Source organism: Hyaena hyaena, unplaced genomic scaffold (assembly GCF_003009895.1).
Source record: "Hyaena hyaena isolate Hyena2069 unplaced genomic scaffold, ASM300989v1 scaffold_296, whole genome shotgun sequence".
NCBI classification, from domain to species: domain Eukaryota; kingdom Metazoa; phylum Chordata; class Mammalia; order Carnivora; family Hyaenidae; genus Hyaena; species Hyaena hyaena.
Genome location: NW_024080931.1, coordinates 752676 through 821140, shown reverse-complemented (window position 1 = coordinate 821140; position 68465 = coordinate 752676). Strand labels below are relative to the sequence as shown.

Sequence of the window (68465 nt, the reverse complement as noted above, 5' to 3'; positions counted from 1 at the left end):
AAAAAAAAAAAAGAAAAAAGAAAAATAAGAACTAAAATAAAAGGCGACAGTATATTCACGCTTGTTGAAGGAGCATAACATCCTCAGAACAGAGGCAAGACCCTGACACTCGTGGCTACACAGGGGCTGTGGGTGGGGCCTGGGCAACGGAAGTCACCAGAAAGCTGTTTTACGTGTTTTTCTTTTTGAACGATGTGCATTTGTTAGCTTTTTAGAAACCCAATTAAAAAAACAAAAATTTTGGGGCGCCTGGGTGGCTCAGTTAGTTAACTGTCCGACTTCAGCTCAGGTCATGATCTCACAGTTCATGGGTTCGAGCCCCGTGTCGGGCTCTGTACTGACAGCTCGGAGCCTGGAGCCTGTTTCAGATTCTGTATCTCCCTCTCTCTCTGACCCTCCCCTGCTCACGCTGTGTGTGTCTCTCTCTCTCAGAAATAAATAAAACATTAAAAATAAAATAAAAGATAAATATTTAAAAATTTTTTAATCAAAAATTTTAAGTGATTCCAAAATATGCTGCTACCAGTGTCTTCTGGTTTTCGGGCCTCTGAAAACCTGGAGGATGGAGATGGTCGACCAGGGCCGGTTCCGGGTTGCCCTGCGGCATCTGTATCTTTTGCTAGTAAATCGTGAGTTTACAGCCCCCTCTCTGGAGTAATAACACAGCACGAGCACTGATTCCTGATTTAACGTCAGGCTTCTTCATTAAGGAGAACAAGGCTGTGTTTAGGCTAATTATGATGGGGGTAAATGGTCACCTAGGCGTGGCCTGTCTGCAGCGCAGGGGTGGGGACCATCATTCTGGCGAGACGGCTGCCGCCATGCCTGTGGACACAGCAGTTTCTCTTCCCTGTTTAAAAGACCTGCCTGGGGGGGTGGGGGGGGGGCCTGGGTGGCTCAGCTGGTTGAGTGTCTGACTCTTGATTTAGGCTCAGGTCAAGATCCCAGGGTTGGGGGATCGGGCCCCACAATGGGCTTCACACTGAGCATGGAGTCTGCTTAAGATGCTCCCTCTCTCTCCCCCACTTTGACCTTCCCCTGATCACACCCTCACTGTCTAAAATAAATTAAAAAATAAAAACAATGTGAAAAGCACCCGTCCACAGCTCCAAGGCCTCTGAGCAGCTGGAAATGGCTTTATGCTATGACAGGTTTGCCACAGCTCTGACAAGGTTCTTGAAAATGAGGCAACTATTTAAACGTTGTTTAAAAACGAAGGCAAACCAATTTAACGCCAAGATCTTCTAAGCAGTAGGGTCCATATTGCTGTGAATGACGCTGTGGTTATATGAACTTGACCGTAAGCCCGTGGCCGCAGGGCCCGTGGGCGGTTGGTGATGCTCGGGATTTGACATCAGACACTCATGCGCGGGTGTCCTGGGGCAGTCAGAGCCCCCGGGGCCTCGTCTGGGCAGCTCGGGGACCGGGCGAGGGAGTGGCTGGGTGTGGCAGAGGTCGCGCGAATGGTAGCTGCTGGTGGTTTTTATTACGGCGTAAGTTAACAGGTGGGGACACGTGCCTCTTTGGTGATAGTTCTGAGCTCTGACGTGTGGCTCCCGCTGCGTGTCCCCCACCCACCCAATCAGGATACAGACAGTTCTGTCTCCCCGACTCCCCAGGGCCCTTCCCTCCGCAGTTAACCCCTCCCCGCGAATTCCTGGTAACCCCGGCCTCATCTCTGTCCTCCGAGTTGGCCTTTGCAAAACTGTCATCAGGTGGACTGGGCCGCTTGCCGTCCTGTGTGAGTTTCCGCTGGGCACGCGCCCCGGACGCCCGCCCAGGCCGCTGCCGGGGGCCACAGGTCACTCGTTCAAGGGCCTTTTGAGAAACGTTTACATACTGTACCTTCACTCTTTTCAAGCCAACAAGTCTGTGTTTTGCAGCATGTTCATAGGTGTGCATCCCATCACCACGATCTGGCTCCGGAACATTCTATCTCCCCAGAAAAGAACTCCATCTCCCTCAGCAGTCACCCCCACCCCCCATCGCCTCCTCCGTCTCTGGCACTCGGAACTCATTTCTGTGTCGGCGGATGTGCCTGTTCTGGACGGTTCACTTAAATGGAATCATACACTCTGGGGCCTCTCGTGTCTGGTCCCCTCCCCGAGCGTCGTGTGCTCGGGTCCGTCCACGGGGCGGCGGGTGTGGGCGCCTCCTTGCTCCTGTTCACGGCTGAGCGACGTTCCCGTGCGGACGCAGTGTGGGTGTCCGGTCACCGCGGATGCACACGTGGGCTGGCCGCCGTGAGTCCTGCTGCGGTCCATGGTCACGGCATCACCAGCAGGCAGACACCGGGCGAAGGGCCGGGCTACAGGGCAGGTGTGTACACTGAACTTCCCAAGAAACGGCCAGTCTGCGACCCCGCCGGCCACGGCCGAGCTCTCCAGTTGCCGGGCACTGAGCAGCTATGAGCGACCCTGGATGGCAGGTCACCCGACCGCACTGGCCTCCCAGGTGGCCCCTGCAGGAACCAACTCCTAGCAAAGGAGCAAGAGCTGGCTGCCCTCCCTCAGGGGCCCTGCTGCCACGGGTCCTGCTGGGAGGCGACCGGGCTCTGCGGTGTCTGCCTGCTGCTGGGGACGCCTCTGCACAAAGGCCACCACGGCCTCCCGTTCCGGCTGCTCCGAGCACCATGTCTGCTGTGCTTGCCGCGTGGCGCTAGCCAGAAGCCGCAGAGCATCTCGAACCTTCCCCGCACATCCGCCAAGGACCCGGCCGGCTGAGCTGGACGTCCAGCAGCCGCCGCCGAGCGCCCCGTCAGGCTCGCACGGCGCCCCGCGCCCCGGCTGCCTGTGGTCTCGGTCACGGTCCCCCATGGCCACCGCTGGACGAGCCCGCGCCACCACACACCTGCATTTCTAGGCGGTTTCCTTCCGGACGTGCCTCTCCTTCCAAAACAGACGACCCTGCCCGCTGCTGCGATTCTAGCTTGTGACCCAACGGCTATTCCAAGACGAGGCTCCAGCCCACAGTCGCCCTGACCGGTGCCTGTGAACTCGGCTCCCCCTCGCCCAGGGCTGACGCAGAGGGTCCACCTCTGTTCTGTCTGAGGCGGGGGGACGGGGCACACGTGCTCTTTTCCAAGTTGCTGGTATTTCCCGCGCAGAGCAGTGGTTAGGGGTCTGTGGCCTGGGGACGTCGGTCACTTCCCGGCTGGGGGAGTGGGGGCCTCCGCAGCCTCGCGTGTGAAACTGGGTCGCGACAGAACAGTACAGGCTCCTGGGACCATGGAGAGGAAGGAGTGGGGTGTGCGCGCGGCACCCGGGAAGCGGTGTAGACGCTGCTGCAGGTTGCTGTGGCGTCCAGAAGGCTGCCCCGTGGAAAGGGCACACGGACTCGTTGTGAGTGCCGGGGGGGGGGTCAGCTGGACTGATGGGCTTTGGGTCCCTGTTAGGAGGAAGGTTCCGCCACTTGGCCACATGCCGTGATGGAGGGGACCGCCCGGAGCAGCAGTGAGCCCGGCGGTGTGGGAGGAAGGGGCGGACATGACTCACAGGACGCCTGTTGTCCTGGCGGTGGTGGGGAAGGGACGTGCAGAGGCCCCAGTGCCAGGGGTCATCAGCTGCTTGTGACACTTTGTTAAAACACAGTCACCGGGCATCATCTGTTTACAAGCAAGACGCGTCTAAGTGAACAGAAGTCACTCGGGCCGAGTGGTTTCCGACTGGAGGCAATTCTGTCCTCCAGGGAACACTAGGCAATGTCCAGAGACGGTTCTGGGCGCCACGACCCGGGTGCCCCTGGCAGCGAGGGGGTGCGGCCTGGAGGCTGCTCAACACTGCGGTGCCTGGGACGACTCCCTCAGCGAATGACCAGGCCCCGGATGTTAGTGGGGCCAAGGTCAGGGCGGGGAGACCCTTGCCCAGTTCTGTGTCTGTCCCGAGTGCGAGGGGAGCGTGGCTCCGAGCCAGCCTCTGCCGAGAGGGTCAGGCTCGTGAGAGGCTCCCAAGCGGCCCCATCTCCAAGACTCCGCGTTGTCATGAGACACAGTACCGCAGACTGTTCTGGAAGGCCGGCGGGATTTCCTACCGTGTGGCTGGTGGGGAGAAAAAGCACGATTAGGGAGACAAGGAGACGTAGTTTACTGACTTTAATACGGATGATGAATCCTTCCCTTTCATTTTTCTTCTGTTCTGATGATCGATCCTGAGGACAAAGTCTGTCTGTGGCTCTTCCCGAACGCGAGCCGTGTGGCCTCCTGAGGAAACCAGTCCTTGTTCTCGGGGGGTCTTCTCCGCACCGACGCGTCCGGCCGCCACCGGCTGTCCTGTGGGCTGGGGCTGCGGGCGCTATTTACCGCCACCGCCGGAACAAAGCTCCGCACACCCGCTCCCTTTCAGCCACCATCCGTTCCCTCCCAGTCCGAGGCCAGAGGTCCAGATCAAGGTGTCGCCAGGCCGTCTCCCTTCGAAGGCTCTAGGGAAGGTTTCGTCCTGCCTCTTCTGGATTCTGCGGGCCCCAGGTGTCCCCAGGCTTGTGGCCATGTCCCCACCTCTGCCTCTCTTCACTTGGCCTTCTCCTCCGAACGTTGTCTCTTCTATCAAGTCTCCCTGGAGCACCTCTTGTTGCTGGACTCGGGACCCGCAGGGACAACCCAGCATGACCTCTCTGTCGCACGATCCTTAACTTGCATCTGCAAATGTTTTTGGTTTTCTTCTAAACAAGGTCAGGGGCGCCTGGGGGGCTCGGTTGGTTGGGCGTCCAACTGCGGCTCAGGTCATGATCGCGGTTCGTGGGTTCGAGCCTCACGTCGAGCTCTGTGCTCACAGCTCGGGGCCTGGAGCCTGCTTCCGATTCTGTGTCTCCTGCTCTCTCTGCCCCTCCCCTGCTCACTCCCTGTCTCTCTGTCTCTCAAAATACACACACGTTAAAAAGAAATTAAAATAAATAAATAAATAAGGTTAAATTCACATGTTCCAGGAATTAGAAAGGGAACATGTCTTTTTTTGGGGGGGGGGGGGCATTCAACTCACTACCCCGCGTCATAAAGGACCGCAAATTTAACAGTTTATCTGCACAGCATGCTCAGCGGCTCTCCATGCCCAACACAGAAGTGGGGTACGGTGGGCCCCCGCTCAGCGTCTCACAGGACGGGACGGACACAAGATGTCAGTGGACTGCACTTCCATCTGAGCCTTGGGCTCTTCCACCTCGTGTGCTGGTGGCAGGATTGAGTTCCTGGGGCTGGCTCCCAGAGGCCACCTGCACCACCACCTCCCCCCACGGCCAGCAAGGGCGAGCCACATCCTTCTTGTGTTTCCAATCTTGTTTCCTTTCCATCCAGACTTTTGTTCGCCCTGTGGACTGACAGGGAAAATCTGCCATCGCTATTTAACTTGAGCATCATCTTTCATCAGTGAGGCGAGAATAGTCCCGCGGTGTGAGTGTGAGTCAACACGGGCGTGACTCAATCCTACCGCTCCCTGGAGAGCATCTACGACGTCGGACACCGCCACACAAAACCATGTGGAATTTTGAACAACTCACCTCGTTGGTCCCTCCTTGAGAAGCGTAGGTGAACGTACATGTATATCTGTCCTGGAGACAAACGGGAAAAAGCCTGTTAGGAAGTGCTCATGGTGAGCGTCCTTTGGAGCTCCAAAATCAAGAAGATCTGGCTTTTGGGCCCATGGGGGGCTCAGTCGGCTGAGCGTCCTACTTTAGCTTGGGTCATGATCTCACAGTTCATGGGTTCGAGCCCCGCGTTGGGCTTGCTGCTGTCAGGGCAGAGCTCGTGTGGGATCCTCTGTCTTCCTCTCTCTGCCCCCGCCCCCAACTCACGCTCTCTCAAAGTAAATCAACATTAAAATATGTATATGTGTATATGTATATACATATATATATGACTAAAAAGAAGACATCTTGGGGCGCCTGGGTGGCTTAGTTGGTTAAGCGTCTGACTTTCGCTTAGGTCATGATCTCGCGGGTAGGGTTCGAGCCCCGCGTCGGGCTCTGTGCTGACTGCCAGCTCAGAGCCTGGAGCCTGTTTCAGTCTGTGACTCGCTCTCTCTCTGACCCTCCCCTGCTCACGCTCTCTCTCTCTCTCCTAGAAATAAATAAAAACATTTTAAAAAATTAAAAAAAAAAAAGACATCTGGCTTTTGAACATCTGCGCTAACAGGAAGGAGACAGAGGCAGTTTCCTGGCAGACGAGCCGGAGGCCAAGCCCGCAGGGCCTCCCAGCGTCCACAGATCTAGACCTTCCCCTCTCTCCCCCCCATCCCTGAGCCCCTGCCTCAGGACAAACAACCCACGCCGGGTGAAGAACAGGAAGGGGGAAGCCCCACACCCTCCAAGCACCCACCCACCCAGGCACATGGACTTTGGAAGCAGGGACGCCCGGAAGCCCATCTCTGCTCTGGGGCCTCAGACAAGTGAAAACTTTGCGGAGGCGGTTTTCCTCATCTGATAAATGGTCGGAGCAAATAAAGCACTTGGCGCCATTCGTGCCCCTAAGAAAGTACTCAGTACATCGCAGCTATTGATAACCTGCAACAGGGAACATGACGACCAGGGGGGAAGGGCTTCCGCAACAAGCTCGGGGCAGGGTCGGGGGGCCCCAGGCTGCCTGACAACTAAGGAGGGCCTAGCCTCACGCCTCGATGGAAGAGGGGGAAGAGCTTGTGCGATGGAGAAGAAAGAGCAACCTCCATCCACTTCCTCCCTGGTCGGAGCTGCAGCAGGGCTGACTTTCTGCAGGGCCTGGAGGTGAAATACCCCTCGGCCTCCTCCCTCCCCACCTCTGCCCTCCACTGGCCGGGTACTCGCCTGGCCTGGGAGTTAGGGCTGCTCGGGCACGCTGGGCATGTGAGACGACACAGGGACTGCGGCTAGTGACCCACCCTCTCAAAGTCGCCAGACCTCAGAAGGCCCCGCTCGCGTTAAGTTCACCCCCGTCTCCGAGCCCCGACCCCAATCAGGCCCCGCCCCTGGCGGTCCTTGCCCCCTTCTCAGGACCCGCCCCCACCGGCGCCACCGTCCAAGCCCCGGGGGCGGCAGTGACACGTACCCCCGGGCCCACGTTCTGGGAGAAAGAGTGCACGACGCCGCCGGGTCTCACGTCAAACGCCACCGTCGTGGGCTCGGACACGGCCTCCCCCGGCCTCAACGCCACAGCCGCCAGGAGCAACGCAGCCCACAAGCTCGCACCTTCGCCGCTCCTCCTTTTGCTGGGCGCCGCCATCTTGGGATCGGATCCGCCGGGCAGGGTGGCGACGGGACGCGGCAAGGGACACGTGGGGCGACCGCCGGAGGCCACGTCGGCGTCGGCGCGGCCCCGTGACCAGGCGCGCTCCGCCCCCTTTCCGGATTTGGCCGCCATGTTGGGGCGGGGCTTGGACTTCCAGGGTCGGTCCCTGGGGGGAAGCGGTCCTAAACTCCCTTCCTGCCTCAGTTCCTAGCCTCGTGACCTACCCTAGGGCTCTTCCAGTTCCTAAGTGTAGACGGAACGAGGGAAATGGACGATGACCACTGGGTAAACACCTCATAATTGTTGCAGCCAAGATCTCTAGGTGGATCTGAAATTTAATAAAGGGAAACCTCATTTAGAATGGAACGGGGAGGCCGGCAGGGAAAGCCCTGCACCCTAGGATTTCTGGTCAATTGCAGGCCAAGCAGGAAGTCCGGCGCCTTGCAAGTCCACAGTGTGTTAGCGCTACTGCACAGGCCCAGCAAGAGGAAGTTTTCCCCCTGCCCCGCAACAGCCCAGCCAATGAGAGACAGTCACGGCTCAGCCAATGAGAGACAGCCACAGCCCAGCCAATGAGACACAGTCACGGCTCAGCCAATGAGAGACAGCCACAGCCCAGCCAATGAGACACAGTCACGGCTCAGCCAATGAGAAGCCATCACAGCTGGCACCGCCAAGGTAGGGCCGTGGACTTTTTATTTAGAACAGCTTCTTCCAGAAAGTTCCTCGGTGTTCTGTAAAATAATATTCCTCACCCTCGTTCTGCACATTTCCCTGTGGTTTTGCTATAGGTTGCCTGTCCCACGTTGCAATTATCTGCCATTCCTGTTTTTACTGGTAAAGTAACTTTTATTTCTTGAGGTTAACAGATCTAAAAATTAGTGGGCGAAAGTATGAGAAACAGGTTATTTCTATGGTCTCAAAGTATTCCTCCTCCCAGATAGGTATTAGTTATAAAGGGGAAAATGGTGATTTTTACAATGAAGACACGATCTTTATTTAGCCCAGTGATCAAAGTTAACGTCGCCAATGAGGCAGCAACGTTGAGCCGCTCACAGGATGCAGTGAGAAGGGAATTTTCAGTGGTTCTTCTCGACTTCCTGCCGCAAATGCATGACTTCAGTCTAATTATAAGCAAATATCAGACAAAATCCTAAGCTGAGGGACACTCCGCAAGATAACTGGGCAGTATTCCTAAAAACTACCATGAGAGACAAAGGCCTAGGAGCCATCGCAGGATGGGGAGACCAAGACGGCAAAACACAACATGGGCTACTGGATCGCCTCCTTATCTTCGTTCGGTCTGTTTTAACAAACACACCACAGACTGGCTGCTCGTAAATAAACACACGCTTATCTCTAATGGTTCTGGAGGCTGGAAGTTCAAGATCAAGGCAACGGTAGCTTTGGCGTCTGGTGAGGCCCACCTCCCAGTTCACAGGCAGCCCGGTGCTCGAGATCTCATGGTCCTCACCAGGTGGAAGGGGCAGGGCACTCTCTGGGGACTCTCTTAGGAGGGCACTCATCTCATTCGTGGGGGCTCCACCCTCATGACTTAACGCCTCCTGGAGACCCTGCCTCCTAACAGCATCACCTTGGCCATTAGTGTTCACCATGTGAAGTTTGGAGGGACCCGTTGGGTCCATGACAATCCTGGACCAGAGAAATGCCCTCTATACGTTAGATACTAGGATTGTGTTGAAGCTAATTTCCTGGCTTCGATGACCTGATGGAACCACGGTTACCTAAGATGTTCACATGAGAGGAAGCTGGGTTAGGGGCATCTAGGAACTCTGTGCTATTTCTGCAGCTTTTCCGTCAGCCTAAGGTTGTTTCAAAATAAACTAAAAAAGGGGCATCTGGGTGGCTCAGTCGGTTAAGTGTCCGACTTTGGCTCAGGTCATGATCTCACGGTTCGTGGGTTCGAGCCCCGCATCAGGCTCTGTGCTGACAGCTCAGCTCAGAGCCTGGAGCCTGTTTCCAATTCTGTGCCTCCCTCTCTCTCTGCCACCCTCCCCTGCTCACGCTGTCTCTCTCTCTCTCAGAAATAAATAAAACATTAAACTTTAAAATAAATACATAAATAAACTAAAACAAAAACAGTCCCTACCTCATGGGGTTGTCAGGATACTCAACTGAGGACATGCAGGTGACATTTTTTTTTTTTTTTTTGCAGGTGACATTTTTATAAGGACTCCAAATCCTAGCTTCCCCCCCACCCCCCCAATTGTTTTGGTCACAGATCGCTTAAGTTTTCGAGAAAACACCACAGCGGCGAGGCCCGGAGTGTCCAGAATTAGATTTGTTTCCCTAGTCCTTCCTGACTTGAAAGAACAGAATCCAGAAAGAAAATCTTACAGGTTACCCCTAAGCTGAGCTCTATTGCAAACTTTCAGGACCTCAGACACAGGAGGTGAAGGCCAACCTCAGGGAGGTCTGGAGGATCTTTGAGCAGGCTGACAGCTCCGCAGATAACCCAGCCTCCAGCCCTCCAGCTACAGGCAGCCTCTCCTAACTCAGGATACCTATTTGCATGAAGAAATTTCTTTCTCCTTGCAGCTGTCTGCTCTGGACCTTTTAGAAATGGCTCCACAAACCAGATGATCACAGTCTACTCTTTCTGTGTTCTACACAGCACAATTCTGTTGATGCCTTTCCCGTTACCTCCCCTGCCGTGTTTGACATTCAGCCCATCGCTAGGAAGAATTCAATTAGCGGCCAAGTGCGGTTGCTAACAAGATACTTCAGTGGTGACCTGTTTGAGAGTCCTACTGAAGAGAGGCAGGTTTGCATGTGCATGTTTTTCCTTTTTGCCTAAAAAAAAAAATCGAACTGGAGAGATGAAAAGAAAAAAAAATTATTCCAGAGATCCTTCTTAATCATGACGTGAAATGTAGCAATCCTTAAGGAAGCCATTGGATGACACAAATATCAACGGCAGACATCTGTCTCTCTGTTCAGGACACCATAAACAGGGTGGACATCACAGGGATGCACAGAGGAGCTCCTTTCTGGACAGTCAACAGTTTTCTATTATGATCGGGGTGTTGGTGAAAGGAATCTGTACAGGCGACAAAAAAGACAAGACATGTACACCGGCTCACCAGTGAGCACATGTAAAAGCTGATAAAATCCACTCCGGGTATACGGTCTGGTTAATTGCATTGTGGTCTTGTCAGTTTCCTGATTTTGACAATGGACTGCGGTTAGGGAAGATGTAAGCTGCGTGAAGGGCACCTGGGACTCAACTATTTTTCTAACTTCCTGTGTGTCCAGAGTTAAAAGTTTTTGTGCATTTTTGTTTCTTGTTTGTGTTGAAATACCATAAACCTGTCTGATAGACCAATGACGAACCGGAAAGTATCTACAACCAACAGGACACAGGCTTTTCTGTCCATCGCCTATGGGTTCTTGCCAATTAGGGAAGAGAGGAGCTCTTCCAGCAGGAGAGCAAGCGGGCATGTGCGCGGGCAACCTCAGACAGGACCAGGGACCTTCTCACCGACGGGTGCCCCACCGGCGGTGAAGAAGAGTGGCCCATGTAGCAGCCTGGAAGAACCACATGCCTCTCCCTGCCACCTCTGCAACTGAGACTTTCTGCCAGCAGACACCTGTCCTCTTGTGGCTGGCCGTCACCCACCCTTCCTTCCTGTTGGCACCCACCGACACTTCTGGGGCTCATTGTCAGGGCAGGAATGTGACTGAAGTTTGGCCAGTAGCTGCGGTCTCACGACAATCTTGAGTACTGACCGCGGGAGGCAGGGGCAGAAAGTTCTGACGAAGAGTTCTTGCTCTGAAACCAATGCCAGTTTCCAGCTGCCAAGGCTCCTGGAGCACGCCCAGTGTCCTCTCCCACCAGTTTCTGTCATTTTGTGACTTGTGACCAGTCCCCTCCTTCACTTTAAGTGAAAGACTTATTCCCCAGACTGATTTTAAGACATTCACTGGCTGAGCTTCCTACCTGTAAAACACACGGGGAGATCGACAACATAGTTCAATTTGCAAATGGCTGACAAGGGACTGATTGCCTTCATATGTAAAGAGTGTCCACAAATCAATGAGGCCAATAGGTCAAAAGAAAGGTGGGCAAATGATCACTAGTAAACAAGTATCTTAAAACATGAAAATATTGCCACACAGAAAATTACAGTGAGATGCCACATTTCTACCCTAAGATTAGCAAAGATAAAAAAAAAAAAAGAAATTGGTAACAGTTAATACTGGTGAAGAAATGGAGAAACAGGCAATACTTCACGCTTACTGGAGAAGCTTACATTGAGGTGTTCTCTTTGGAAGGCAATTTGGCAATACTCCGTGAAACCAAAATCAAATATGCCTTTTGATTATTCTAGGAATTTACCCCTATAAACTCAAATATATGACCAAAGTATGTATAAGGCTGTTACGTATCACTTATACTGGCTGTTGGCCAATTACAGCCTGTGGGTTAAATCTGGCCAGCTGCCCGGGTTTGTAAATAAGGTTTTAGTGGCACGTAGCCAGACCCCCTCATTTACATATCACCTGTGGGCGCTTTTGAACTAGGAGAGCAGAGTGGTTGTATCCCCGGCAGTCTTGCCTGCGAAGCCTAACATATTTACTCTCTGGCATTTTAGGGGGGAAGTCTGTTGACCCCTGACTTATACCGATTCAGACCAAAAGCCCGGAATAACCTGTTCTCCCTCAGTAGGTGCCTGGCAAAATAAATTAGGGCACATTCATAGGCAGGAATAGAAAACAGGTATTAAAAATAAGAGACTGGGATGTGATTACCTTTCTGGAGGGAAGGCATCTTTTCTCTGTATATCCTTTTGCACTGAAGTTTTATTATTTTTTAAGCCATTAAAAATAAAAGCGGAGCTTCCCAAACTACGGAGGTGGGTGGAGGCGCCAGATCGTCCTGCTGCGGGGAATTCAAGGACCGGCGTGCCGCGCGGTCTCTGGGTTCCCCAGGTGTGGGCTGCGGGGACAGTCGTGAAGGGAATGGCCCGCTCTCCTTTCCTGACCCCCCAACCACGGAGACAGCACAGGCACTAAAGGAAGTGAAGGCCGCCGGGCCACAGGGACGGCCAGAAGGATCCGCACCTTGGCTACCGCTGTGGCCCTGAGGAAGCCCGGGGGCTGGACGGGCCGGCCGCGACACCCCAGGCAGGGGTCCCTAGGCGACTTGCCGTGGCTGCACCGGGACCCTGGGGCTGTCCCCTGTGGGGGGGCCGGTCTGACGGGGGGGTGGGGAGGAGGGGGGCGTGTGGCCCGGCCCAGGCGGAGGCACAGCCCTCAGTGGCCCCGGGGCTGGGAAGGAACCTGAGGCAGGTGGGCGCGCTTCTGTCTGGAACTGTTTAATGAGTCTACTTCTTACACGCATAATTATAAAAGAATAAGAATTGACAAAAATATTTTCTTTCCATAATATGTAGAGGTGGTTCGTTTCTGGTGGGGTTTCTCGTTTGTGTGTGTGTGTGGTTTTTGTTATAGTTTTTTGCTTGTTTTTCTTTTTGCCCGCCCCCCCAGCAGAAGTCCTGGCGGGAGGGGAAGGGTGAGGAGAACCCTGAGGCGGGGCGGCTCCATCCCGGGCTCTGAGCCCGGGGGTGTGCGCAGGTGGCTCCAGAGCCGGGCGGGGAGGAAGGGTGCCCACCAGGTGCTGGCGGTGGACCCCATCCCCGGATTAGGCACCCTCTGCTCGGTCTTTTAAATAATCGTCAAAAAACGCCCCCGAACAAAACGCAACATGAAGTGGGCGGGGCTGGAGGGAAAGGCAGTCGCATGCTTCCGTGTGGCCATGTGGCCGCTGGGCGTCCTGGGGCCAGGGTGGGGGGGAGGCTCGCGATGGAGGCCCGGCCCCTCCCAGTGTCTTCGGCCCCTGTCTCCCCACCCCCCCGCCGTGTCCCATGGAGTCGGGGCTCCCGGACAACTTGGAGAGGAGGGGGTGGCCTGAGGACGTGCCTCTTGGACTTGGGCCTCATCTCGCCACTCTGGCGACCGACCGAGAAGCAGCAGGCAGAACAGCCAGGAGCATTAAAACAATGATAAAAGGCGCGGGGTCAGCGAAGGCGGAGGCCCCCGGGGTGGGGCTGTCCAGCGGGGCCGAGGGAGAAGGAGCTGCGGGGAGGGGCCTTGGGGGGGGCACTCGCCCCTCCCGCCCGCTCCCTCAGCGGCGGCGGCGAAGCCACTTGTGCTCTGAAGGTGCAGGCCCCAGGCCTCAGGGGCTCAGAGGTATTCCTGTAGAAAGTGCAGCAGCGTGACTTCATAGTGCTCGCCGGACTCCGGGCAGCGGATGCTGTGTCTCTCGTTGGGGTAGATCTGGGGGGACAGAGAAGGCACGGATGGGGGCGGGGCATGGAGGGACTCCGCCCCAGGTGCTCGCCATCCCCGGCATCCTGTGATGTCCCCACTCTGGCCCTGGGCTCCTGGGGGATCGTGGAGAGGAAAGAGCAGGGCCCCTGGGTTGACGGACCTGGGTTCCAGTCCCCCTCCTCCACCCACGTGCTGCTGCGCCACTCTGGGCAGGTGACAAGCTCCCTGACTGCACACGTACCACGCCCCCCCCCCCCCAAAAAAACCCAGATGAAGCACTGGGGCCTCTGCAGGTCCTTTCAATGGCTTGCCAAGGGCAAGTCTCTCCCCCAAGCTAGGAACTGCTCCCCAAACCTGGGGAGCCGGGCGGGGGCTGCACCACATCCAGGGTCACCTGCTGCTGTCTACTGGGGTCACTTCCACTTCACCAAAAGGCCCCGTTAGGACTGCACAAGCTGTGGCCCCCAAGGCAGGCGTCCACCCCAGGCTTTGTCTTACCACCCGAGGGGGATTATCCCCAGAAGGGGCAGTGACATGTTGGTGCCAAGGGCCACACCTGAGGAATCACCCGGGCCCTGAGAGCTGGTGGGGCAGACGTCCAGGCCTGTGGGGGCACGGCGAAGGGCCTGATCATGAAACCAGGGCCCTGGCACCCTAACAGGTCCCAAACCGTGAGGGCTCATGGGACAGCCTTGAAAAGTGCTCCAGACTCTCCCAAAGTCCCCAACCCTGGTCTCAAGCTGGACAGGGCTGGCTGGTGTCAGGGCCAGGGAGCCCATTCCTCGCCCCTTCCTGCCAGCAAGACGGGTTTGTGAGCTATTCTGTCCTCTCTAGGCCCATGGCTACTGCCCCCGTCCACTACTCCAGAACACATCTAAGTGCCCAGAGCTCTCCCCTCCTCCTCCCTTGCTATCTTTAATCCAACCCTGGATGAAGCCCAACTCTGATCATACCGTCCACAGCTCAGAGCTCTGCAAGGACGTGCCAGCCTGGCATCGCGACCCGCCTCCCGGTCCTGCCGCCCCTACAGCCTCCCGGGCCTCGCTCCTTCCCCGCTGTGGGCACCAGCACTGCCTGTGACAGGCCCTTCACACCACCCCGGGTCCTGGCTGCCTGGTCACCCCCTCCTCCCTTCGGCTGTGAGGGCAGGGAGAAGGGGCCGTGCAGTTCCCCGCTGTGCCCTGGCCTGGCCTGCGACAAGTGTGATGTGCGAGGGCGCCAGCCTCCCAGCACAACTGTGATACAAAAGGGGGGTGCGTTCCACCTCCCTCGTGTGCTGACCCGCTCCCGCCCTCAGTTCCTCCCCGGGAGCCCGGGGCGCAGGACTACGAGCCCACCCTGTGTTTTTAACGCTCTCCCGTGAAAACCCATTTGGCCCCGGAGGCTCACCCGCAAACAGGGGTGTCCTTCCCATTTCACAGACGAGCAGGAAAGGCCCGAGGTCAGTGGACCTACCACAAACGGCCAGCCACCCGGCTGGGGATTTCACACTCAAATAGGCTGTCTGAGGGGGCGCCTGCGTGGCTCAGTCGGTTAAGCGTCCGACTCTTGATTTCTTAGGTCATGATCTTAGTAGTGAGATCGAGCCCGGCATCAGGCTCCTTGCTGACGGTGAAGCCTGCTTGAGTTTCTCTCTCTCTCCCCGCCCCTTCCCTGCTTGTGTGGACATGCGCATGCTCTCTCTCTCTCTTTCTCTCAAAAAAGACATTTGAGGTTGCTTCCTGGCTGGCCTCACCCTGATCTCAGGCAGCTGCCTCTGGCCTGTCTTCAAGGAGCACGTGCAGCTGGGGGGCCTCCCAAGATCAAGCTCTGCCTTGCGCCGGCCCTGTCTGGAAAGGCGTGCCCAGCCACAGGTCCCCGTGGCCTGCCCCCCTGCCCTGCAACCCTCAGTTTCCCCGTCTGTTGAACTGGCAACACGGCACTCCCTGAGGACAGGGCGTGTGGTGGCATCTGGGAGGCAGAAGCACTGGGGTGGCAGCCATGCTATCTGTCCTCTCACCTCCCAAACTCCTCCTGAGCCTACCAGGCCTCCAGCTCACTCTGCTGGCCCCTTTCCTGCTGGGACAACGGGCTACGGGCACGTCCCTCTGCCCATGGGACCCTGTCCACAGGGCAGCCAGAGGCACACGGGAGGCTGGCTGACACCTGTCCTCACCCTTGAATCAAAATCCAGCCGAGGCCCCGCCCCCACCGCGGAAGCCCCGCCCAAAGCCCCACCTTGGCCCCCAACTCTCTCCTGCCTGCTCCAGCCGCCTGGTCTCCTGTGCCCGCGCTGCTGTCGCTGCCGGTGTCCTGTGCCTGGGGTCTGCCCGCGGCCCCCCACACCCAGGCCGAATCTCACCAGTACTCTAGCACCCTCAAATGTCCCCCCCTCGGGGAGCCCTTCTCCAGTCCCCGTCTCACACAGATGCTTTCAGCACCTTGTACCGGTTCTGGGTTCCAGATAAAGTGGCGTGTGAGCCATCATTTTCAGAACACTGACCTCCCTCCACCAGGCTGAGCTGGGGTGGGTCTCGCCTGTCCCCTGGGTGTACCCAGGCACCGCCTGTGATCGGTAGGGATCGCGGAAGGATGTGGGGGACATGGGGCCTGGAGAAGGCTGGAGGAGGCCAGCTGTGGGGGAGCAGGGCCACCCACCTGGAGCTGGTAAGGTTTTCCGGCTCGGATCAGCTGGGAGACGAGGAAGTTTGTGTGGAAAAAGTGCACGTTCTCATCCAGGAAGCCGTGCAGGATCAGCAGGCGGTTGGGCCTGGAAGGCAAGGCTGCGTGAGCGTCTGAGGCGGGACCTTCTTCACTCGGGGTGCGGCCAGAGCAGCCAGAACGCAGGGGCGGTCTGCAGACTCCCCCTCCCTTCCAGGCGAGGTGGGGGCACTGTGTGTGTGGAACGCCTGAGCTATGGGGAAGCGTCTAGAGCCGCCATGGCACTGCTGGTTGATAGAATGTTCTAGACCTGCCCCACCGAATGCTGTCATCACCAGCATCACCACATGAGCACTTAAAATGTGGCAAGAGTAGCCGAGGAACAGGAATTTTCTTTTATAAAAAATGGATTTAAAAAAATAATTTATTGGGGCGCCTGGGTGGCTCAGCCGGTTTAGCATCCAACTTCAGCTCAGGTCATGATCTCACGGTTCATGAGTTTGAGCCCCTCATCGGGTTCTGTGCTGACAGCTCAGAGCCTGGAGCCTGCTTTGGGTTCTGTGCCTCCCTCTCTCTGCTCCTCCCCTGCTCATGCTGTCTCTCTCTTTCTCTGTCCAAAATAAATAAACGTAAAATTTTTTAAAAAATTTACCGAAGTGAAGTTCACATAACCTAAAAATACTTTGTTTTAAACTGAACAGTTCAGGGACATTTGGTGCATTCCCAGCGTTCTGTGACCACCTCCAGTTCCAGCAAAGCCCCCTGACTTTAGCAGCCATTCCCCCCCCACCCCAATCCCCCACAGCCACCAATCTGCCTTGACGCACTTATTCGTTCAGTGGCTATAAACTAATGTGAACTTAAATCCAGTGGCCTCACATGGCCTGTGGCTTCCGTACTGGACGGACCAGCCCAGAGCACTGGGGTTTCCGCGTGGCTGTCCCCAGGTATCCCCAGGGAGCCTGGGCCACAATCCAGACCACGGAAAGCAGCCTCACCAGCACCGGGGGCCCAGGCGGGGTCGGCACGCACCGGCCCTGAAGGCTTGGGCCCAGGGCGGCCGTTGGCCAGCCAGAGCCACACCAGAGGTGATGACACGGTCCCCTCCTTCAGAGACGGAGGCTGGTACCAGAGCGTGACACAGTGTGTCTAAGACGCTCCCCCCGACCAAGATGTTACAACCACGTGGACTCGTGTCCTGAACTCCCTCATGTCAAGTCCCACAGAACAGAGACTGGTCAGGTTCAAGACCGGCCGACAGCCTCACAGCGGGATACGTGCTTGGGGAGCGAGGGAGGCCGGTGTGTGCAAGGCACTGGGGCTGTAGGGCCTTCTTCCCATCGTTCCAAGGGCAGGGCTGAGGCCTCCTCCCTCCAAGAGCCCCAGGAGGCCGGCCTGCCCCCATGAGGGGCAGTGAGAAGGGAGGCCCTCGGGGGGCGAGGGGTGCCAAGGTGGGAGGAACCGTGGACGCCCAGCGTCATGGAGGACCAGCCCAGAGCGGCTTCTCGGGCACAGAAAGGGCAAGGCCAGGGAGGGGTGCTGGGAGAGAAGGGGGCTGGGCGGGCAGGGCCTTACTCATTGGGCAGCTTCTCCACGTGCAGAGCGACCGAACCCGCCTCGTAGCCAAGCTGGTTGTTCTCTGGGACATCCATGTAGCGCTCAGTGTACCCAGTGTCGTAGGCCATCCACACCGTGACCGGGGCGCCTGCGATGGCCACCTGGGGGCCACAGCGGACAGGGCGTGGTTGGAGAGGCAGAGGCGGCGGTGGGGGGAGAGAGAGAGACACACACACAGGTCAGGTCTCTGGAGTCCTCGCCTGCCTGCCGGCCGTCCCTGGGGCCTCCCCCGAAGGACGTGAGGAGCGGGCATGCATGGGGGGGGTGGGGGGGCTGGCAGGGGAGGGGCCCTCGGACCGTGGGCCCGCCGTGGATCGTGGACAGAGCGCCGTCGAGGGAGGGCGGGTGAGCTGAACGAGTACGTTCAGGCCGCGATCGGCCCCTCCCTGGTCCCACCGCCTTCCTGCCTCCTCCTCCTCATCGCCGCCCCGCGGTGCCCTGACAGCGCCACCGGCCTGGGGGCCCCTCCCCCGACGCTCTTCACACCATGCCCCACCTCTGCCCATCCGAGGCTGGGGTCCCGGGCTCAGCCTCCCACAGAGAGCTGCTGGCAGGGTTTTGTGCAGCCGGATGCCATCCTGGGGTCAGCAGTGGCGGGCAATGAGGAGGGGGGCTCGGCCCCACGGGGCTGCTGCGGGGAGAAACAGCCACGTGGCAAGGCCCCTGCTGGGATGCCTCTCGGGGGGGGGGGTTCCGAGGGGCACAGGTGGGTGCCGGCACACAGGAACACAGGAGGGGGGACGGGCCGGGACCCACCTTGAACACCTGGGGTTTGTGGATCAGCCCCATAAGCGACAGGAAGCCTCCATACGACCAGCCGTGGATGGCGACCCGGCTCAGGTCCACGAAGCCGTACTTCTCGGCCACGAACTGCAATCCCTCGACCTGGTCCTCGATCTCCACCTGGCCCTGGGGGACAAGGCCGGGCACCTCTCAGAGGACTCCTTGCGCATGCGCGCCTGGACATCCCACCTCTGCCTCTTGCGGACCAGAGACAGGCCCAGCGCCAGCCCCGCCCCACCTCCCCCAGGCTGGCTCTGCGACCGTCACGTCCGTGCTCTGGGCCTCTGTCCCCTCATCCCTGTCAGCACAGTAGGGCCCGTTTTACAGCGGCCACAGAGGAAACGGGAGGCTGAGTGTCCTGCACTCAGAGGCTGCCACCTGCTAAGGGCTCAATGACTGTCACCTTCATCACCTCCATCCCCATCACCGCCATCCTCACCACCATCACCACCATCACCATCAGCACCACTTCTACAGCCACCAGTCCCTGTCCAGCCCTTGGGACGTCCTGCTGATGGCGGGAGTCGGGGGGGTCCCTGTACCGATGTGTCTATGTGTCTGGTTCATCTGGGCCTCAGGCACCAGCTGGGGTGCCGCTCAAATGGGAGCATCAAAGTGGACATCTGCCTTGGTTCCCACGGGTGCCCTCTTTATGGCGGGCACCCCAGCCAGGGCTCCCCCCAAGCCCCAGGGCGCCCCTCACCACACAGAAAGGCCCAGAGAGACGGTGATGACATGTTACCATTTGGTTCTTCAGGGCCCCTTCGAACCGAAGCCCTCGCTGACACGAGCCCCTGCCGTCAATCACGACCACGGCATAGCCCAGGGACGCCAGCGTGTTGAGCCGCAAGTACTTGATTCCTTTGAAGGAGTTATTCACCAGCTGCACCTGTGAGGGGAAGGCGAGGTGGGACATGGCGTTCTGGACAAGTGGAGAGGGATCCAGGGCGCGACACCACGCAGGAGGGGCTGGATGGGCCGGAGGCCAGCGGGACGGGGCTGGGGGCCTCACAGCCTCATCGAGGCTGCTGTACCTCACTGTGGGTGGCCCTGGAAGGGTTCCAGCCATGGGAGAGCAGGTCAGACGGGCCCACTCTGCACCACGCCTGTGCTTAGGATGTGCGGCAGAAGGGAGAGCTGCGATCAGGCTCCCTTCTCGGCTGCCGGCCTTCCCTGCAATTACTCCCTGATCCCTTCAGCCACAGTCCGGCCCCTTTCTACCCTGCGGTTACCTCTAAGAACACAGGCAAAACCTGCTGGTGCCAGGCAGCTGCGTGCCCTGTGTGACTTGACTGAATCCAGTCCTCGTTCTGGCCCTACTGATGTTTGCAGCCTTATCAGCCTCTGTCATGGGGGGCTATGTCCAGTACTGCAGGTTGTTGACTGTCCTAGCCCCTCCCCCCGAGCCATGATAACTACAAACGTCCCTAGACATCACCAAGTGTCCCCCGGGGGACAGAACACCCCCAGGTGAGAACTGCTGTCTTAGATGGACCCCAATTCCGATGCCACTGTCAGGGCCTGTCTTGTCCCCTTCTTTGAGAACTGGGCCTGGGGCCACCTCTGTCCCCAAGCTGGTGACCAGGGGGGAGAGTGGGTCACTGCTGGGCAGGTGGGCTGGAAGGACACATGGGGACTGGGCGGGGGGGGTTCCCAGAGGCACAAGGGAGCATCGGCAGGGGAAAGGGGAAGGGGGCTGTATGGGGAACGGGTGTAGAGACCCAGGGACCCCGTGTAGTCGGTGGGGACACGGCCTCCGTGCACCAGCCCTTCTTCCAGCCCGGCTGGTGCCCAAGTCCTGGCACGAAGGGGGGGTGGGAGTGGGGCTGGCACCCACCTGGGGGCCTCCGTACACAAAGAGAACAGTGGGGTGCTTCTGTCCGGGCTGCACGGAGTGCGGCTTGTAGACCATGCCGTACAGCTGCACGTCCGACCGCGTGTGGAAGTGGAAGATTTCCGGGGGCACGTAGTCCGGGGGGCAGCCTGCAGAGACACAGTGGCTATGGCTTCTGGGCCGGGGGTGCCCGCGAGGCTCGCTGGCTGAGACCCACGCCCCCTGTCGGGCCCTGGGTGCTGAGGGTGGACACGAGACACCTCGCCTCCTGTGGTTGAATCACAGCCTGAGGGCCGGAGGGGACTCTGGGCCTGAGTGTGTGCGGGGGAGGGAGGCGGGGGGCGGGCTGCGGCCCCAGCAGCTCCCCGACACCCTGTGGGGGCGTCAGCACCACTCCTGAGATCTGAGTAGCAACCAGTTTTATCGTCTGCTTTTCTGATTTTCTCCCTTGTTTTTGCCAAGTGACATTGGATTTTTCCGATCACGACAGTGATGCAAAACCTTTAAGCTTATCCTGAAGTTTACTGAGGTAAACAGAGAAAGTCAACTTGATAAGAAAATGGGGAAACCGTAACGTAGGTTGGGGGGTTGGCAAACACTCTTGTGTAAAAGGTCAGGTGATAAATATTTTTGGTTCTGTGTCTTAACCACACAGCTTTGCTGCTGTGGCCCGAATGTGGCCAGAGATGGCGCCTTAGTGACCGGGAGTGGCCAGACCTGGCCCACAGGCCCCAGCTTGCCACCTTCTCCTGAGATGCTCTATGGCAAGACTGGGAGTTTGGGGACATGGAGCACCAGTCCACCCGCCTGCAAGCCCGGGGACACCGGACTTCCCACTGCTGGCCCCCGGCCCCGGCTGTGCTCGGTGCCTGGTGGGACCCATCCTTCCCTGGGTCTCCCCGTCGGCAAGCCTGGGGGCAGAGTTCCTCCTCTGTCTCGTCCTGTGGGGACGTGGGGAGAGTCACAGACTAAGCTGGTCCCGGAGCGTGACAGTATACCAAGATGCTTTCCAGGCCACAAATGCCAGGGACTCTTATTACCTAGAATGTTCTGGAAAGCTCACAAACGGCAGCTCTGGGGTCAGGCAAGGGTGTCCATTTTAGCGAGTGGTTCCCGTGTGCCAGAGAGGCACGACACACTCCGCTTTCATCCCAGGGACACAGCTGAGGGCGCCTGACTGCTTGTGGATTCCCGCAGCCGGCAGCAGGCCTTGGGGCTACCTGAGCAGAGCCCTGGCCGCCCCGCAGGCTCCCAGGCAAACCGGAAGGTGCCTCCTGTCCCCCGAGGCCGTGCTCGTGCCCGCACCCCTGGCTCCTCCCACGCACAAAGACATCGGGACGTGCGCCCCTCACAGGTGCCCTCGGAGACGGCTGCCCGGGGCCTCCCCGCGTGTGGCAGCAGGTCGTGAAAGGAATCCAAGCCCTGTGCTGTGTCGTCCTTAAGTGCAGCACAGGAATTAGACGCCGTCAAGGTGGCAGGGCCACAGGACACTTGGGGCCGCCGGTAATGCCCAGTGAGGAGCTCTCAGGGCTCCAGGGTGGGGCCTGGCCCCCCTCGGCCTCGAAGTTGCTGGATCGGCCCCCTCTCTTCAGTGTTATCTAAGGGGGTACATTCCATTTCACAGGTGAGCAAGCGGAGGCTCCTGGTGAGGGGGTCGGGGCTACTCACTGGCTGCCTCCATCATGCTGGCCCAGAACCGGGGCTGCTTGTGCAGAGGGTCGTCGTCGGGGCCGCTCAGCTTATAGACGTGCACGCAGGGCGGCGTGCCCACACTGCTGTAGTGGCTGATGAACATGTCGAAGTTCTGCAGGGGGGACAGGGTGCTGAGCACTGCGCGACACCGGGGTCCCTCCCAGCGCCCGCAAACCCACTTATTGCCTTTGCCCCACGTGCCCACGTTAAGCTTCAAACTCCTCTGCTCGCGTGATGTGGGCACTACCACCATCACCCCCATTTCACAGAGAAGCAAACTGAGGCCCCAAGGGATCGGTCCTCCGCCAGGGACACACCCCCTCCCCCCACTCACATTGCTCGCTCTACAGCCAGCAAATTACTACCATGCGCTTTTGTCCTGGACCAGAAGTAGCCCCATGCACCATCACTGCCTGACCTTCTAGAATGTTCCCAGGGGCTAAGGGGGGGTGGGAGAATGGCGGTGGCAGGCGCGGTGAGGGAGTGCCCACCTGGCTCATGGAGCAGCTGTGGGAGAAGCCAGGCGTGGTCAGGCGCACGATCTCGCCAGCGGACTCGTAGCTGACCGCATACAGGTGGTGCTCCAGGGGCGTGTCCTTTGTACCTTGGAAGTACACCAGCTTGGTCTCCTCGTTGACCCAGATCTGCGGGGGGCACAGGGGCTCCTCGTGAAGCAGCCCTGGGCCGGGCCCTCAACTTCCCAAGCCTCTGCTCCCACGGCGGCGGTGGGGGGGAGGAGGCGGGCGCCCCGTGGAGGGACCCAGGCCCTTCTCCCTGGCCCTGGGGGGAGGCCCCGGGGTCCCGTGGGCGGGAGATTGGTCCTCGGCCCAGCATCTGTAGCCCGGCAGCCGGAGAATAGCTGTCTGGCAGAGAGGTGCCTCTTGGAGCTGGCGGGGCAGGAGTGGACGGCGATCTAACTGAGCTCACCGCATGGCCCCCTGGGGACTCGAACTCGGAACGCCAGCCCCAGACAGAGGGCACAGTGCCTGGGATGGAGGCTGGGAGAGGGGCTGGCCTTGTCCGAGGGCCTGCTAGCGCCGGCCCTGGTCCCCCAAGGGGTCAAACGCCCCCTTGGGAAGAAGTGGCAACCGGGCCCTGACCCCTATCCGACTCCAGGGTGATGTTTATAGGCCTCGGTCTGGGAAAAGCAGGAAAGAGCCCTGTTCTGGGGAACAGAAGCCCCACGGCCATTCTGGGGCCAACCTGGCAACACGGAGGCAAAACACGTAAAAAAGACGTGTCCTCTGACGCAGCAATTATGTTCCTGGGAACCATTCCTGAGAGCTCTGCCGTGTTCTTAATACTCAAAGACAACGACCTGAAGGTCCAAGAGGACAGATGGGTTTCGAGGTTACGGCACAGGTCCCTGCGGCCACGCAAAACCGTTATTTTCTGGGGCGCCTGGGTGGCTTAGTTGGTTAAGCGTCCGGCTTTCACTTAGGTCATGATCTCGCGGATCGTGGGTTCGAGCCCCGCGTCGGGCTCTGTGCTGACTGCCAGCTCGGAGCCTGGAGCCTGTTTCAGAGTCTGTGTCTCCCTCCCTCTCTGACCCTCCCCTGCTCATGCTCTCTCTCTCTCTCTCCTAGAAATAAATTTAAAACAAACAAACAAACCGTATTTTCTGAAACAAAACCCAGCAAAAAGCACCCTACAGAGCCTAAAACAACGTCCCGTGGAGCCGTGTGCAAACAGAAAAGATCCATCGGGGCTCCCCCTGTAGTCGGCCACCTCCAAGGGGAAGAGGGCACGGGAGTGAGGGGTGAGGGGAAGAGGGCACGGGAGTGTGGGGTGAGGGGAAGAGGGCACGGGAGTGTGGGGTGAGGGGAAGAGGGCACAGGAGTGTGGGGTGAGGGGAAGAGGGCACGGGAGTGAGGGGTGAGGGGTGAGGGTGAGAGGAAGAGGGCACAGGAGTGTGGGGTGAGGGGTGAAGGCCTTCCCAGCTTAGGGCTCCTCAGAACGGTTCAGTCTGGACGACAAACTAAGGTATCTGTTGTGTCCTTTCCAAACAAATGAAGGTTTTCTAGAAACAGAGGACGTCATTGGAAAACCCCCAGCCCTGGGCAGTCATTTGCTGGTTTTGTCACAAGGGTCCAGTGAGAAGATGCACATGATGAAGGCGCGTGGGACCCTCTGAGGTCCCGAAAAAGCGCAGGCGGCACAGTGTGCGCAGAGCCTCCGGAGGGGACCCAAGAGGCCGTTCTTGCTCCGTGAAAGTTTAAAATGCAGCTGCTGTCAACTATACTTCAGTGAAAAATAAAATGAAACGGGGGGCGCCTGGGGGACTCAGTCGGTTGAGCGTCCGATTTCAGCTCAGGTCAGGATCTCACGGTTCGTGGGTTCGAGCCCCGCGTCGGGCTCTGTGCTGACAGCTCAGAGCCTGGAGCTGCTTCCGATTCTGTGTCTCCCTTGCTCTCTGCCCCGCCCCCACTCATGCTCTGTTTCTCTCTGTCCCAATAATAAACATTAAAAAAACCTTTTTATAAATACATAAAATTAAAATGCTGTCATGGCTTTTTTTTTTTAATTTCTAGGTAAAAACCCAGATGAGCAAACACCGTAACCCCCCCCGCGGTAGAGGAAAGGGAGAGTCTTGGCTGGTGGGTACACGAGTACACGAGACGCTGCGCTGGGGGCTTCGAGTTACTTTAAAGTGCCCCCGGGGGACATTCGGCGATGTCCAGGGACGTCTGTGGTTGCCATACCTGGGGCAGGTGGGCAGTGCTATAGGGGCACAGACCCTGCCAGCAAGATGAGCAGACTCCAGAGCACTCTGATGGCCCCATTTTACAGATGAGGAACGTGAGCATTACCCCCCCAACCCCCCCCAGCTGCAGAGGCCCAGGCGGCGCCTCTTCGAAAGAATCAACCAGAGCAGAGCAAACAAGGCCGCCTTCCACCTTCCGGTACCGACCTTCCGACCTCGCCTCACGAATAAGACAGGAGTGTGAGATCTGACGGAATCAGGGCCTACGTCCTGCACGCTGCCCCTACTGGCTTCCTTGCCAGGATTCACGGGGCTGCCCTTCCGAGTCCGTGAAGGGGCGAGTGGCCACGTGTGGTCACGCTCTGACCAGCAGCCGTGTCTACGGCACCTGGCCCTGCCCGCTCAGGTGTTCACTAGCCACTACTGCCCACGGCACGGACCCCACCGAGGCACACACGGGTGCCAACGGTGCCAACGTCCCCCGCGTCTGCCTTTGGTCCAGGGGGCATTCATGCTGGTGTGAGGCAGGGGTGCGGGAAGTCTGCCTAGGAGCTCTCTCCACCGGGCGCCCGGCGGGCTCTGTCAGTTCCGCGTCCCGCTTTGACTCAGGTGAGGATCTCACGGTTCGTGGGTTCAAGCCCCATGTCGGGCTCTGTGCTGACAGCTTGGAGCCTGGAGCTGCTTCAGATTCTGTGTCTCCCCCTCTCTGCCCCTCCCCAACTTGTGTATGCTCACGTGCTCTCTCTCTCTCAAAAATGAAATAAAACAATAAAATAAGCATTAAAAGAGCTCTCCGTCACATTTGGAATTTTGTAGAACTGGACTCAGGTGAAGAAGATTGGGTCAGAGGCAGGTCCTGGCGTGTCCCCATGAGGGCCAGGGGCCGCAGGACAATGCCACCACAGGCCGAGTGCCCCACACACTGCTCCCCAGAAAGCTGTGGTTTCACGGAGCGGGAGAAGGCTAACGGGAGGCAACAGGTGCCCAGAGCCGGGTGAGGCAGCGCAGAGGAGGGGAGAGAGGAGCCACAGGCAAGGTCCGCAGGGCAGCTGAAGCGTGCGCACGCCCATGTCTGTGCACATGTGTGTGTACAAGCGCGCGTGCGGGGCGGGCGGGGAGGGTTGCAAAGAGATGCTGGTACCTTGGAGCCGTGCCTCGCCAAAACCTCCCACTCGCCGCTAGTCAGCGCGATCTCCTCCTTGATGGGGCATTTAAATTCATCTGTAAGCAAGGAGAGCAAGAGGTGAAGGGGGCCCCAGGGAGCCGGGAGGGGACCTAAAAGACGCCGAGGCCCAACGCCACCGGGGCGAACCCGTCCCGGAGCCCAGTCGACCCGGGCCCAGTGGGAGGCGGGGCTGAGCCTGAGCCCGGGAGGGGGCGGGGCCATGGGCGGGGCCGGGTCCCATGCGGGCATCTCCTGGGAAAACCAGACTTCTGGGGTTTTTTATTGGAAGCACCCATTTTAGAGCCCTGCTCCGCCCAAACCGGCAGCTTCGTGACCTCTTAATACACGTTAGGTTTTAGAGAACAAGATCTTGGTTAGAACACTTTGAGTGAAGGCTCAGCTGAGTTCCTATGACCGACTTTTGGGGGTTTTTTGGGTTTGTTTTTTTTTTGGTAGATTTCACTTCTGAATTTCCATCTGGCAAATAACTACGGGATGCTAGCTAGCACATATTACAAATTTATTAAGACAGTTTAGTGACGGTTGTGCCCACCTGACACCAGCTCCTGGTGCAGAGATCTGGGCCCAGAGGTGGGTCCCAGCTGGATCTGGGTGGGAGGGGCGCTCCTCCCGAGGCCCCCACTCCTGGAGACTGGCCACGCGGACTTCTTGCTCATTCAGACCCTTACCGGCGCCCGTTCTGTGTGGGGCCTGCAGCGAGCGGGTGCAGGGCCGCCGTAGATGATCCCCCCTCTAGGGGAGGACCCAGTGCACCCGCCGACAGCTGACCATGCACCGCCCTCCCGGCCGCCGCATCCCCTCGGGCTTCCGGGTCCAAGGCCGTGCTTCTCAGTGGAGAGGCCGCCGACCACACCTTCTTGGCCCTCTCTCACAGGACCCCTGGCTGCGAAGGACACCTCACGCGGCCTGGACACGCCGCTCCTGTCTGTGACCCCACTTCTGGCTGGTGCTCCAGGCCCTTGACCTTCCCTCCTCTTCCCCAGGCACCCCGATGGCACCTTTAAAGAACTCATGCCTTCTTGGCCACCCAACTGCTGCCTGGCGGGCATGAGCCACGTGAGGGTAAGTGCGAGCTGGGCACCAGGCAGACCGCGCGGGGTGGGTGGGAAACGTGTGCCCACCGCCAGGCAGGAGGTCCCTGAGGGGTACCTGCCGCGGGCTCCGCCCAGCGACCTCCACAGGCAGGAGTGGGGCTCCCGAGCTTAGAGCAGCGGGGGGCGGCTGAGTCAGAGAAACAGACGACAGACGACGCGAAAGCACCACAGCAGGGAGCTGCCGGAATCCCGCCTTCGGGACGGCCTAGCCAGCCTGTGCCTCCTGTGTTACACCCCGAGTGGCAGCAGCGACAGGTCCCCAAGACAGCAGTCGCTCCTCTGTTCCCGTCTCACTCGTGCCCCCCCAGTTCGAGGCTCTCCTGTTCCTGACGCTGGGCGTGGCGCCCTGGACGCCATACACTCTCAGGCCTCCATTCCCCTGGGGGCACTGCCTCTAAAGGGGGGGACACCAGGCGATGTCACGACCCCGGGGGCTCCTGCATTGAGTGGGTGGAGGTCAGGAATGCCGCTCAGTCCCCAATAGAGCCCAGGAGGCCCCCCACTGAGGACCACCTGGCCCAGCGGACACAGCCTGAGGGGCTCCTGCTGGCTCTCAGCCCACGTGGCTTCCCAGCCTTCAGAGCCCCGTCCCGCCCGAGGCTGAGATGCCATCTGCGTGGGGACAGCCGCCCGCCCTCTGCGGGTATCTCCCGGCACGCAGACCTGCCTGCACAGCACACCCACTCCCCGGCACATCGACGTGAACACAACCAAACCCCAACCGGACGTTTCTCTCTGAAGTCTGTGCCTCCCACGCTCTATCTGTGTCGCGCTCCCAGGCTTTTCCTCCTCCTCTCTCATCCCTACATGCGATCCACCAGCAGATGGCAGACTCGGACGCCAAAGTGCATCTAGAACGGAATCCACCTGGGCTTGTCCAGCCTGCTGCCTGGACCCATCGCTGCTCCTTGCCCCCCAGGAACGTCTTGAAACTGATGTCAGATCAAAAGTAAAAGCCCAAGTCCTCCCCAAGGCCCCGTGTGACCAGCCCTGCCCTCCGCCCCCCTCCATCTCCCCTGCTCACTCTTCTCCCATCCACACCGCCCTCCTTGCTGCTTGTCCAACAGGCCAGGCAGCTACTGCCCCAGGACCTCTGCACAGGCCGTGTCCTCCAGTGGGAATGATCTGTGCGGCGGCCTTGGCCACCTGTGCTGGTCTCTGTTCGTGACATGTGATCCCTGTGCTAGAAGAAGGCCCCTCACTCTCTATGCTCTTGGGCTGCCACGCTCCTCACCCCCGAGGTGGGCTCTTCACCTGCTTCTGGGTGTTTGCCTGCCTCCTCCACTAGAGAGTTCCATGAGAGCCGGGATTTCCTTCCTCCTTTTAGCATCACAGCCCTGGCGCCCAGAGCAGGGGGTGGCCGCTTTTCCTATAAAGGGCCCGACAGCAAATAGCTTCAGCTTTGCAGGACGTGTGTCACACTGCCGTCACCCTACTCAACTCTGTCATCGTGGCAGGACATTAGCCACAGACAGTCCATCAGTGAATGAACATGACCATGTGCCAATAAAACTTTATTTGCAAAAACGGGCAGTGGGCCAGATCTGATCTGTGGCTGTGGTGTGCCGACCCCTGGTGCGAGAAGGGCCTCGCATGTGGTAGGTGCTAAATAAATGCTACTGAAGGCACGAATTGACAGCTAGCTGTGATGACCCCTGCCAGGCTGTGAATGCTGTTCGGGAAAGACTGGCTTTTTACTCCTCCTGCCTCCCCCCTCCCCCCACACCCTTCACGGGACTGGTCCCAGCCACAGACAGTGTCAGGCAGCCTTTGCTCACCTTCCCCGGGGCTGAAGGGCTCACTCCAGTCGTAGCCACTGGGCTTTAAGATGGCGGTGACCTTGTACAAGTGGCAGAAGCCAGTCTTGCACTCGTTGGCTCGGATGAAGCAGAGCTCGCCCTCTCCCTCTGACTGGGGGAAGGGGTAGAAGATGTCGTGAACCTGTCCAGGCAGAGGAGAGAATGTGCATCAGAAGGCGGGGCGCCGACAGGTGGCCAGGCTGACATGGAAGGCAAACTCAGCCCTCCCGCCCCCAGCAGACTCCCCGCACCCCCCGGCTCCGCCCAGCTGGGGATGTGGGGGCCCAGGCGGGGCGTCCACCCGGCACCTCCCCACGCTTACGTTGATCCACACATCGGTGACCTCCTCGTACACCACGTATGGCTGGACGTCCCTGGGCACGGCTCTGGCCAAGGCCGCCCGCTCCTCCTCGCTCTCGGTGGCGGGGATGAACAGGGCCGGGGGGAGGAGGACGAGCTGGAGCCGCTGCTGGGGCCGGTCCAGGAACATAGCCCAGGCACTGCGACGGCGGGGAGAGAGGCCGGAGGCCTTAGCACCCAGCAACGGAAGCCGGGTGAGACGCCTCCCTTTCCAAACGCGGGGCCTCAGGACCTCTCTTCCTTTGGCGACCTTGCCTATGCCTGACCACGCAACCCCGCGGCTCACGAGGGTCTCTCGGCGAGCACGTGCCCTCCAGAGAAGACCGGGGGCAGCAGGACTCTGTAGCCGAACCATTCTGGAAACCTCTCACGTCATTAGGGCCTAGAGCAGCATTTCAAGAAGGTTCGCACTTCCTGCCAAATCCTCGGCCCACATTCACTATCCTTTATTTCCTGTTTTGCTCTGAATAAAGAATGTTTTTTGGGGGGAAGTAAATTATTTATTCTGTCAAACACGAGTCCTTAAGGACTAGGGACAGAGGCAGGCAAACAGCTCCTTAAAAAACAAAAACAAAAACCATGGGGAAGGGGGGCACCCACCCAGCTCAGTCGGTGGAGCGTGCGACTCTTGGTCTCGGGTCGTGAGTTCGAGCCCCGTGTTGTGTAGACATGGCTTAAAAAAATCCTGTTTGGGAAGTACTATGTCTTCACGTTCTGTCCTCAAAACAACTATTTGGAAATGAAACGTTTTAAAACTGAGGGAAAAAAAGGTTTCTGTACTTTTTTTAATTTTTTTTTTAATCTATTTTTGAGAAAGACAAAGTGTGAGTGGGGGAGGGTCAGAGAGAGGGGAGACACAGAATTGGAAGCAGGATCCAGGCTCTGAGCTGTCAGCACAGAGCCCCACCCGGGGCTCAAACCCACAAACCGCAAGACCATGACCTGAGCCGAAGTCGGTTGCTTAACCGACTGAGCCCCCCGGGGGGCCCCTGCACCTTTCCCAACTGTAAATGGACAACGTGCTTTGCACAGAGATGTCGGTACCCTAAGGAGACAAGCTGAATCTCGACGTAACCACAGCAGAGAGTGAGGTCAGGGGGATGGGAGGTGCCAGCCAGAGCCCGCCGCCCGCAGCAGGCACAGCGCCTGGGTCCAGGCCGCCTCCGGGGGGCAGGGGCCGGCGAGTTAGTCCTCCAGCGCCCTGCGCCACACAGGTCCTTTTAAAAGCAGCTGTCAACCCCGCGACATGGCGGGAAAGCAGCCATGGAGAGTGCACACGCCACTGAGTGTGGCCCCGAGCCCATAAAACTTCCCCTACAGACGCTGAAGCGGGACTTTCGTATCATTTCCGTGTGTGATGAAACATTCTTGTTCTTTGGGTTTTCTGACCCCTGACCGTCTCACAAGCTTGAAAGCCACTCTTGGCTCCTAGGGGCCAATAAGGAGTCGGGCATCGGGCCGCGGAGGCTCGTCCTCGACATGGCGGAGGAGGGGTCACCGGGCGAGTGACGAGGCAACACTCACTATTTGCCGTCCCGGGTCCAGCCGGCCCTGGCGATGTACTCCACCCTGGGGAAGAGCGTGCTGAAGGGCTGCACCAGCTCCTTCTCCTGGGCCGCCACGATCTAAAGGGAGAGCACACTCGGGTCACGCTTGGGCCTGACCATGTGTCGCCTGGGAGGAGACGGCCGCTGCAGGGGTAGAGAGGGGCAAGGGGGCAGGATACTGAGTCCCCAAAATCCTTAGGTCGGGGTCCCGACTCCTGGTGCCTCAGAAGGGGCCTTATTGGGAAATAGGGTGGCCGCTGGTGCCACGCAGAGGACACCTTGTGATGAAATGCAGGGAGAAGGCAAGGCGGGGGCCCACGAACAGATCCCTCGAGGCCACAGGAAGGGCCAGCCGGCCCGCAAGTTGCGACCAGCCGTTCATCCTCCAGAGCCGGGGGGGGGCGGGATATGCTTCTGTTGTCTGAGCCCCTGGCACGTGGGACTCTGTCAGGACAGCGTGTTGGCTGGGGTCTGAGGGCTCTGGTCGGGGCTGTCACCATAGAGCCGGGCAGCCTTGGGCATCACAGCGCCCAGCTCCGGAGGACACCCTGGCCTCACGCCCGCTTCAGGACCCCACTGCTCTGCTGGACCAAGAACCACTTTGCCAGCAGAAGCCTCAGCGAGGCCACCTGATGTCGGGTCGGTGTAAGATCTGCCAGAACGTTCTGGTACAGAGCGCAGAAAGGGTTTTGTTGGGGCCTAGTCCTTCCCAAACCCAACCCTAACCCCCAATCATGAAAGGAAACGTGTTCTATCTTGCGCCTTTTCCGAAGCCTCACGCGGAACGTCACTGCGGCACGAATCTGCCGGACCTTCTGCGGCCTGAGTGCTCGGACCTGTGACACGCGGCCGTTCTCCTTCCGACCCAGCATCCCCTCTGCCTTTCTCCGTTATAGCCTCTCTTGCCCTCCTGGCTGTGGGGGCCTGAGCAAGTGTTCCCTGGGCGCTAAGGACACTCGCTGTCACCACTGACCGCTCTGGTGAAGTTATCCGTGAGGGCCTGCCCGACCCCCGGGGGGCGGGCGGAGCTCCAGTCCCCCAGACGACTACCCAACGGAGCTCTCTGTTCCAGAGACTGTTCCGGAAGCCCCTGTGGGACCTTCTGCTCAAGGTCTTGCTCATCAGTACCACCTCCTCATGCTCAGGGCCACCGGGAGGCAGTGAGGCTGGGCCCACCACCCGGTTTTGAGCCCGAGGCAAAGAGTATTGGGGTGCTACAGAGGCAGGGCCATTTCGGGTTTGATGGGCCAAGGAGAGCACGTGCCCCTGGAAAGGGGACAAGCGGCTCGCTGACATCACCCACCATCCCCTGTCCACACCCGCTACGCCAGCCCCACCCCGCCTCACCCGGAAGCTCCTCCACGCTTACCTTGCCCTGGCTGTCGGTCTGAAACTCGGCCAGCTTGAGGGCGATCTTGGGGTTCTTGCTGCCTGCAGAAACGGAAGGGAGGTGAGGCCGGTGGGTGTCGCCCCAGAGGGCTGAGCGCAGCTGTTCAGGGCGGAGGTTGTGGGGCGAGACCAGTTGGGGGGGGGGGGCGGGGCAGGTATCCAAAGGTCTCTCCGTGGGTGCGTCAACTCTCTGGTCCAGGCACAAAGTCCCTTGGGCAGGCCTTTCTGACTCTGGCCCTGACCTTGTTCCGTGACAAGCGTCTTCACCATTTAAGAACACAGGCCAGACGCCGTGCCGGGTGGGAAGGCAGGTTGTGGGGGACAAAAACGGAAAGAACGTGGCTCCCCGCCTGTGGAGAGCCTGGGAGTTGGTCGCAAAGACGGGACACATCTGTGCTAAGACCATCACCAATGCAGACGGGTGCGCCCTGAGCGGTCGGGAGGCAGGCGGCTTGCTGGCTGGGATGACCCAGCGGCCCCTCCAGGGATGGGCATGGGTCCGGCTCCAGCTACTGTTACGATCAGTATCAGTCCCGCCCTGGCCTGCAGCACTCGCCCTCCACCAGGGCAGGCAGCACCCCTGAGCCTCAGTTTCCCACCCGTCCGGCGGGGTAGGAGGGGCCGACCTTTCCCGCCTATGCTGAGGACTGATGTGTCCTGGGAAGGCCCTGTCAGTGGACCACACAGTAGGCGCTTACCACCTGCCTCCCAGGGGACCAAAACCAGCCCGAGTCTGGCCCACACCACACTTCGTATTGCTCACTAGGGATTTTTAAATAATTCGAGGAGCATTTAAGAAGTGGCCGTTTCTTTTTCTTTTTTTTTTTTTTTAATTTTTTAATGTTTTATTTATTTCTAGGAGAGAGAGAGAGAGAGAGAGACAGCGTGAGCAAGGGAGGGTCAGAGAGAGAGGGAGTCACAGACTGAAGCAGGCTCCAGGCTCTGAGCTGGCAGTCAGCACAGAGCCCGACGCGGGGCTCGAACCCACGAACTGCGAGATCATGACCTAAGCGAAAGTCGGACGCTTAACCGACTAAGCCACCCAGGCGCCCCATGAAGTGGCCGTTTCTTGAAGAAACCTGCGTTTCTGGCCTCATTAAGAAACAGGGCAAACTCGAGCCCGCATTCCCCCAAGGTGACAAATACCCTACATGCCTTGGAGGGGGCCCGTACCCCCTCACGGCCCCCCCGCACCGTCCCCCCAGGGCCCCGAGGCAGGGAGCAGGCGCCCCAGGCCGTGGCGGCGGCCCTGCTGCCGTCCTCGGGCCCGGCCAGCCTCTCCGGGCCCTGTGTGGTGCACGCGTGCCCCGGGAGCCCTGGACCGCAGCCCAGCGCCCTCACCTGTCCTGGGGTAGCGGTAGGAATCCGTCTTCCTTTCCTCCAGCGCAGGAGAGGGCACGTGAATGATCTCCACCTCGGACTCGTCAACTTCCTCGTACAAGATCCGCAGCGTCTTGCAGCCTTCAGGACCTGGAAGGAGCAGGGGGAGCTGCTGGGAGCGCCACGCACCGTGCCGTCACCTCACCCCCTCTCGCACGCATGGGGACCCAGATATGACGGCAGGGCCCGGACAAGAGCCTGGGCCCCGGGGCTAGAAGCCAGGCTCTGCCGGAACCCCGTCACATCTCATCCCAGGGCCTCAGTGTTCCTACCTGCACAGTGGGAAGGAGAACTCAAATGGTACGAGAGGCGGCCCTAGGTGGTACTGCGGGGCTGAACTGAAGTCCCCTGTTGGGCGCCCCCAGCACCTCAGGATGGGGCTGGATGTGGAGAGGGTGTCAGAGGGGTGACGAGGCTTAGAGAAAGTCATCAGAGCGGCCCCCCTATCTGACCAGTGTCCTCAAACAAGAGACAAGGCCACAGACACACAGAGGGATGACTGCCTGGGGACACGGGGAGAAGACGGCCGCCGAGGAGGAAGCAGCCTGGGGACACCTGGTGGCAGACTTCCCGCCCCCGGGACCAGGATGGTAAACACCTGCTGTTGGGCCGCCGCATCTGTGGGGCTTGGCTCTGGCGGCCCAGACCCTGCCTCAGGCTTGTGTCCACCCGCCCTGCAAGGGGCGCTCCTGGCCTCCGACTCTGGCGGCCAGGAAGAAGGCCCCTGGGTGGCCGTGGACGTGGCTGAAGAAAAGCCCCAATCCTCCATGTCCAGGGGGCTGACGGCCTGGCATCAGGGGGCTCTGCCCGCGGGGTTCTGAGCCGCACCAGCACGCCAGAGCAAGGGCCTCTGAGATCATCCAGACCAGCGGGTCCCAAGCAGGGGCTATTCTGTGAGCCCAGGGGTCACCTGCGGCAGCCAGAGCCCAAGGGACACCTCAAGGAGAGGTCAGGGGTGCTGCTCAACACCTCACAGTGCTCTCAGGGCGGCCCCCAGCACAGAGGATGATCCTGCCTGGGACCCAAGGTGCTGAGGGGGAGAGACCTGGTCCTTGGCTGACGAGCCCACCTCGCTGACCAGGACGCTTCTGGGTGCAGGGAGCCACAGGCTGAATGAGCGGACACTGGACCCTGGCTTCAGAGGCACAAGCCCTGGGGGTACACGCCACGCGGCAGCGCCCCGAGGGCCCCGGCCCGCGTGGAAGGAGAGGTCACGGAGCTCTCCCCTGTAACCTGCGACCCGGCCTGCGGCTCACGCAGGACCAGGAGGCCTCAGGCATCCCTCTGATGGGGCTTAAACACATCGCACTGGCTTGTCTGTATCACAGGATTTAGCATCTTGCTTCCACGATGCGAGGACCGTAAAGTCTTCCTCTTAAGTCGATTTTAAGGACAAGGCGAGTCAAAGAGAGGCAAGAGCGAACAGGAGACGGGGCTCTGAGCACAGACAGCCAGAGCCCGGCACCCGGAACAGCGCAGCGGAAGCTCACAGGGCTACGAAGGCCACAGAGAAATCAATTAGCAGCGCAAGAAGGCATGATGCTCCTGGCACATTCCAGAAACAAGTCCCCACCCGAAGACGGATTTTGCCTGGCCGAACACTGGAGGGGACAAGACACTTCCACGCTACGAAGACAGAGACACAGACATAAAAAGACCCACTGGTCTGGCTTCTTCCTTTATAAACAGCCAATCCATCAAGATCTAAGCCGGAGGCGGCGTCGGCTCAGCTCTCCTACGGTGGGGCTTTCTCTGCGGCAGGACTCAGGCTCCTCGGGCCTGCTGACGTTTGGGGCTGGATCCTCCCCTGGGGAGGGGAGGGTGCGGAGGAGCACCCCTGCCTCCTGCCCACTAGATACCCATAGCCGCCCTGTCGCGACAACCACAACGTCCCCAGATGTTACCCGGTGCCTCCAGGGAGCAGAATCGTTCCTGGTTAAGTATCACTGAGAAACTCCCAGATCAGAACGTGCATATAAAAACGTTCACTGGAGCGCCGTTTACCACAAAAGACAAAATCCAAACCCAAAACCAGACACAGCCCAAGCGTCCGTGGCACGGAGCTGGTTAAGCACACCGTGGTCCGTCCTCACCCCGGCGACACTTGGTCATTAAAGTCCTCTGTGTCCCGACTGCAATGGACAGAGTTCGTATCCCCGCATTCAAATCTCAAATCCTCCCCAAGGGCGCTGGTATGGGGAGCTGGGGCCTCCGGGAGGGGACTGGGTCAGGGGATGGGACCCCCAGGAATGAGACGCGTGTCCTCCTGACAGAGGCCCAGAGACAGCGCCCTGGCCTCCTGCCTGGGAGCACGCGGGGGGGAGGACGGTGCTCAGGGGACCAGGAAGCGGGTTCTCAACAGACACCCAATCTGCCGGCTCCTTGGCCTTGGCCTTCAGCCTCCAGAACCCGGAGCGATAAATGTCTGTTGTCCACCAGCCACCCGGGTCTGAGGTGTCCTGTCAGCAGGGCCTGCACGGCTTGGGACACGACTATCCCTAGAAAGGCTGCGGAGATTTGGTTTACGTGAAAAGGGCCGGGGGCAGAAAGGCAGGCAGGCTGTGGCCCCGTCAACAAAAGGAAGGAACGCGCGTGGAGGTGCTTTCGGAAACGCGAGGGCACCTACCCTCCCGGGAGGCAGCAGGGCACCACCAGTAGCCGGTGAAGCGGTCGAATTCTTCCTGGATGACGAAGGTGGCCACACCCGCGGACCTAGGGTCGTCGAGGACACTGGGTGAGCCTGGAGGGGAGAGAGCCGGGTGCCGTGAGGAACCCAGGGCACAGACCCCAGGAGTCGGATGGCCGGGGGGGGAGGGTGTTCGAATGAGCAGAGGCAGAACAAGCGCCTGGTGGGGGCACAGGCCACTGTGGCTGAGTCACACGGAGGCCACGGCGGGGCCCCACAGGAAGGGCACTAGGGGGGCCTGGGGGGCGCAGTCGGTTACGCGTCCGACTTCGGCTCAGGTCTCGCGGTTTGTGAGTTCGAGCCCCGCGTCGGGCTCTGTGCTGACAGCTAGCTCAGAGCCTGGAGCTGCTTCAGATCCTGTGTTCCCCTCTCTCTGCCCCTCCCACGAGCATGCTCTGTCTCTCAATGATAAATAAACGTTAAAAAAATTTTTTTTAAATAAATAAAAAAGGAAGGGAACCGGGATGGCAGGGTCTAAGAAAGCGCCTGGTGGTCCGGGGTAACGGAGTAGGAATGGGGGCCTCCTGGGAGCCGCTGCGGTGGCCAGGGTGGCCATCCACACGTGTGTCCACCCAGGACGGGAGCAAGCCCCTGGCGCGGCCTCACCTCTGTGGCAGAAGGTCAGCCGCCGCTCCTCGCCCGTCTCAAGGTTGGCCACCCACAGGTCGTTATTGTTGATGAAGGAGAAGAAGGCAGGGTCAGCAGGGCAGATCTTGGGGTCCATGCGGGGCCCGGTGCACTGGGTCTTGATCTCCAGGGGCTTCATGGGGGACACCTGGGAACACAGAGGGCTGGCTCAGGGGGACAGAAAGCTGCCTGGCTGCCCACCCCGCCCCCAGCCAGGGGCCAGGGCTCACCATGAAGCCATTTTTGCCCCCGTCGCGACAGTGAAAGAGGCTGTTGCTGGCCTGGAATAGGAAGAGGCCACTCTCGCTGTGGAAGTCGTAGGAGGTGATGCCGAAGACCCCCAGGCGCTTCCGCTCCCGAAGGAGCTCCTCCTCTCGAGAGTAGACTCCGTGCTGGGGAGTGGCCTGGGGACGGGGACGCAGAAGGGGCACCGTCAGCAGCCAGGAACCCGGCGCCCTGGGCATTCCTGGGAGGGGTCTGCATCTCTGCCAGGGGCCCACACCAGAAGGGACTTTCTGCTGAGCACTTTCCGCAGGGGGCTCCCCAACCAGGCAGCCAGAGCGCCCCCTCCCCCACAGGAGATGGGTTGAAAGGCTCTGGCCTCACCTGAGGCTCCCTCCTCTCTTGGCCTATCTCTGGGCTCACTTGTGCCCACATTTGCCCAGAGATCCTCTCCAAGGAAGACGGGGCTGCCCACGGTGCCCTCCCTGGTCCCCAACGCCCTCCCTCCCGCCCGGATCGCCGCCCATCCGCCCAGAGCTGCTGCTCCCTTCCAGCCAGGCCCCCCGGGCCACCCAAACACCCGGCCCTGGGGGGTCTGGGCGAGCAGACACCGCGGACACCGCGCAGCGGCCCCGACGGGAGCTCTGAGCACAATGTGGAGGTGCAGGCGATGCTGCTGACAAGAAACGCCATGTTTGAAAACCAGAACCTTGAGTGCAGTGACCCCTGCCCGGTGGGATCGGGGCAGAAGCGCGGGCGGCCGTGTGTGCGTGGAGAGGTGCACCACCGCGTGTTGCCACGGTGCCATCACAACCAAGGAGTCAACGTAAAGCACAACAATAGGCACCCTCGCCCCTCCCTCACCAGCCCTCTTCTCCTGGGGAGCCGACCCGGGATGACGTTAATTATTAGCCGAGTCTCCGCTTCAGGGCCTCAGCCCAGGCTGCTTCTGAGACTTGAGTGAGGCATCAAGAAGGAAGAGGCACTTCGGATAAGAGCTCTAGTCAGAGTCGTGCCCTGGGGCTGGGGCATAGACGGGAGGTGGCCGGGCCGCTACTGGCCACAGGGCTGGGTCCCGCACCTGTCTTTCTGGCCCGCAGGCGGCGCCCAGGGCAGCGCACGGCTCACCTGGAAGTGATCCAGCATTTGTTTCCAGGACAGGAGCAGCAGGGCCTCCTTCCGGACCTTCCTGGGGATCTCTGAGTAGAGGAGGGAGTTCTCGCGGCTGCCGTAAGGCATCCCTTGGGGAGAAGAGAGAAAATCCGGAGTGGGTGACCTCACCCAGGGCAGGGTGAGGGTTTGGGGCAAGGGCTGGTCTCAGCCGTGACTCTGGCTCCCCTGGGCTGGGCCGGCTGGTTCCGCTTCGCACTCCCCCTCCCGGTGTGCAGCCCTCCCCACAGACACTGCGGCCCTGGGTTCGAGCACATTAGCACCAGTAACGGGGGGTGGGGGAGGGGGGATTCTTCCACGCCTGAGAGGCTGGGACAGACAGAGAAGAGAAGGTGTCAGTGCAACCCCACCCCCAACAGGTTAGGCTCTGGTCTCAGGATCCATTCCTGTTAAAGGCTTTGGCGGAGGCCAAGGATTAATCCAGGATTGGAGAGCAAGCGTCGGCAGGGAGCCGGGACACGCGCCCCGCCAGCCCCCACCGCTCGACGCCAGGAGCGCCTCTGAGGCTATGGCGACATCCCTGGACGCTGCCCACTGGCCCACTCTACCCCGCCTGCGAGGATGGAAGCTGCCCGGCAAGGATTCTGCATGGACGAAACGAGCAGGACGCAGATGCACACGTCACGTGGAATCCCGGAGAGAAGGGGGCCATTCCGCCAGCGAGTTGACGGGTTTTCGCCTTCTTGCTTCTCGGCTGCGTCTTACTGTCAAAAGTGCTGTCGGGTTCTTAGCGGCAAATAAAGTGACAGCCTGTCTTCCAACTGGCAGTGTCTTCGACTCAGTGGATGATGGCGGGGCGGCCGCTGTTAACGGGTTAGTGATGGGAGTGCGGGAGGGCCCCTCTCAGTCCCGTGCTTCCCCGGGGAAGGACTCAACGTGGTGGCGTCGGCCTCTTTCCGGAACCTCCCCGCACCTGCTCTCGCCTCTACGAGGCCCCGAGCTCGGTGCCTGTGAGGCCAGAGCCTGCTGACGTCTGTTCTTGTCATGGTTGTCTTTACGGACAGAGCGCTGACGTGGCGATACACACGGGCTTTCCACTTGCGGTCACCGTGGCCCAGGAAGTTCAGTCAGTGAGAGGAGAACGCGTTTGTTTCAAGAAAGGTCTCAAGGACAAACCTGATTAAGCTCACGTTTAGGAAACCAAGCGCATGGCCACACCCACGATTTCATGGCCACAGGCCCTTGACATTGTGCCTCCGCCTCTCATCCCCAGCTGGAGGCACAGGCGTGATGGCGCCCCACCCCCACCCCACATCCTCCCTTCTCAAGTCCATGTGACAAGTGGGAACGAGACTCTCGTGGCGCCTGATCCCATTTACTCTCACGGTGCCACGCCAGGGGGCGGGGAGGCGAGCGAGGGCTAACTGGTCCAGAGTTTCCTTCCAAGTGACGGAAATGTTCTGGAATTAGATAGCGGTGGTTGCACAACGCACTGAGTGCACTGAAAACCCGAGCCACCCGCCTTTAGAAGAGTGAGTTTCAGGCTCTGTGGATTACGCGGCGTTGAAAGCAGCTGAGCAGGAGCCACGCGGAAGGCCAGCAGCCCCGAGGCATGAGCTCCAGCCGGGCCCTGTCCTCAGGGCTCTCCAAACAGGAAGTCACCAGTACAGCTCTGCAAACGACATCAGAGCCACCTCCTCTGCCCAGCGGATTAGGAAGTGACAGCACCGAGTGGCACAGAGCAGGGAATGCCCTGGCACCTGTGACGATGACGTCACACGCTGGGCGCAGGAGCCCGGGGTCTGATTTCTGCTGTCCTTGCCCCCTGACCTCTGGGGACAGTACCCCAGCCCCCAACATCCACGGGGCGGCAGGCGGCCCAGCTCTGCACAAGCGCCATGTCCGTGCCTGTGTCCCCAGGAACAGCGTGATGGGCACGTGGCCCACACTGGCCCGGCTCTCCTCTGGGTCACAAGGACACAAGAGGCGTCCCTCCCCCTTCCACAGGACTCCCCGAGGTGTCAGGGGCCCTGCGTCCTCCTCTGTCCTGCATGAGACACCCAGCTGCAGGGGGACAAGCCGAACAACCCCCATGGAGCCGGCGCACCCCCAAAGAGCGCTCCCTGGGGTCCCGGCGACGGCAAGCCCGGCGCTGCCTGGGGAGGCGGGGGGTCCCAGGGGAAGCACGCAGGGCATGGCCCTCAGAGGCCCCTTCTGTCCTGTCCACGCACATGGCTGGCGGCAGGACTCCCCGGTGCCAGCCCAGCATGATGACCTGTCACAAAAGCACTTGGGGCTCCAGAGAGGCTCGTCCCCAAGAACTTGGACATGAAGTGAGCCCAAGCGCACCGCGAACGGACTGATGGTAGATCAGCTCAAAGGTGGGCAATGTCACCCCAAAAGAGGCAGGATGGCTTGGAGGCATCCTGGGAAGGTTCCAGGGTCCCTGTCATGCCCACAGCCCTTGTCTAGGGCTGTCCCCTACCGGCCGCGGTGGCAGGCATCCCACGGATGGCAGGGACCGCACGCACGGCCACAGACACCTGCTCCTCACTGAACCGGTCTAGTTCCCTCTCTCAGAGACCCCGAGAGCTCGTCCTTCGGTGCCGGTGGCTGGAACCCGAGGTGGGACCGCGGGGCGCACAGCAGGCACACAGTGAGGGCGAGCGCGTGGAGACACATGGACACACGGCGTGTACGCGGGGCCTGGGCCCCATGCAGGCGAGGCCTGGGGGGGGTTCTGCGGCACACCCACGTCCTTCCCCTGGGCGCCCCGGGTGGTTCAGGCCGGCTCAGAGGGTTCTGTCCCTTTCAGCAGCTCTGTGGTTGGCTGGACGATGGTCCCCAAGCACTCAGGTCCTAATCCTCACAACCTGTATGTCACCTTCTGCAGCAAGAGAGACCCTGCGGATGGGGTTAAGTCAAGGATCCGGAGTTGGGGGGAGCCTGGGTCACCGAGGTGGGCCCGAAGTGAGTCACGCATCCTTATGAGGGAAACAGTGACAGATCTCAGCGCAGGTTAGAGGAGACCATGTGCCCTGGCGGCCACACCGCAACTCGGAAGGTCAAGGAGCGGATCCTCCCCCACAGCCTCCACAGGGAGTGCAGCGCGGCCTTGCGGACGCCTGGATTTTGGCCGGAGAAACTGACTCCAGACTTCCGGTGTCCAGAACTGCGACGGAATCTATTTCGGTTCTTTTAAGCCACTGAGTCAGGGTGACTGTGACCTCGGGAACCCCAGGAAACACACACATGTGCCCTGCCCGGGACGACAGCCTGGGTTTGAGTCGGTGACGGCTGGAGAACCGTGCTGGGGGTCAAGGAACCACAGGGAAGAGAGAAGCAGCCACCATAGCCCACGTGTCCCGGTCACCCCGACCCGGGGCCACACCCCCTGAGGTGACCAGCGCCCAGAGCAGGCCGTCCTTGTCCCTCCCAGGCCAGAGCGGGCGTCCCTTGTCCACAAGGGGCCATGTCGTGCAGATTTCCAGCTGGGGGGTGGGGAGGGCGCAGCGGGGAGGGGCACAGCCTCCGCTGCAACCACGCTTGGGAGCAGCCACGGAATGGGGGTGGCTGAGGGTGCCCGCCTGCTAAGCCCTGTTCCTGGGCCCTCCTCGCCCAACCCCGTGCCCGCCACACCACCACGTGCTTCCCACACACGTGCCCTCGAAGGTGGGGAGGGCCATCCAGTGCCCTCGGCAGGAGGTCAGCCGCAGGCGGAGAACAGCCTTCACAGACCGGGGCTGCCACCCCTCATGCCAACACCCACCAAGGGCCTGGCCGGCAGTGTCCTGGGGGTGGGGGGAGGGGGCAGGAGGGGGCGGGGGCTGTGGGTCCTCAGAGGACGTTCAGGCCTGGAATGTCAGGCCTGGAATGTCGGAGCTGAAGGCCGAGGCGGCAAACCTGCCCCAGGTCACCAGTCATGGGCCGTGCAGATTCCAAAGGACCCTGCGCAGCCTTGTCCCCAGGGGCCCCGCAAGCCCTCCGGGCAACGTTCCCTCGCTCGACGACACTCACTGCCCACCTCCCAGGAGCCAGGCCTGCGGGGGGCCCGACCAGTCCTCACATGGCTGCAGGCGACACACACACACAAGCGACTGCCAGTGATGTGGAGAGTGCGGCTCCTGGGCCCCCGGCGCACAAGGAAGTGACGAGCAGCTACGCGGGGGGAAGGCAGCGACACCGTGGCAAGCAGCCGACTGCGGCCTATCCCCGGGCACACGTGGTATGCACTCGCGCCCTCGAAGATCTCTCTCACATGGGCGCGCACCCCTTGAGTCACTCATCACTCCAACTGCCAGGAGTTGCTCACCAACCCCGCCCAGGTGGCTGGGAAGTGACCCAGGGGCGAGCCCTGCCACCCGGTTCTGGAGATGATCGAAGGGGCTCAGGGCCATGGCCAAGGCCTGGCCACAGCACGGCTGCCACACGTGGGGCAGGGCCGCCCTCTGCTCGGCCGCCTGCACACCTGCCCCCCGGCCCCGCCCCTCTGCGCCAGACCTTCACTGTACACAGACGTCCTGTGGCTGGCACGGCCTCACGGACAGCGTGCCCAGGGCCAGGCCCTTTTTCTGGACCCCGGGCTGAGGGCGCCGGAGGGCTTACCCAGGTAGTAGAGGCGGTGGGAGTGGGGGCCGGACTCGTCCGTCTTCTGCACAAACTGGAAGTCATGCGGAGCCTTGTTGACGATGAGGCCCGAGTTCTTGCGGCTGCCGTGGATGATGCTGCGCAGCCCCTCCCACGAGTGCTTCTGCACCCGGAAGTGGGACGCCGGGTCCGCCAGCTCGGCCGCGCCACCCCGCTCGGACGCGGCCGCCCCGGTGGCCATCCTCTCTGTCCCCTCAGAACTCAGCGACAGGCTGTGGGGGGAGAGGATGAGAAGGGGGAATGACACCCACATTTCACCTACAAGCTGCCCCTCCGTCAGTCACTCCTGACCCCCCCTGGCGGCCTCCCAACGGTCCCAGCCCCCCTAAATACGTCCCAAATCATTCTACGTCTTCCGGACGCCACGAGCGCGTCTGAGATCCAAGCTGCTGCCACCTGTGTGAATGATAGCGAGTCTCGCTAACACGCCCCACGTGGCCCCCGCAGATCTGACCCCATCGCTTCAACCTCTTCCTTGGTTTCCTGCAGCCTGGGATGGGGGAGGGGGAGGGGACCAAGTCCTCGTCACAGCCTTCAAGGCTCTCTGTCCTCTGACCCTGCCAGCCCTTCGAACCTCATCCCCTTTTATCAGTTGCCCAAACTGGCCTTCAAACAGGTCATTCCCACCCCAGGACCTTCACACATGCTGTTTCTGCCACCTGAACTGCTTTTCCCCCTCTCTCTGCTTACGCTGAGATCTAACCATATCTCAGTGCAAATATCTGGCGGGGCCTCAGAAACCTTCGATGATCATCTGTGCCAAAGCCACTCTCTCCGTTAGGCGGGTCAACGATGGACATCCCTCGGCCCCTGCCCTCAGAGCGTTTGGCACGATGCTTGTCCGTCGATCGCCTGTCCCAGTCACGGCAGTGTCCCCAGATCCTCAGGAGGCCCCTGGCTCCCAGCGCGCGTTCCACAGAGGGCCGTGGGACGACTGTCTTGCATTAAGCCCTCTGCGAGGCACGCTCACTCACACGCAAGGAACTGACCGTAAAGAATTAATTGGCAACGCTCCTCGCCTGTGCCATCCAGCCTGGGGTCCAGCAGAGGACACCCGTGCCTCACTGGAGAGGCCCAGAGACACAAGCAGCTACGCACAGGTGGTGGGAGAGCCCTGGCCGCACCTCAGGACAGCCCCCCCACCCCAGCAGCTGTGGCCGAGGCCCCCTCCCTCCCTTCTCTCCCCCGGGCTGTTGAGCACATTTCTTGAGCGGACTGGACTAGCCAGGCAAATATTTGCTTTAGGGAAATCTAAACACAGCCACGGTGACCCGGTTCCAGAAGAGCCGGGCTCTCCGGCGAGGCTGCGAGGTGAGCAGGGCGCCTCCCTCTCCTCCGTAGGCACTGAATGGCCTAGGGTCTTGCCGCCGGGACTCCTTGCATTGCGGGATTAGCGGCTTTGCTCCAGGATTAGTGGCTTTCTTTTGCGGGCGGAGCGCAGGGCTCACTGGTCTAAAGTGGGAGTTGCTACCACTAGACAGGGACAGGGACAGCCCAGGCCAAGGTCTTGCCCCTCAACAGCAAGACCCCCCCCCCCCAAGTGCCCATCAGGGGAGAAAGGGCTCCTGTCTCCCGCTCCGAGAGGCAAGAGGACACGCTTCTGAGTGTGGCTTCCGTGAGCCGATTCTCAGTTCCCTTTCCAGCCTGACCCTGTACCAGACAAGAGACGGAAAAGCCCCCTTGCTCCATCCTACCTGACCCAGCCGGGGCTCGGGGGGCAGGGCCGGCCGGCGGTTCCCCCTCCCAGGCTACAGACAGTGCCCTTGGCTCAGCGCCTCCTGTGATGGCTGTGAAGGCACAGGTCGTGGGGCCATCAGAGCTTTCAGGACACTCGGGTCACATAAACCCAAGCCGCAGAAGATGGGAGACCCAGTGAGGGTCACGGGCGGCACGTCCCAGCCCACCGCGGGGCTGGGGTTTACCTCCACGGGGCGGCGCAGGCAGCGTGAGGCAGGGGCCAGGGCCAGGCTGGGCGGCGCGCCCCGGAACCCACGTGGCCCCGCGCTGCTGGCAACGAGCCCAGAAAACCAGGCCAGGGGACTCCTCCGACCAGGCCAGCCCCCACCCCCACCCCCCGAAACCGCTGCCACAATCCAGGCCTAGCTCACTGCGGAGAAATGGAGCGCGACCTCCGGGGCCCTCCAAGGGGACCCCGGAAGCCACGAGCCTGGCGGAAACACTCACAAAACTACGTGGCTAACTTCCACAGTAAGGAACAATAAAAATGATCTTGCCTCCGATCACCGCAGAGCGCCCAGGGAGCAAAAATGTGATCCAGGAGATGAGAAATGAAATGAAACATCGGGAGAAACTTCTAGGAATCTTCTAGAGGTGGCCAGGCGGTCTGAGCTCCCAGACAGGCCAAGGCTCGGTGCTATGACTTGGTCTCCACTCACCTCTCTCTTCCCCAGAAGTGCAGAGAGACTGCAGGGGAGGTGGGGGAAGAGGAGGAACAGGTGAGGGAGGCGCCCTGCTTCCCATCTTCGGCCGGCCTGCACTAAGCTTCTCCAGTGGGGGGTTTACACAGCTGGGGAAACGAAAGTGGATTCTGAGCCACTTAGGCCAGGTCCACCTACGCTTTCCTTCTGCCAATCAGCAGGACACCTCGCACACCACGAGGTCACTGGCAGGCAGCTCGGGGGCTCCGGTGCCATGTCTGCCAAGGCCCGATGGGAGTTCCGTGGCCCATGGGCTCGTGCTCCGAGAGCCAGGACCACCGCCCCCTGGGGCATTGGCCAGAGACCCCAGCAGGGCCTGCGATGAGGGCGGCGGGCAGAGGCGAGAAGGAACTGCAGCTTCTCGATGCCGGCCGACCGCAGAGAGAGAAGGCGGGTGCCAGGGAGGTGAGGGGCGCGGGCCCGCCGTGCTCCGGGGAGGACATGCTGAGCAGGCCTCAGGACACTTGTTGGGGCCCCGCGGGGCGGGAGGGGGGCTCCCCGGAAACAGCGGGCCCTGCTCTGCCCCCCAAGGCCTGCCCCTGGCACCGTGCGGGCCTTCCACTATCACGACCAGCCTTGCACACACTTGGTCTGTGACCGCCGGAGACCTAAGCACGCGAGGAGGGGGCCCCAGTCTCTGTCACTAAGAGACTTCCTAATGTATTTACCACCAGACACCGGGAGCCTGTGTCCAGGGAACAGGTCACAGGGCCCGACATCACCTCCGTCTCCCGGGAGCCCTTTAGTTCCCTTCCTGCTGCCTGAGTGCTCACTGAGCTAAGAGCAAACAAGCCCATGGGGACCGGAAGCGATTCCGAGGCAGGGCCTCTCGCTGGGAGACTTCCCGTGGTCTCCATCTCATGGGTGTGTGGCCCCAGACGTGGGATCCACCGAGTGCCCAGGGCCTCACGTGGCTGGGAAGGAGGCTCAGGAAGGCCCACCGGCCTCCCCAATACCACCCCGGACTGCTGGACCCCAACCCCACCTTCTAACCACCAGGCCAATGGTTCTCAGCTGGGCTGGATCCCACCCCAGGGGACACCGGGCCATGTCTGGGGACATCTGTGGCTGTCACATAGGGGTTCTCCTAGCATCGAGGGGATGGGGGCCTGGGGCACGGCCCCACCCCCCACGGCGCCCGGGACGCGGCCCCACCCCCCACGGCGCCCGGGACACCCCCACAGAGAATGACTCGCCCCATGTGAGCAGTCCCGAGGCTGAGAAGCCGGGCCCTCGCCTACACAGCCGGCCGCCTCCTGCTGAACAGCCCGAATGGAGGCCTGGGGCAACATGGAACGGCAGGGGGCGGCGGGGGTCTTCCCACACCTACAACATCATCAGAAATGTGGGAACCTCTACGACGCCCCCACGGACCAGGGCCCCCGAGGCTAACCCCTTACCTTTTCCAACCTTCTGTGTGGTCGTGGTCCAGCCGGAGCTTCTTAACCTTCCGCATTAACCACTCGGCTGACCTCAGGAGGGTGTGGGGGAGCCTGCGAGCAGAGAGACCCCCGGGCTGCGGCCCCCAGCCGTCTGGGCGTGCCCGCTCGCGGCCCTCGCCTGCCCCCGGCTCCAGGTGGCCCTGCATCACTCTGGGGACACCCAATGCCAAGGGCGTTCCGATGAGGCCCCCCCCGGAAATTCGAGGGGGCGCCTGGCACTTGCCAGGCACCAGCATCTTTTCTGCCCTCCCAAGGTGAGCAGACCCTGAGAAGACGGCAGCTTTAAGTGACACCAAGGACGCCGTCCTCGGTGCTCACCGGAAACCAGAGGGTCCTGGGTCCTCCACTGTGGCCACGCTCTGGTGCCCTTCCCGACCTCCCCTTCTCACCCTCCCACCCCTGACCGTCATCTCCAGCCACGCTGGCCTTACTCTCCCCTACACATGCCGACTCCTTCCCACCCCAGAGCCTTTGCACTTGCCGGTCCCACGGTCCAGAGTGGCCTTCCCTGCTTTCTGTGGGACTCGCCTCTCACCTCTGCAGAGGTCTCCCCGGACACCCAATCCAGAGTCACTGCTCCGTCACCCCCGCACGGCTCCCTGTCCTTCCGTGCAGAGCTAAGTCTGGGGTGGTGGCCCTGGGAACGCCAGGCGAGGTCTGGGGACAGCCGTGCTTGTCACAGCTGGGGGTGCTCCTGGCAGCGAGTGTGCTGAGGCGGAGAAGCTCCGCCTTCTTAATTTGGGGGCAAAGTGAGTAAGATCCTCAGGCCCACAGCAGACACTCGAATAAACCCCTGACGCGTTACACGGTACAAACCAGGGCGAGCCAGCATCTGTGAGGGACCACCCCCTCGCTTCACGAATGTAAATGGTGCGACGTCCTTGGGCCTCAGGAGCTCAAATGATTGTGGAATATAGACTCGCTGTGGGGCCAAGCGCTTCCCCTAACCCAGTGCGTCCTGGCCAGGGTCAATTCTGCCCCCAGGAGCCATCCTTGGTCATCAGGACTGGGAGGCGCTAATCAAACCACCACGCACGGGACGCTCGCCTGCACCCCCACCGCACAGAGGGACGTGGCCCCGAACATCACTCGTCTTGGCAGAGGCTGAGAAGCCCCGCTCCGGGCGAGGGAGCCCCTTCCCTGGGATGTCACTGCAGGGTGACACCTGTCCTGGTCTAGGCCTGGCGCGTGAGGAGGCCTTTTCGGTAGCGGTAACGCCTTCCGGTCCTCCCCCGAACGCTGTCTGAAGTCAAGGGGAGACCCGGTTTGGTCAGCACCCAAACACCTTCCTGGTGAGCCAGGCCCCAGGTGGGTGGGCAGGTGGCCAGAGGCTTCAAGAAAAAGTAAGCGGGGGCCCTTGGGTGGCTCAGCTGGTCGAGTGTCCCACTTCCGCTCAGGTCACCAGCTGGCGGCTCGAGGGTTCGAGTCCCGCCTCCGGCTCGCTGCTGTGGAGCCTGTCAGCACAGAGCCCGTTTTCAATCCTGGCCACCCCCCCCACCCCATCCCGCTTCCTCTGCCGCACTTGCACTTTCCCAGAAATAAACACACATTTGAGAAAAAGAAAGCGGCGCCTGGCCACAGGACCTAGACCATAGGCGAGAGATGAGCCTAAATGTCACTTGTGCGGCCCTGGCCTCGCTCTTAGTCTTGTGGTGAAAAGCGGGGTCGCTGTGGTCAGAGACGCGGTTCAAACCCTGGCACTACAACGTTTAGTCTCTGTGACCTTAAGCAACCGCTCGACCTCTTGTTAAATTGTGCTTCAATTTCCGCAGCCCCAAGATGGGACCGGGCAACCTGCATCTAGGGCTGCTGTGACAATGAAGTAATCAATATAATCCCAGATGCACCAGAACCCACTAGTGTCCACTAGACAAGTTAGGGACAGTCGCACCGGAGGGAGGATGGGACGGAAGCTCCTTCTAGAGCCAGGACTCCCACCGAAGGGTTCAGGGTTCGCAGTGGAGAGGACGCAGCCCCGCCCCTCCGCCCCGCGAGGGCCGTGACCCCAGGGTTGTAGAAAACCACTTCCTGCAGATGTCTACACCCTGGAGCGCGCAAATGAGTCCCACCGGCCCACCCGCCGGCCGTTGCCGCCACCCCACCGCGGGCACAACTAACCTTCTAAAGGGTCCAGAAAGCCTCCATTCCGGCTGCGGGCGTGGGATACAGACCCTGGTGGAACAAACATTAATGCAGCAGGTTCGTGGAGAGCCTGGCCAACAACTAGCTCTCCTTCCACTCGCGAGTCCTGATCCCCCAGCCCGATTCTCTCTACCTGGGCACATTCCAGAGCCACCTCCAGCCCTGCAGCGCCGCCTGCACGCCCTCAACTGCGCGCGGCGGAAAAGACCTCCCCCGTCCCGCCCGCTTGTCCCGGGAAGCAGCCAGGGACTAGAGCACAGCGCACACCTCCGGGGCTTGAGTCCAAGCTCCTGGAAAGCACGTTGGTTCTTGCCACTGGGGCAAGTGACTTCCTCCCGGCGGGGGGTGGGGAGAGCGACAGCGGTGGGGGGGAAACGGAACGGGGCACTTGTGACGGCTCAGCGGCGGCGCGGATGGGGAAGTGTCAAGACTGGTCTAAGGCCGGGTGGGAGGCTGGACAGGGCCGGAAGGGAGGCCGCGAGACGGGGCTGGAACCTGTGGGGGGTGGGGGCTGGGGGAGGCAGGAAGCAGGTCCGGGAGGTGGCCTCGGCTCTCCGCCTGGGAGCGTGTGTTTGCATGGGGAGGGGACCGCCAGAGCCCGCAGGGAAGGAGCGCGTTGTGGGTGCGGCCACCCCCGGAAGGGACCGGAGCCAGGTGGCTTGGACAGCGACGGGACGAGAGGGGAGGCCGGGGCGAGGCCGAGAGGTGGCCCGGCCACCGGAGGAGCAGAGGGGGAAGAAGGGCCGAGGAGGGCCCGGGGAGGAAGGGAACCCGAGGCGGGGGATGTTGGAACCGGGAGCGCGGCCAAAGGCAGGGCCGGGGCGCGGGGAGGCGGGGGCGGAGGGCACCCGAGAGGCCGGCCAATAGCGGGGCCGGGGTCAGGGCTGAGGCGGGGCCGGTCAATGGCGGGTTCGGGGTCGCGGCCGAGGCGGGACGGGGCGCGCGGGCACTGCTCACCGGGCTCGGGGCCGGCGCGGGGCGGCGGCCCGGCTGGGAAGGGCGTCCCGGGGCCGGAGGCGCCTCACACTAGAGGCTCCATGCCCGGGACTGCGGCCCCGGAAGTGGCGGGCGCGGCGGACAGCGGCGGCGGCGGACACGGGGGAGCCGGTGGCTCAGGCCCCTTTGACCCGGAAGTTGAGCGGCCCAAGCGGCGACCTACGATTGGCCGCCGCCGGGACGGTACCAAGGTGGCTGCGGCCCTGGGGGGGACGCGCCCTCCCGATCCCGGGCGGCCAGAGGCTTGGAATTTCCCTCGGCAGCATCTTCCGGTGGGGAGAGTTGCAGGAGACATTGGAGAAAAGCACCCCTGCGTGAGTTGGTATCGCCCAGCCGGACCGACTGCACTTCTACTAATGGCGCTTAGAGAAAGCGATGTTCGCCGGGGCGTTGGTGGTATAGTGGTTAGCATAGCTGCCTTCCAAGCAGTTGACCCGGGTTCGATTCCCGGCCAACGCAAACAACGGCGTTACTTTTCTCTCTTACCGTAGCCCAGTTGAAACAGCGCCAGTAACTGTAAATTCCCTGAACTAGTACTTTTCTTACCCTGAAATGACTTTAAAAACGATGAAATTTAAAAAACCGCGTTCCCCTGTCTCTCGATTAGGGCTTTCAATTCTACACAGAAAAACTCAGGCGTGTTTCCGCCCGGGATCGAACCGGGGACCTTTCGCGTGTGAGGCGAACGTGATAACCGCTACACTACGGAAACCTTTGAGGGGCGGGCCTTCTGGGACGCCTATATAGCGTATGTTTTCGGGGGATTCCCGCGCTTCCGGGCCCGCGCCCCTCCGCTCGCGGCCGCTAAAGGGGGAAGAGGCCCCGGGGCGGGGGCGGGGGGTGTCTCTGAGAAGCGCGCTCCCGACGCACACGCGCGTCTCCGTCGCTCCGTCGTCCACGCAGAGCTAGCTTGTCCGCCTTTGAGACCAGTCTTTCTCTTTTTCTTTCTTTTCTTTTCTTTTTTTTTTTTTAAGAGATAATAGGACAGGAAGGTAATGGCAAGAAATTAGGGTCACATTGCTGTATGCCTCCCCCCAGAAGACCAGGATGAGCGTGAAGAGAACGAGCCAGTGGCCTCGGGTGCGGAAATTGAGGGGGCGCCAAAACACGCAGTCATCAAGATAAATGGTATTTTCATGCAACATACCAAAACACTATGAATGGCATTAGAATTCCATAGTGAACAATGCATGAAAACTGTACATCGAGACAGGTTTGGGCAGCGCTTTGCCAAGCCCCAGTGGAGTCTGAGACCAGAGCAAAAATGTGCATTTGTGAATGGCTCCCCCCTCCCCCCCCCCACCGCCGTATCCGGGAGAAAATAATGAAACTTAAAAGTAAATGTATCACAATTCAAAACCTTAAAAACTTCACCGTAACGTCACTCTCTGCGTTGAATGGAAACAAACGCATCAATATTTTCAGCATCTACTTCAGAGGGAAAATTAACCAACGAGAAGCACGGGAAACACCCGTTGACACATTTTTCTCGATGCCTCAGCGCCCGACACGGCTCGGCAGGGCACTGTCACAGCCATATGTCATGAAGACCTGTATTCCTTTCCTACTGCCGCCGTGACAAAGTGCAACAGACGGTGGCTGGGGGAAAAAAAAAAAACAGAACAAACAAAACCACGGGCGTATTATATACGGCCCTGGAGACAGGAGTACAAACGCTGGTGTGGAGAAGCCAAGCCCAGGTGCGCTCAGGGCTGGCGGCGGGAGGCTCGGAGGGTGGGTCACCCTGCCCTTCCCAGCCCCTGGGGCCACCGCACCCCGGGCTCTGGTCCCTGCGTGTCCCCAGCCTCGGGTTCCGTGGATGCCTCCCTCTGGCACGTGACGTGGGAGGCCCACCCAAATAGCGCAAAATGAGCTCCGCATCTTGAGATCCTTAACTTCCTTGCACAGGTCTCTTGCCACGTGGGAGAGCACGCGCACAGGTCCTGGGGGTAAGATGTGGACTTCGGAGGGCGCATTATTCGTCCCTCACTATAGACACCGTTCGGTAACATCCTTGTTGACGGCAGTATGGTATTTCATCCATTCACTCATTGAACAATGATTTACTGACCACCTACTATGTGAGGGGGGCAGGGCAGAAGTTGCAGGCGCCCCGGGGGTGGTGACAGTGGGCTGATTTGATGGGAACTTAGAACCTCCTCATGCCACCCTGGCCACAGCCTCCACCCCACCTCTCTGGACACCTCCTCCACATCCGCTTCCGTCCCTTCTTGCCCAGGCTGGGCCCTCCAGCCTCCCCGCTCCCCACCTGCCCGCCTCCCAGGCAGCCTCGTCCTATTTTAGGGTTCAAACTCCACGGGGGGCGCATGGGTGGCCCAGTGGGCTAAGTCTCCGACTTCGGCTCAGGTCATGATCTCACGGTTTGTGGGTTCGAGCCCCGCGTCGGGCTCTGTGCTGACAGCTCAGAGCCTGGAGTCTGTTTCAGATTCTGTGTGTGTGTGTCTCTCTCTCTCTGACCCTCCCCTGCTCACGCTGTCTCTCTCCCTCTCTCTCTCTTTCAGAAATAAATAAAACATTAAAAATTTAAAAAAAACCCTCCATCTATGCCTGGTGTGTCCTAACTCCACCCGGGCCTCCCCTCATCTCTAGACTGGGGGTCTGGATGACCATCGATGCCCCCACGCAGAGTGGGGGGGGGGTCAGGGCCATCCCAAACTGTATCATGGCCTCAACTGAGCTCCCTACCTTCCTGGAATCTGCTTGCTGTGCACTGAAACTTTGTGCCCCCCCCCCCAAGTCCTTGTGTTGAAACCTTGGTGGGGGGTTGGGGGGCGGGGCCTCTGGGACAGGATCAGGTCAGGGAGTGCAGCCCCCATGACTGAGATGAGTGCCCAAATGGAGAGACAGCAGAGGGCTCCCTGCCCCCTGCCTGTGAGCACCTGGGGAGAGGGGAGTGTCAATGAACCAGGAAGAGGCCCTCCCCAGACACGGAGCCCGCAGGTACCTTGACCTTGGACTCCCAGCCTCCAGACCCGTGAGCAACTGATGTTAGATGTTTATAAGAAGTAGTCTGTGGTACTTTGCGGTGGCAGCCTGGCCAGACTCAGCCATTGCTCCTTCCTCCCCCCGCCCTTGGCGAGCTGAGAACAGCTCCTGTCTTCCAGATGCTCCCCCAGAACCCGGGGGCTGCTGCCCTGGGCTCCGTTCTGCCCCACCCGCATCCAATCGCCCAACAAATCCAAGTAGGGCAGCTTTCAAATACACCCCAGATCTGATCACTTCTTCCCCACTGGGTGGCCATCAACCTGGTCCCTCTCATCACCGCCCTGTACCGGCTCCCCTCTGGTGCCAAGGCTCCCGCCCTCCCCACCCCCCAGTCCCTCCTCCCTCCAGTGGCCACCAGAGGGCGCCTATAAGACTGACTCAAGGCCCCCTCTCCTCTATCCATAGCTCTCCGGGGCTCCCAACTCCCTGGAGCAGAAGCCCAAGCCTTTCCCACAGTCCACAAGGCCCTGCCTGACCTGTGACAGTCCCCTCCCTGCCATCACTTCTAACCTCTCTCACTCTCTCACTCTCCCTCACTCGGCTCCGGCACTGGCCAAACAGGAGCTGCTCCTCCAACTGCCAGGCAGGGCCCCGCCCCAGGACCTTTGCATGGGCTGTGCCCTCTGGTTTCTCCCAAGTATTTTCAGGACTCATTATCTCTCCTCCTGCAATTCTCGATTTCAATGTTCCCTCCTCAGAGGAGCCTTCCCTGAGCTCCCCCCCCCCCACCTTGGCATCCACAAATTCATTTTCCATCATTTCACCATGTTCTTTCAACGGCTTATCAGTCTCTGAAACAATCCCACTGGTGGATTTGTTTTCTCATCTCTCTTCCATCTCCTCCCCTGAAGTATGGCAGAGTTTGCTTGTTTGTTTGTTTGTTTGTTTGTTTGAATTCTGCTTCTTCCATAAACATTTCTTGAAATTATGAACCAATGAGAGTTGGCCAGAGGAGAAAAGGCCTGGGGGTGGGAATGGAGCAATACAGATGGGCTTCCTGGTGGAGAAGGAGTAGATCAGAAAACAGGTTATCTCCCTATGAGCCCCGTCAAGGCCCTGAGAGCTCATTCATTCGCCTGCCAAACAAAACGACAGAAACTCCCTTAAAATGCGGGGCGCCTGGGTGGCTTAGTCGGTTAAGCGTCCGACTTTCGCTTAGGTCGTGATCTCGCGGTTCGTGGGTTCGAGCCCCGCGTCGGGCTCTGTGCTGACTGCCAGCTCAGAGCCTGGAGCCTGTTTCGGCCTGTGACTCCCTCTCTCTCTGCCCCTCCCCTGCTCACGCCGTGTCTCTCTCTCTCTCTCTCTCTCTCTCTCTCCTAAAAATAAATAAAACATTAAAAAAAAAAAGCCTCCCTTAAAATGATTTCTTGGGTCGTTCAAACGCACTTGGGGCAGCCCTCGTGCTGTGTGACACCAGGAAGCTGCTGCCTCCCTGGCCTGGGACGGCCAGCGAGGTCGTGGGGGGCGGGGGGGCGGTCACCATCTCGGAGGGGCGCCTGGGCTGAGAAGGACGATACTTCCGTCTTGCCAGCAGGTGGCAGCAGGAGCGCGGCCGCCGGCCTCCCTGCAGGGTCCCCGCCTCCCAGCACCGGCCCCTCCCCCCGCCCCCCGCCCACGTCACCCTCCCTCCCAGCCCCCAGCATCTCCGAGTCACACACTCCCCTCCCCCAACACCCCCCCAGCCCTTGCAGGCGTCCCCAAGCGGTTCACCTCTTGGGTGAATCCAGCAGGCGGGATGGCTGGCCGGTTCTACCAGGTGTCTAGCCATTCTCGGGGTTGGAAGGAGGAAGGGGAAAGAAGAAAGAAGGGAAGCCCATCGGGATTCAGTATTTCGGGGCTGGCAGGTTTTGTTGCAAAGGCTAGCTGCATCAGACCCCTTTGGGTGTCCCAGAATAGCACCCATGGAATAATGGAAATACGTGCTGGGGAGCGTACTAAGGAAATGTCACACTATTTATTTTCAAAATTATTTTAAAATGTTTTGTTATTCATATTAAGGAGAGAGAGAGAGAGAGACAGAGTGTGAGCGGGGAAGGGGCAGAGAGTGAGGGAGACGCAGAATCTGAAGCAGCTCCAGGCTCTGTCAGCACAGAGCCCCATGCGGGGCTCGAACCCACAGACCCTGAGATCGTGACCTGAGCTGAAGTCCGACGCTTCAGCTTCAGACTGAGCCACCCAGGTGCCCCAATTTGCTTAATTTTTTAAAAGGGTGTTTCTTTATTTTTGAGAGAGAACAAGCTAGGGACGGGCAGAGAAAGGGGGACAGAGGATCCGAAGCGGGCTCCCTGATGTGGGGCTTGAACCCACGAGCCACAAGATCATGATCTGAGCCGATGTCGGATGCTCAACCAACTTGCTCCGGAAATGTCACACTTTGTTTATTTTTTATTTTTTGTCTTTCCTGGGTTCATTTTCATTTTGAGTTGTTGGGGTTTTTTTACTTTTTTTTTTTTTTTTTCATTTACATTCAAGTTAGTTAGCATCTAGTGCAATAATGATTTCAGGAGTAGAATCCAGTGACTCATCCCCTATGTATAACACCTAGTGCTCATCCCAGCAAGGGTCCTCCCCAATGCCCCTCGTCCAGTTAGCCCATCCCCCACCCACAACCCCTCCAGCAACACTCCGTTTTTTCTCTCGGTAATTCAGAGTCTCTTGTGTTTTGTCTCCCTCCTTTTTTTTAAATCTTACTTTTGCTTCCTTTCCCTTATGTTCATCTGCTTTGTATCTTAGAGTCCTCATATGAGTGAAGTCGTAAGAAATATTTGTCTTTCTCGGACTGACTAATCTCACTTAGCATGATACCCTCCAGTTCCGTCCACGTAGTTGCAAATGGCAAGAATTCATTCTTTTTGATCGCCGAGCAATACTCCATTGCATACATATACCACATCTTTATCCACTCCTCAGTTGATGGACATTTGGGCTCTTTCCATACTTTGGCTCTTGTTGACAGTGTTGCTATAAACATCGGGGTGCATGTGTCCCTTTGAAACAGCACACCTCTATCCCTTGGATAAACACTTACAAATGCAAGTGCTGGGTCATAGGGTTATTCTATTTTTAATTTTTTGAGGAAACTCCATACTGTTTTCCAGAGTGGCTGCACCAATTTGCATTCCCAGGAAATGTCACACTTTAAACTCAAGTGTACCCAACAATCCCATGATATGGGCACTATCAGCAACAGCAGCCCCCCTTTAATGGTGAGGAAACTAAGGCACAGAGAGGTTAAGTAACTCACCGAAGGTCACACAGCATGTAGTAACGAGAGTTGAGATCTGAAGCCAAGTGTTCTGGCTCCAAAGTCCATGGCAGAAGACTAGGCTGCCTTCTACACAGATGAAGTTCAAGGTAATCAAGGTACCTAAAAAGAAAGGGAAAGAAAAGTCTGTTAAGGGGCGCCTGGAGGGCTCAGTCGGTTAAGCGTCCGACTTCAGCTCAGGTCATGATCTCACAGTTCATGGGTTCGAGCCCCGTGTCGGGCTCTGTGCTGACTGCCAGCTCAGAGCCTGGAGCCTGTTTCACATTCTGTGTCTCCCTCTCTCTCTGACCCTCCCCTGCTCACGGTCTCTCTCTCTCTCTCAGAAATAAATAAAGCATTTTTTAAAATTTAAAAAAAAAAGACTGCTGAATCTGAACCAGCGATTAGAAGATCCGCCCTGGACCTCATCAGGGTCATGAGCATATTAAGACATAGTGGTCTGATAGGTTTCCAGGCAAAAGAACAGAAACAGCCCAAACGTGCCCCCCCCCCCGAGTTTGGGGGAGCCATCAAATGAAGGAGGAGGCCCTCCGTCTTCTGAGGGGCCACTGTGGGCAGGCATATGTCGAGGCCACACCATCTATAGAGACCACAACCCAAAAAGGATACAAATAGGCATAAACACATTCGGGCGTGTGCACGGAATACCCCTGGAAGGAGTCGGCGACATGGTTGGCAAGAGCCGCTGACTATGACCTTCCGGGGAGCACAGGGCGGGAGGGGGTGGGGACGGGAGCCTGGAGGAGACCAGCTTGCCACTCACACGCGCGTATACAAGTTGAGTTTCTATTTTCCAAACGATCTCAAACGTACAGAAAAGCATGTAGGGAGGGGCGCCTGGGTGGCTTAGTCGGTTGAGCGTCCGACTTTCGCTCAGGTCACGATCTCGCGGTTCGTGGGTTCGAGCCCCGCGTCGGGCTCTGTGCTGACTGCCAGCTCAGAGCCTGGAGCCTGTTTCAGAGTCTGTGTCTCCTTCTCTCTCTGACCCTCCCCTGCTCACACTCTCTCTCTCCTAGAAATAAAAATATTAAAAAAGAAAGAAAGAAAAGCATGTAGGGCAATGGAATAATGGCTCTCATACAACACCCTCTTTTTTTTTGTTTTTACAACACGTTTCGGTAAAGACCGGCGCCCCGGGTTGCGGAGAGAGCAGGGGAATGTGCTGATAGAGAGAGAGAGACGCCCTCTGAGGCCTGGCGGTCAAGCAGGGCGGACAGGATCACGATCTCCTTGGCCTGGGCAGACGCGGGAAAGTACTCGCACTTGGGGAATTGCCGAATCCAATGCACCTTGCACGGAGGTGAAGTTCAAGGGAAGCAAGATAACTTAACATACAGGCCATCAGACCTTTTCAAAGGGGTGGGAGAAAACGTCTCTTGCACCCTTTCATCCTGTGCAATTTTTGATGAACCACGCGTTAGTTTTACACTTAAAACCCATTCAAAATGGCAAGAATATAGAATATTTGCTTCGAGTCTTTTAAGAACACTACATAAGACGTTTCTCAGGGCACTTGGGTGGCTTAGTTGGTTAAGGGTCTGACTCCTGATTTTGGCTCAGGTCATGATCTCACGGTTTGTGGGTTTGAGCCCCAAGTCGGGCTCTGAGCTGACAGCGTGGAGCCTGCTTGAGATTCTCTCTCTCCCTCTCTCTCTCTCTCTCTCCCTCTCCATCCCCCACTCGCTCTCTCAGAAACAAGTAAACTTTCAAAAAATAAATTAAAATAATAAAATAATAAATAAGTGAAAATAATAAATAAAATAAATAATAAATACAAATAACAAATAATAAATAAATAATAAGACACTTCTGATATAACTGATATTCTCTATGAGCTAGCACTTTTTCAGTGAAAAACTAGTTAAAAATAATAACAGTTACTTACTAGTTAACCAACAAAGTTAAACAGGGATGGATAACGTGCCAGATCTTGAACTAGGTGTTTGAATCACTTCTTTGTCATAACTGACCCCATGGGGGTCGAGATTCTGTTTATGCCCATTTTACATATGGGGAAAGTCAGGCTCAGAGGTCTGAGTTACTGAGGGAGCTGTGTTCTGGAGGGAGGTTGATCTCATAAAGGACCTCGGGGCTTCACCCCCCACACCGCCCCCCTGCAACGGTGCCCTTTCAGTGAGAGGAAGTTCTGGGGTCGACAGACACTTTACAATTAAATTATTTGTTTCTGTGGTGCCAGAACGACCATCTTTATTCTCATCTTTATTCTCAATAGCCTGGTGGCAATTTATTGATTCCACCCCCCCACCCCCCCAGGGAGGTTTGCAGTAGCTGGAAATTTCCTCTCCACCTTACATCTGCCATTTTCCTCAACTTAAGAAATGATGCCTGGGGCGCCTGTGGGGCTCAGTCGGTTAAGCGTCTGACTTCGCCTCAGGCCATGATCTCACGCTTCGTGGGTTCGAGCCCCGTGTCGGGCTCTGTGCTGACAGCTCAGAGCCTGGACCTGCTTCAGATTCTGTGTCTCCCTTTCTCTCTCACCCTCCCCTGCTCGTGCTGTCTCCCTCTCTTTCTCAGAAATAAATAAAACATTAACATTTTTTTAAAAAAATAAGAAATGATACCTTTTGCTGCTACCTGTCGCAATTCCCGCCCCCCTCCCCCCGGGTGACCCTTCCGCTCTGCGTCTCTGTGTCAGACACACCGTCATAACCATCACCATAGGTAACAGCCACTGAAGACCCCCAGAGGCGCTGTTGGGCACAACAGCGCTGTGAGCTGTGATTATTGACCCCATTTCACAGGTGGCGAAACTGAGGCCCAAAGAGATGAATCACATGCTTGGGAGTGGAAATTTGGACCCTGGCATTCTGACTCCAGAACTCACATTTCTAAATCTCTCCGCAGTTAACCCAGCAAATACAGAAATCGGTCAAGAAATGACGACAAAGTAGGCTTATTATTTTTGCCTCGCAGCTTAGGGGTGGTGAGCAAAGAGATGGGAGCCCCGAGTGGTTGGCTGAGGCTGTGGAAGGGGGAGCCTGGGGTGCAGGGATGAGGCTTCCCTCCCTGCCTCCCTCCTCTCATTGCTCCTCTGACATCCCTCCACCCCGAGGCCACTGCACTGTTCGGGGTACTGTCAGCTGGAAGAGACGGGAAGTCAGCGGCGGGGTGATGGGGAGATGCGTCCATCTCTCGGCACCCCCAGCCCCTCGAAGCTGCTGGAATTTCCCCAGGACCCTGCTTCTCTCGCGGGTGTGGGCAGCCTGGTGAACTCGGCCTGCCGTGTGGCTCTGGGCGTGTGGCTTTCCCTGCCTGAGCCTCAGCTTCCTCATCTGTGAAATGGGGATGATAATGGTTCTTTCTCCTGGAGGGTGATGGGGGTGGTTTACATAAACTAAGGGCAAGCCATGGGACGGGGCACATAGTAGGGGCTTCCTTACCCAGGTCCCCTGCTGCGTGATCTCCGTGTACCCGTCTCCTGGCCCGGCTCATCGCCGGAGGGTCACATAACAAATAAACAGCACAGATGCTCCCACGGGCAAGCAGGGCCTGTCCGGGCCACTGGTGATATCAGGCAAGGCGGGCTCTGCCTTGACCTCGCTTCTCTCATCTGAAAAACGGGAGTCACAGCAGCGCCTGCCTCCTGGGCGCTAAAGAAATAGGCGGTGAGGGGCGCTCAGGTGGCTCAGTAGTTAGGGTTAAGAGTCCGACTCCGCCTCAGGTCATGATCTGATGGTTCATGAGTTCAAGCCCCGCCTCCAGGGGCCTGCTTCCGGTTCTCTCTCTCTCTCTCTCTCTCTCTCTCTCTCTGCCCCTCCCCCACTCAGGCTCTCTCTTTCAAAAATAAATACATTAAATTTTTTTCAAAAACTAAATGGGCAGCAACACTGGGAAGGGCTTCCCACATCAGGCGGCTGGCACGAAGCCAGCCAGGGGGGCTGAGGCCCTGCCCCCTCCCTGTTGTTGACTAGCTCCCTCCCCAATTATCCTTTGGCCTGTCCCCATTCGGGCAGGGACACGCATGGCCTCATCCGCTCTCCCTTCTTGCCATTTCAGCTCTCCCCTGCATGGCCCACGTGTCTCAGCCGTCGTTCTGCCCACAGTATGGGCAGCCTGTGTTGTGCAGGAGACACATTAATTCTACGGATGATCTGACTCCCTTCTAGAAAGTTCTCTCCTTTGAGGAAGCGAGGTCGACATGCCTGAGAGCCCATTGCGCTCGCTCCACACCCACTCTGTAAGGTCCCACAGCCTGGCTGTCTCAAGCACAGGGCCTGGGGCCAGGTAGCCTCTGGATCTCAGCCTCCACACCTGAGTATGTGCTGTGTGACAGCAGATTAGCTATTGTCCCTCTCTGTGCTCCAGGTTCTCACTGTGAAGTCTGGTTGGAGTGCAGGGTTTAAGGAGTTAATTCCTTTTTTTTTTTTAAATATTTTTATTTATTTCTAGGAGAGAGAGAGAGACAGCGTGAGCAGGGGAGGGTCAGAGAGAGAGGGAGATACAGACTCCGAAATAGGCTCCAGGCTCTGAGCTGGCAGTCAGCACAGGGCCCGACGTGGGGCTCGAACCCACGAAGCGCGAGATCATGACCTAAGCGAAAGTCGGACGCTTAACCGACTAAGCCACCCAGGCGCCCCAGGAGTTAATTCTTATTAAGAGCAGGGTCGCTGAGCGTTAGTGTGACCCGCCCACGGGGCCCAGATGCCTGGGAGCCTCAGCTCTTTCCTGCCTTCGCGCTGGAAACTGCCCGTCTGCTCCCTGGCCCGCGCGGAATTCTCCTCCGGTCCCCCCTTCAGAGCCAGCCAGCTCTGCCTGCAGGACCCTGACGCCTGGAACCCCCGCCCCTCCAGCGGGGCGCGGTGAAGAGGGAGGGAAAGGAAGGCGGGGCCATCAGAAGGAGGGATGGGCCCCGCTGGGGTCTCCAGGACACTGGGGACGGGGTCCGTTTGAGCGGGGGACACAGGGTGACACCCGCTTTTCCTAGACGGCACAACTGAGGCCCGCCCGGCCTTTCTGCTCTTTGCTGCCCTCTGCTGGCGGGGCGGAGGGAGGCCCCCGGCGCCCAGAGCGGGGCTGAGCGAAGGGGGAGGGGGCGCAGGGGGGGGCGCGGGGGGAGGGGCGGCTGGCTCAAAGCACGAAGCGGGTCCGCTGTCTCCGGGCTGAATGCGACCAAATGACAGCCGTCCTTAAGGATTTGTCTCGGGAGCCAGCGGGCAGAGGGCTGGGGGGAGGGGGCGGTGCGCCCCTCGACAACGGAGCCCCCGCCTGCCCTCCCACCCCCCCCCCCGCCGGGCTGGGGGAGCTGCGGCCCTGCCCCCCTCGCGGGCCCTGGCGCCAAAGAATTCAGCTCCACGAAAGCCAATTAGAGCCGGCAGGGGGCCCAGCGGGAGACTCGGAGGAGGAGGGGGAGGGGGAGGGGGAGGGCACGGAGGGAGGCCTGGTGGGGGCGTCGCAGAAGGGGTGAAGTTCTGTCCTTCCCCCAGCCGCTCACACCACCTCCTGGCTAGGAAGACGGGGAAGCCATAGCGACCCTGGAGGGTGACAGGGCCCCTTGGACATAAAAAGCGCGGAGGGACAGCCTGGGAAGCAGCCCCCTTCACCCCCTGCCCTCGCCCCGCCCCCTCCCCCCCACAGGAGAATGCTGAACAGGTGGCCGGATTTCCTTGGTCACCAAGGGTCAGCTGGTCTGTCCCTTGGCCAGCCACTACTCGAGGGCTCCACTCCTCCAAGCTGGGGAGGCTGGCGGTGGGACAGACCCTCTCGGGGAAAAGCAGGCCATGCCTCCAGGAAGCCTTCCAGGAATGCTGCATGTCCAGGTGCCCTCCCCTCCTTGTCCCCTCTCTGACTCCCCCAGGCCCCCATGGAACTTCCTGCCCCTCCCTGAGCCCCACCTCTGAGACTTCCTTCCCTTGGGCTCTTTCTTCCCCTCTCGGCCACTCAGACTCCCCCGCTCTCTCTGAGGCCCCTTTCCTAGTCTGAGCCCTTGTTCTCTCTAAGCCTCCATCTTACCCTCCTCCTTCTCTGGAGAACCCTTCGCTCGCCGTCCCTGGGACCTGGTTTCCAGGATGGGGGGCAGGGCTCCCATCCACACACCCCCCTTCTCAGCAGCGGAGCAAGGGGCTGTGAGGCTACAGTGTGGGTGACAGGGGCTGGGGGCCGTAGCTGGAGACTACTCTGGCTGTCGCCACGGGTGGGTACGCTGGGGATTCCGTGCGGGGAGGTGGGGTAACAGCTTGTGAATGAGCGTGCGTGAGCCCACTCACAGGGGCTGCCATCTGCACACATGCACACGCCCACACACGCGTGCGCACACACACGCATGCATATTTTTGCCCACGGTAAGGCCGCTAAGGAGACCCAGAGACAGAGATTCAATGACAAGAGACAGATTTGGGGGAAAACTGGGAGCAGACACCTGTGTAACAAGAAGCAGCCCTGTGAGCATTTAGAGGCCTGGCATTCCTGGAGGCACGAACAGCGGGTGCAAAGGCCCTGCGGCAGAAACAAGCTGGCTGGTGGGTAAAGAACCCAGATAATGGGAGCAGTGAGTGGTGAGGGCCAATGACCAGCACAGCCTGAGCCAAGGGGTCATGCACAGGGCTGAAGGGTACCTGGCTTCCAGTTTAGCTGGCTGAATTTGGCTTCCAGGGACTTGAATGCTCCCTGCCTTATCTTCCCCACCTATAAAATGGGTATAAAAGAATATCTGGTTCCGGGGCGCCTGGGAGGTTCAGTTGGTTAAGCTACCAACTCTTGATTTCGGCTCAGGTCATGATTTCATTGTTTGTGAGATCGAGCCCCGTGTCAGGCTCCATGCTGACAGCACGGAGACTACTTGGGATTCTCTCTCTCTCTCTCTCTCTCTCTCTCTCTCTGTCCCTCCCCCACTCATGCTCGCTCGCTCTCTCATAAGAAATAAGTAAACTTAAGAAGAAAATGAGTATCTGCTTCCAAAGGATGTCAGGAGGGACATGGGTCAATACAGACAAACTCCTTGGAGCAGATCAAGGACCTGGTCTAGTGACCACTCACTGCTGGGCTGTCATCGTTAGGATTATGGGCTCGATCATTGCAGTGATGGCACTCCTGGAGAGATTTTAGGTGAGGGAGGACAGGACCAGATTTGCCATTTGAAAGACTTCCTTGGGGGGCACCTGGGTGGTTCAGTCGGTTAAGGGTCCGACTTCGGCTCAGGTCATGATCCTGCGGTTCATGAGTTCGAGCCTCACGTCGGGCTCTGTGCTGACAGCTCAGAGCCTGGAGCCTGCTTGGGATTCTGTCTCCCTCTCCCTGCTCGTACTCTGTCTCTTTCTCTCATATATAAATAAGCACTAATTTTTTAAACGGAAGTATAGATTTGATTTAGAAATTACAGGGAACTGCATCTCTAGCGAGCTGGGTGCTCATGGACACAGCACTCCATCTCTCTGAGCCCCGGTTTCCTTATCCATGACCTGGGAACGCCACGCCTGCCACAGAGAACGGTGGTCCAGATTAAAGAAGATAAACCACGTAAAGTGCTGCCACAAAACCTCGGCTGGTAGTGAAACTGGAAAGTTCGCAGGCGACGGCGTCAACATAGCCTTTCATCATTTAACATCCCAAAAAGAAATTTTCGCGATCATTTTTCCCATCGATAATCAGAAGAAAATAGCAGCCGCTCATTATTCCACTCCCTGCTGGCAACTTTTTGGCGAATAGCCTTCTAGATTAGAAAAGCAAAGAAAGGGGGCACCTGAGTGGTTCTGTCGGTGAAGCATCCAACTTCGGCTCAGGTCATGATCTCACAGTTCGTGGGTTTGAGCCCCGCGTCGGGCTCTGTGCTGACAGCTCAGAGCCTGGAGCCTGTTGCAGATTCTGTGTCTCCCTTTCTCTCTCCCCCTCCCCTGCTTGCGCTCTCTCTCTCTCAGAAATAAATAAAGAACATTTAAAAAAGAAAGAAAGAAAGAAAAGAAAGGAAAGAAAACTGGATTCCGGCACCACGTCTGGGCTATTGTGACAAATCAGTCTGTATAAAAACATGGAGGAGCCTTGGGGCGCCTGGGTGGCTTAGTCGGTTAAGCGTCCGACTATCGCTTAGGTCATGATCTCGTGGTTCGTGGGTTCGAGCCCCGCCTCAGGCTCTGAGCTGACAGTGAGGAGCCTGCTTGGGATTCTCTGTCTCTCCCTCTCTCTGCCCCTCCCCTGCTCAGGCTTGCATGCACTCTCTCCCTCTCAGAATAAATAAATAATCTCTAATAAAAAATAAAACTTTTTTACTTTTTCTGAAATTTTGATAAGATACCCATAAAATCTATTTCTTGTCATAACCGTTAAGTGCGTTAGGCCACCATCCCCACCACCCGTCGCTAGATCCTTTTCATCTTGCCAGATGGAAACAGCGTGTCCAAGAAACCCTAGCTCTCTGTTCCCTCCCTCCCTCCAGCCAATAGACTGTAGTTTAAAACACACACACCTGCAAAATTTCTCCCACGCCTGGGTGCAGCTGTGGCCCAGAGGATGTCATTATAGTATCCTTCCAAAGCCATCAGAATGTTCCCTAATGGGAACTAGCTAAGTCAACAATGATACGTCTGAATTCGGGAATGTTGAAAAGTAAAAACTAATGTAGGATCTGTGAAATAGAAAGCTGGAGGTCCTCACTGAGTTCACTGAGTGGGTCTGGAAAAGTCTCCAAGATGGATCACTAAGAATAAAATAAAATAAAATAAATAATACAAACAGGGCACAGAATGCCTAGAGGCATAGAGCATGCAAGCAGAACAGGTTTCCTTTTATGTAAGAAGACGGCAATACTGTATCTTGTGTTTGAAACTTAATAAGAGAGTAGGGGCGCCTGGGTGGCTTAGTCGGTTAAGCGTCCGACTTTCACTTAGGTCATGATCTCACGGTTCGTGGGTTCGAGCCCCGCGTCGGGCTCTGTGCTGACTGCCAGCTCAGAGCCTGGAGCCTGTTTCAGGCTGTGACTCCCTCTCTCTCTGACTCTCCCCTGCTCACACTGTCTCTCTCTCTCTCTCTCTCCTAAGAAATAATTTTTTTTTAAATTTAAAAAAAAATTTGAAACTTACTAAGAGAGTAGACCTTAAAAGTTTTCATCACAGGGGGAAACTGTAGCTGTGTGAGGGAAGTTTCCATCATGGGGGAAACTCTATGTGATCATGTAGCAAAATATAGGACCGTCTAAGCATTATTAGGTTGTACTCCATATATTAACACAATGTTATAAATTAATAATGTCTCAATAAAACTGGGGGGGAAAGTAACAGATTACACAGACACACACCCACACCTACAGAGCAAAAAAAAAAAAAAAGAAAAAAAGGACATAAGGAGTAAGAATATCTATTTATTTTAGGGGTACCTGGTGGGCTCAGTAGACAGACTCTTGGTCTTAGAGTTAGGAGTTCAAGCTCCATGTTGGGCACAGAGCTTGTTTTAAAAAATTTTTTTAAGTTCATTTTTTAATTTTGAGAGACAGAGAGAATGCAAGTGGGAGAGGGGAGAGAGAGAATCCCAAGCAGGCTTCCTGCTGCTAGTGCAGAGCCTGACATGGGACTCGATCCCACAAACCATGAGATCATGACCTGGGCCAAGATCAAGAGTCGGACACTTAGCCGACTGGGCCAACCAGGTTCCCCCGCCAACATTTTTTTTAAAAAGGGATCTATTTTTCTGAAAGTGAAAAAAGTTTACTCGTGGACTTGAGCAAATGTGGGACGGAGCTGCAAAGTACTTTGCTTGTCCCTGCATCTTTCTGTGTGTAGGCAAGTTATATACATTTTATACAAAATTCCTTGTTATAAAAAAATAAATAAATAAAATAAAATTCCTTGTTATAGATTATATAACATATACGTATTCTATTTATGTAATCTATATGAATAAATAATACATAGTAATGTGCGTGTATCACATAATAGTAAAGTGTGTGATCACATAATACATGTAAAAAGTGTGCATTTGCATATGCATATGCAAATGTACATGCATATCCAAATGTATATATGTGTATGCAAATGTATGTACATATGTATATTTGTCCCCAAAACACTAAAATCTCAGAGGACAAAAGAAACCCTGTAGCACCTGGATGCACTGTGGGAGGCAGTTGGGTGACTAGGAACAGACTTTTCAACGTCAACTTTGGGTTTTAGGGTTTGGAATTTGGTTCCATATGCGTGGATTACTTATGCAAACAAAGATCTTTTTTTTCTTTTAATTTTTAAACGTGTGGGTTTTTTTTTTGAGAGAGAGAGAGAGACAGAGCATGAGTGGGGGAGGGGCAGAGAGAGAGAGAGACACAGAATCGGAAGCAGCTCCAGGCTCTGAGCTGTCAGCACAGAGCCCGATGGGGGGGGGGGGGGGCTCGAACTCACAAACAGCGAGATCATGACCTGAGCCAAAGTCAGACGCTCAACCGCTCAACCGACTGAGCCACCCAGGTGCCCCAGGTTCTATTTTTTTCAAGAGAGTGGTAGGCTTATTATATGCGCCGATTTGAAGCCCTGTGGGAGATCAGGTCGATGAAAAATCAGTGAAATGACAGTGAGGAGGGAAGGGTGGGGAGGAGGGAGAGACCCAGCCTGAATCCCATCGGAAAGTGTCCACACTGTTCATTGAGGCCTTTCTGTCTAGAAAGTTACTGGTGGGAACGGAGGGGCCTCTGGCTCCTTAAAAGGCGCTTTAAACAAGTAATAGAATACAGTGACCTGATGGCTAATCCCTCCGCTATGTACTTCTTCCAAATCTTTGCTAATGAGCATGCGGTGCTTCTGCAAACAGTTTCCGAGGCTTGTAGGGTCCCCTGCAAGTGTCCCCAGGAGGTAACACGAATCGTGCTGCCCTGACCATGCAGATGTGGGTTTCCACATGGACATATATTTCCAATTCGCTGAACTGTGGTTCCTACGGTAATTCTGTGTCAGACTTTGGGAAAAGCCTCGGCCGTTTTTCCACAGTGACTGCCCCTTTCACATTCCCACCAGCCCCGCCCCGCTTCTAATTTCTCCCCCTCCTCGCTGACACTTGCTATTGTCTGGCTTTCATGTTCTCACTGTCCTGGCGGGCGTGAGACTCTGTCTCCTCGTGGCTCACACCGGTACTTCCCTCTGACCACGGCTGCCCAGCGTCATATCATTCATCGGCAGCCTGTGTATCTTCTTTGCAGATATGTCTATTCAAATCGTTCGCTTTTTAAATTCTTTCTTCTTTTAATTGCTCTTTTTCATGTTTTTATTATTTATTTTTTAAGTTTATTTGTTCTGAGGGGGGAGGGACAGTGAGAGAGAGAGAGAGAGAGCGCGCACGCGAGAGAGAATCCCAAGCAGATTTCCGCACTGTCAGCACAGAGCCTGATGCGGGGCTTGAACCCAAGAACTGTGAGCTCAGGACCTGAGCCAAGATCAAGAGTAGGTTGCTTAACCGACTGAGCCACCCAGACGCCCCTCTTTTTTTTTTTTTTCATTTTTTTAAAGTTCCAAATCACTCTGCCTAGCAAGGAACCATTCTTTGCCCCACTTTATAGATGAGGAAACTGAGGCTCAGAGAGGGACAGTGCCTTGCCCAGAGTCACAGAGCAAGAACAAGTCACAGCCAGGACCGGAAGCCAGGTTGACGTGACCCTGGTGACAGGGTGGGGGCTCCTGAGTGGGTGCCCCACGCACAGAGGAGGGAGGGAGGGGCCTCTAATTCCAGGTGAGCCCAAAAGGCCTTGCAGAGGAATGAAGAGGGAAATGGAGAGCACATGGCTCTGAGGAGGCAAAGGCTGGTCTCAAGCCCAGGCCCCTCCCCAGAGGAGCCCCACCCCTACCCCACCATCCACCCAGGGCACATGCGGAGAGGCACACAGCCACATGTTAGCTCTCAGGCCATGCTGGCACGTGGGCATAGGTGCACACGCGCGTGCACACACACAGGCACCCACGTGCACACGCAGACACACACACTCGCTTCTGATTCTTCCTAACTGAAGCCTCCGTGAGATTTCAGCTCAGCCAGTGGCCTCCCTGCCTCCTCCTGGTGAGGCCTTCAGAGTGTGTGTGTGTGTGTGTGTGTGTGTGTGTGTGCGCGCGCGCGCGTGCGCATGAGAGAGAGAGAGAGAGAGAGAGAGAGAGAGAGAGAGAGATGGAGATGGGGGGGTAAAACCACAGCAGAGGACAGCGAAATCCAGGGACGGGGTGTGGAGGGACAGGAGACCCTCCCTCTGTTCCCACGCTGAGCTGGCCTCCGGCGGCAGTCCTCAAAATAGGCCCTTGAGATGAGGAATGTTTTGACTGAATTTTCCAGAAGGGAAGGTGGGGGCTTGGAGAGGCCCAGCCCAACTGTTAGTGATGGGACTGGCGTTCGGACCATTAACTCTGCTGGGTGGACTGCACTCCTTTTTGCTTTCCTTTTTTTAAAATTATTATTAAATTTT

The 68465-nt window shown here is 58.5% G+C and overlaps 2 protein-coding genes and 2 non-coding genes across 11 annotated transcripts in view; 1 reads left to right on the top strand and 3 right to left on the bottom strand.

Annotated features, from left to right (window-relative positions):
- The window catches only part of MYDGF (myeloid derived growth factor), a 12077-nt gene extending 4859 nt beyond the window's left edge, over positions 1-7218 (bottom strand). The window contains exons 1-2 of the mRNA XM_039247589.1: positions 7010-7218; positions 5488-5538 (exon numbers count right to left, since the gene is read on the bottom strand). Of these exons, the coding sequence (XP_039103520.1) occupies positions 5488-5538; positions 7010-7183 (225 nt within the window). The 5' untranslated portion in view covers positions 7184-7218. The remainder of the gene's footprint in view (positions 1-5487; positions 5539-7009) is intronic.
- A 5294-nt stretch (positions 7219-12512) lies between these two features.
- DPP9 (dipeptidyl peptidase 9) lies at positions 12513-49935 on the bottom strand. 8 transcript variants are annotated; one of them, XM_039247525.1, is made up of 23 exons: positions 49780-49935; positions 48799-48852; positions 46639-46731; positions 45035-45224; positions 42759-43012; positions 38172-38284; positions 37052-37225; positions 36801-36969; positions 36135-36248; positions 33470-33598; positions 32109-32170; positions 30717-30817; positions 29155-29332; positions 28812-28974; positions 25895-25974; positions 22541-22693; positions 22026-22161; positions 20361-20506; positions 19266-19412; positions 18497-18649; positions 17699-17841; positions 16121-16232; positions 12513-13489 (listed from the first exon to the last, which is right to left on the bottom strand). In XM_039247525.1, exons 4-23 carry the CDS (start codon positions 45100-45102, stop codon positions 13397-13399), a joined length of 2688 nt encoding a protein of 895 aa, XP_039103456.1. In that variant the 5' UTR covers positions 45103-45224; positions 46639-46731; positions 48799-48852; positions 49780-49935; the 3' UTR covers positions 12513-13396. The 8 variants fall into 8 exon arrangements, with proteins under 8 accessions (XP_039103456.1, XP_039103457.1, XP_039103461.1 ...); XM_039247526.1 differs by lacking the exon at positions 45035-45224; XM_039247530.1 differs by lacking the exons at positions 45035-45224; positions 49780-49935 and adding an exon at positions 49090-49191.
- A 270-nt stretch (positions 49936-50205) lies between these two features.
- TRNAG-UCC lies at positions 50206-50277 on the top strand. Its single transcript has one exon. It is a non-coding gene; the product is annotated as a tRNA-Gly (tRNA).
- Positions 50278-50457: 180 nt separating this feature from the next.
- TRNAV-CAC lies at positions 50458-50530 on the bottom strand. The gene has a single exon. It is a non-coding gene; the product is annotated as a tRNA-Val (tRNA).
- Positions 50531-68465: the final 17935 nt, after the last annotated feature.

What these genes read in the sequence shown, in the direction of transcription:
- DPP9 (XM_039247524.1), bottom strand. Translation starts at nt 47,766, where the DNA reads ATGTTCGGGGCCACGTCCCTCTGTGCGGTGGGGGTGCAGGCGAGCGTC. An exon ending in TTGTGTACGGAGGCCCCCAG is followed by an intron (nt 19,413 to 20,360) that starts GTGGGTGCCAGC and finishes TTCCCCTCACAG; the next exon opens with GTGCAGCTGGTGAATAACTC. An exon ending in GGGCCCTGAAGAACCAAATG is followed by an intron (nt 18,650 to 19,265) that starts GTAACATGTCAT and finishes CTTGTCCCCCAG; the next exon opens with GGCCAGGTGGAGATCGAGGA.